Below are 72089 nucleotides of genomic sequence, written 5' to 3'. Positions count from 1 at the left end.
TATATAACATTCTTATTAAATTTTCTTTACTCCATGTGTTCTTTCTGAATGGTCAAATTAAAGTTCCATTTGATTTCATACATGTGTGCCACTTAGTAGTGGATTTATGGATGTCGAATGCATAGCTCCTTTATAGCAGAAATTTTATATGTATGGGTAAAATGTCAGTTTTACAAAATCTAGACCTTAAAATTTTATTCATATTATCCTTTAATTGCTCATCCATAATTATATGCTGTGATTTCTGATGATTATTATAGGAGAACTATTGTCTGGCATGGGGAACTGATTGCGTGATCAACACGATCTCCTTTTTGTATGCTTAGGAATTAAGGGTTAGTTTGTCCTTGTAATTGAGGCCATACACAAGGTCCTGCCCTGTTTCTCAATTACATGTACTGATACTGAAATGGACAAGGCGAGAATGGAGATGATCACTATGTGCAAACTGTGACACTTCCTTCTTTTTTATCTTATTTTTAATAGATGAATTTGTATGGTGTGGTGGTTATGTGAAATTTTAACAAGGAAAATTTAAATGCACTCCAACAAGTTGACTAGCTTTAAAGTTGCAATCCATCATGAAAGTGCCCAGGGAACATATGATGTCCACATAATTTGGTTATTTTGTATAGTGTTTATAATAACATATCTTATGTAAAAGGTATAGGAAATTGTAATTTGAGCTATTTATATAACTTCTTATGTTTTGAGGTTGTTGGTTTTTAATTATGTTTCTTTTAAATTTCAGTGGCCTGCGGAGTGGCTGTTTTGCAATTGCGAATATGATCTTGGTGAGTCTGTTGATCTTAGTTATTTCTCAAAGAATCCCCCCAAGTGATAGTTTTGACTTTATGGAGGCTATGAGACATATACCTTCCCTGTCGTTGCCATGCTAATTGACATAATGGTTTGTTTCATCTGTTACTTTCAGCAGGAAGTTTCAACTTTTTGATACAGAAATGAATTTTTCGGCTTAACATATTAACTGTGAAGTGACATTTTATACACATTACTAATTGTTAAGAAAGTGAGAACTAAATCCAAATGTGTATATGATTGATGTGATGTCATGACAACTAGTTCCAAAGCAGCTCCTTTAATTTGAAGTCAGAACTTTCAGTTCATTTAGACTGAACTACATTTTCTGATAGGCAACATGTTATGTCTCTAAACTTCATCGCCACCTTGTCCCAGCTGCCAAAGTTGCCTTATGAGTTATTACCTCCTTCCAGTGTAGTTTAATATGTAGTAGACTTTTTATCTGAGAGAACATCTGCCCAATTAACATTTTAAAAATCATTATATGAAATATGAGAAAGTTTAAGAGCATTACTCTTTGGTGGAAGTTCCACCTAGATATCTCACGATGTTATCAAGGGCAATTTGTAAACAGACTTGCATTTTTTACAACAAAAGTGTTATCTTGTGAGTTATTGTTGTCTGGTTGACCTATAAACAAGCTTGAGTTGGTCCCTTGAGGGGGAAAGTTGGGGAACATGTTTGAGACCAAACCAGTTTCATAGTGTTTTTTCCCCCAGTTACACAATTCTTTCCATTTACTTGCCTTTTCCTCCACTGTTTATTGTCAGTTTATCACTGCCTTTTGATGAGTGCTGTCTATTTCTGTTGTTGAAGTTTTTTTTTTTTTTTAATAAATTTTTGATAAGTAACATTTCTGTTGTAAAAGTTAGTGAGAGCAAACCTGTTTTTTGTCTGTGAGAGCAAACAATTTTGACTTTTACTTAATAAAAAATAAATAAATAAATACTGTGGTATATTGTCTTTGGCCCATGATCTTCTAAGGTCCATTTAGGCATTGTTCCTTTTGCTTTAGCCTTGATTGTTTTCTGTCTGTAACCACCGAATCATTTTTATGTGCTTGCAATTATTGATGTCTTCAAGAATGCTAACTAATATGGCTTCATTTTCTTTTTTTGGCATTTGATTTTGCAATTTAGAAATTCTTTTTTTTTTTTTTTTTTACCATTGTTGCTTAAATTCTACTTGTTTTTGGCAAAGTGCTTATTACATCATCTGGTCCTCCATATGTCATATTGCAGGTTATGCGTCTCAGGGAAACTCTATATTCATCTATTCTTTTTCAGGTTTGTGTTTTAGTTTGGAATTGTAATGTATATGAGGTGTCATGAGTATCTTTTTTCATTCAATAGAGTACTCTATTTTGGTGTATCTTCGATATAGGATATATCCTTTTTCGACAGAGAAGCAGTTGGTGATTTGACGAGCAGGCTTGGGGCAGATTGTCAAAAACTGTCTCATGTTATTGGGAACGATGTTCATCTTATATTACGCAATGCTCTTCAGGTTGCAGTTCTTAGCAAATACTTTATTCTTTCCCTTAACTGGCCTTCAGTGGTAGAGTCAATTTTATGGTTAAATTTCTGTGTTTAGGGGACAGGTGCATTGATCAACCTGATGACTTTATCTTGGCCTCTTTCATTATCAGCATTGGTGATATGCTTCATTCTATCTATGATTTTTCTGTTTTATGGCCAGTAAGCATCTGTACCTTCTCTAAACTTGATAGGCATATCACATTAGTCTTTTAAAAATTGAGTTTGTGTTTCCACAAACATCTGTATTATATAAAAAAACAAAGTGGTGTATTGATTATCTTTATGTGTATTCAAGTTGTCCTTATCCCAGAATAATTTATTGTTAACCATCAAGTTGCTCTCCCCTCTTATTATTTGCTACAAGATCTCTTTTTGATCTGTTCATATCCTCAACAATTTAGGTGAAGAGGAATAAATTATTGTGTAATGTGAAAAATTGCATCTAAATTCTTTTATACGTCTTCATCTTCTGTTATATAGAGGATCTTCTCTGAATCAACCGCTGTAGGGTTATTAATTCTAAATTTTGGCTTTGATTGGGACATTGTATATATGCATAAACTTCAATGTTTATTGCTTCCTCCTGCACTGAGAATTTTTGCCTTCAGCTTATTAGGGTGTCTTTTACTGGCCTCTTGATTGTTTAATGGCATTGTCAAACATGCTCTGGTGTGCTGGTTAACAGGTACCAAAAGAGAGCTGCAAAGTTAATCCAAGAGTACACTGCTGGTGCTAACGAAGTATAGGCAGAAAACTGATATTGCTTTTAAAAATTTGACACTTGAAGAATCTTTTTCTATGCTCATTTCTGTTTCCTTTTTGAATGTAGGTTGCACAAGAGACACTTTCTTTAATGAGAACTGTTCGGATTTATGGAACTGAAAGTAAAGAACTTGGAAGGCAACAATTCTTACCGTTAATTTCCTGTCAAATACTCAAGTGTCCATTTTTGTAATTGTCTCTTTGGTGGACTCACTGTGCAGCAAGTCACAGAGTCTGACACTCAAAGCACCCATATTTGTTTATGTGCATGATCATGATTCTGTTAAGTGATCCATCCTTACGGTGTTAGGTACAAGCAATGGCTGGACAAATTAGCTTTCGTAAACATTCGAGAAAGTGTGGCTTATGGATTGTGGAATATGAGTTTCAATACCCTATATCGTTCAACACAGGTTTGACATACTTTTAGTTTATAAAAACTGACAGTTTTAGGTTTAAAAAATGCTAGTTTTCTCTGAAGCTTTCTACAATGCTGGTTTCATTTGTATGTTTTTATTAGAGTATCAGTGGGGTGTTTAGCCCTGAAAAGGGTAACTTGTCTTTACTTACTCTAGCTCTTTTATTATGTCTAATGCCACAACACCAATTTTTTCTTCTTTCGACATGATACATCCTAAGCCTCATGCTGAGCCTTTTTTCTTTTGTTCGGGGGGTGGGGTACAAAGTTTTCCTCCAACTAATTACATGGTGACTTATAAAATTATCCACTTGTATTATTTAAACAAGTCACATGACTCATTAAATAGGTCCTATGACTAAAAGTACAAATGAGTGGGTTTATCAATTGCCACATAATGGTTGGTAACTTGGAGAAATTTTCTTGCAAAGCGGTTTAGAGGTAAACTTTTTTCTTTTTCTTTTTTTGATGGGATTGGGTGGGGGGAGGGGGAATAAATACTAATCAATTACCTGACAGATTAAATTGTTCACAAGTTACAAGCTAATTTTTGTATTTAATGCATGTCCCTGGTTGTTGGAACCCGTAATGCCAGGTCCTTTAGCATCTTATGTGCAAGGGGATGTCTTTAAAAGCATTTGATTGTGGATATACCGTTCTTAGACTCTATAATTTAAAGGTCTCATACTGCAAACACGACCACAAGTCTCATACATATTCCAAATGCTTACTTTACCACACGACACATTTGTAAGTCATATACTCCTAGAGCTTAACTAGATACTGATACATGTTAAATTTTTGTACATGATCTAGGGCATCATGATGGACAAATGCATATCTTTTGAGAGTGCTTTCATGAATTTGTTGTTGATACATTGCAAAAATATTTGAAGCTTATTTCTGTTTCAAATAATTTTGGATGAGTAATAACCTTTCAGTAATTGAAGAAAGAGAGTACTGCTCAAGTATGCACAAAAGGATCTTCAATAGTTACCATCTAAAATGAACACCACTAACTCAAACCAAATGGTCCTGGATGTATACTAGAAGTTGCCATTGAAATGAAGTTTTTGTAGCTTGACTTCCACAATGTTTTTCATACCACATTTTACAGGTTATTGCGCTTCTGTTAGGAGGAATGTCAATTTTGAGTGGTCATGTGTCGCCTGAACAACTTACTAAGTATGTATTATACTGTGAGTGGTTAATTTATGCAACTTGGAGGGTCACAGATAATTTATCATCATTACTACAGTCCGTTGGAGCAAGTGAAAAGGTCTTCCAGTTAATAGATCTCTTGCCTAGTGACCAATTCTTATCAAAAGGCGAGCACTCTGTCTACTGTAGAATTGTAATTTTTTTAAAATTAATGATCCTTAATCATGATATATGTTGTTTAGGTTCCTTGTTTGACATGCTGCAAAAACCAAGGTCTATAAACTTATTGTACATTAAATACTCTTATCACTATGGTGCAAATTAAGGAGACTTCTTGAAATTGCTTTGACAAGTATTGCATTTTCACATTAGTTTTTATAATTGAACCAGTCTTTGCTTTTAGGTAATGCTTGACTCTTATGAAGAAACATTGAACGGGATAGTGACTCCTGATTTACTTTAGTTTAGCATATGCCAAAATTTTGTGAATTTCAGTTTCAACATGTGAGGTCAAGGGTTCACAACCCACTGGATGCATGTGTAGCTTATAATATATATATATATATATATTTTTTTTTTTTTAATTCTAGTTCTACCATGATATTTTGCTTTTGGTACAATTTAGTATTTGTTTTCACCTATGATAACTCAACTAAGAAATCTGTATTTTTCTGTATTCCTACAATATGTTATTCCTTCTGTTAAAAGTTTTGTTTAAATATGCCAATGAGCTATTCAAATGACTCCTCCTCCTCCTCCCATAATCATGGGATCAAGAGTGAGGTCATGGGTTCAAGCATCATTTTTTTTTATAAGTAAAATAAGTCTATATTAAAAAAGAAAACTACTTTATGCAAAAAGAGTACAAAGAAGTCAAATATTACAAGCAAGAAAAAAGAAAAGACAGAAAATTAATTACAACAGGAAGCACCAATGGGTTCAAGCATCATAATGGGTGCAAGTGTAACTTGCCCATAAAAATAAATAGAATATATTTTGTTTAAATATACTAATTAGTAATGGGATGCCCCACTGTCTACAGGTGTGAAGTTGCAGAAGGTAATGGGACATATTCAGTTTGTGAATGTAACTTTTCACTATCCTTCAAGGTTAACGGTACGTCTTTTTAAGGTTGAACTGACTTTGATTTATCTTCCTTTTTGTGTCCCAGATGTTTTCTTATGTTACCTGTTTACATAAATTTGTATGGAGAAAAGTAAATGACCAATAGTCCTTTGTAGTCCGTAAAGTACTCACTGCTTAGTGACATTAAACAGGTGCCCATTCTAGAACATGTAAACTTTTCTGTGAAAGCAAATGAAGTGGTCGCAATTGTAAGAAATTTATCTCCTTATTTAATACTGTTCCTCATTATGATGCTGGTGCAAGGATTTAAGAAGTTTCTGTACATTTAAACTTTTCCAAGGTTGGTATAAGTGGCAGTGGAAAAAGCACATTAGTCAATCTTTTGCTTCGTCTCTATGAGCCAAGTGATGGTCAGGTAAGTTACAATTACCTTGCATCTCATGTTAGCATCTTGAAATAAATGTATTTTTTTTCAGTAGCATCTTCAAATAAAATCAATAATTATATTAAATGAACTTAAGGATTTTTGACTTATTACTAAATGATTCATTGTGTTTTCAAAAAAAAAATTTCTTGGGACAATAGAACATACTACACCCCGTAAACCCAACTTCTCTTTATCAATGATTGCTGCACGTAAATTAGGCCTGGACGTGTATATTTCTGGGTTTTGCATTTCTAAACCCCAATTAGCACATTGCAATATGCCAACCTTAAAAATAAAACCAGTATATTATGAACTCAGAATGTAGCAAATAATATAGTTCATTTTTGGACTACAAATATGACAGGACTTTTATCTCTTACTTTAAAGGCTACCCTTGAGGAATTGACTTGAAACAATGAGTCTGGTTTGATTCCGAATGACTGTTCATTTGTCACTTGAAAGCATATCAATCAAAATTTTGACAGAAACTCTTGATGTTTATAATTTTGAAAACCTTTTGGACCATCTGAAAATATGCCTGATTCTTGTTCTTCTTGATTGCCTTTTGGAATGGAAACAGGAATGCAGTATGATGGGGGTATTTGTATCTAGATGTAAGAACATGATGACGTTTCCTTAAAGTTAGAATCCTTTATGTATATGAAATTTGGAGATGAGCTTTGGACTGCCAAGTCTAGCTACAAATTTCTTTTAATGTTGGGGTATTGCTTTCCAGGAAGAAATTTTTTACAGGTATTAGTAATTTATTGTTGATGGATCTTGTGAAAAAGGTGCTCTTAATTGCAGATTTATATTGATGGTTTCCCACTGAGAGAGTTGGATATCAGGTGGCTGAGAGAAAAAGTTGGATTTGTTGGACAGGTTAGACCACATAAACTAAACCACGCACTGAAGAGTGAAGATGGCTTTTCAATTATAATCTAAATCTTCGTTTCAGACAGGAACCTCATCTCTTTCATATGGACATCAAGTCAAATATTAGATATGGTTGCTCTAGACACGTTGAACAGAAAGATATAGAATGGGCTGCAAAACAGGCCTATGTTCATGAGTTCATCTCATCTCTACCTGATGGTTATGAAACTGTTGTTGATGATAATTTACTTAGCAGGGGACAGAAGCAGCGAATCGCTATTGCTAGGGCCATTCTTAGAGACCCTGCTATTCTGATCCTCGACGAAGCCACCAGTGCTCTAGATTCTGAAAGTGAACATTATGTTAAGGCAAGTTCTTTCAAGTTTCAATATCCCTAATAAGTTCACAAAAAAACAAAAACAAAAACATCTGAGTTTAAATGTTAGCTCACTGTTTCTGATATTGGTATCTTTTAGGGGGTTATGCATGCAATGGGAAATGACATCAAAGCCAAAAGAACTGTAATTGTCATAGCACATAGGTGATTGTGTTTTTTCCTCTCGTTTTTGCATTTTGAAGTTTTAATTATGAGACAATTTGCATTACAGTGACCAACCTTTTACAGGCTCTCTACAATTAAAACTGCTGACAGAATCATAGTACTGGACAGTGGTCGAGTCGTTGAGGTTAGATCTACTTTCTCAGTATTCAAAATAAACAATGTAATTGTTCTTGTCTACTGAAGATCTTGTAGAATATAATGAATCGAGTGTCCATATATGAAATTTCAGAAGCTTTTCTGATCTGTTATAGATTGATTTGAGCTGACAGAAGTTTCCCTAAAATAGCCACTGCTTTCCTGAATTAAGGAATATGTGGATGCCTCATGCCTATGCTTTACCACTAGTACTAAATAGGACATGCTTAAATGAATTTGGGGCCACCATATGTGGATCTCATTAAGATGTTCACTATACAAAAGATTGGCATTACATGAGCAACCTTGCAAGGTAGTTTCCTGTAGAAGCATGGATGCATATTAATATTCTGATTGTGATGACTTATTTGTGTTTGTGCAGATGGGTGACAACACAGAGCTCCTTCTCAAGGATGGCTTGTATGCACATTTATTTAAAATTCAAACAGATGCTCTGGCTTGATTCAAGATTGGGTTTTGACTGTACACGTCTCACTTCCGATTGGTATCGCAGCTTTGGTGGCTTCATGTATTTGTCGTTTGTTCATCTATGCTGCAATTTTCAGAATGGCTAAACTTAGGTACCATTTCTTAGGCGTTGTTATATCTTAGGTTTCCCGATCAAATTCAAACACATCGCAATATTGATCAATGCAACATATAAAACGATTTCTTTTTCAAGGATAATCAGATTCAATGTAACCATGTGTTTGAATTTAATTGATTCCTCTAACGTTTTATTGCTTGAAGCTTCTTATGTGTCTTCTTTTTATTCAATCACTGTTAAAGTGCAATTACACCATAGCTTCTGTTTGTATTTTACAATTACAATCTTCCTTAAAACTTTTGTTATAGTAATTTTCATTTGAGTAAATAATACAAATTTATTTTACACGAAAGAATACATATAACACTCTGCGTGTGTTTGTGTAAATAATAATATATTTATTCATTTGCATGAAAGAATAGTTGTGCTTTTGTCATACATACACTACGTGTCACTTGGCTTTGTATGGTGGATCATTAGTCTCACCATGCCCCAAGCACGTGGCACCAACTAGTGTAAGAACTAAGAACACTACGTGTTGCACTCCTTGCATTACATTATTATATTTACACAGCACCCTTGGTGCACCAATTAAGCAAAGAACATTAATCAACATAGTGAAATAAAAAGCCATGGACACCAAGAACAAAAAAGCCAGGGATTCCCAAGAGAACAAGGTAGCCAAGGAAGTTAACGAGCCAACAGGTCTTGATCATGGGGGTAAAGGGCAAAATACAGACCAGAGAAATGACAAGAAGGTAGTGAAAGAAAGAAAAGAACCTAAAGGCCTTCCACACCAACAAGTTCCACAGCCTTTGGTTGATATCTCCAGCGAAGCCCTTGAGCAAATTTGATGTCTTCAATATCAAAAACCCATGATTACCTTTGTTCTTTTCCTTTTTCGTTTTTCTGTTTTGTGAGGGAACAATATGTAGAAATGTAATATTACTTTTTTCTGTTGATGAATCAGAACGAATATTTGTTTTGTCATATTGCTGAACCTATCATTCCTTGCGCTCAAAAGAATTTAAAATTCTGCAGAAGTGATTTCCAAATATGCATTTGTCGCAAACAATTAAAATGTATAACCAGTATATTTTGCTTTATCTATTGTTTATAGAGGATATATTCTCAATGATCAAAAGAGTAGATCCTGAAACATACTCAAGTTTTTTTTTTTTTTTTTTTTATCTTGTAGAATATAATGAATCGAGTGTCCATATATGAAATTTCAGAAGCTTTTCTGATCTGTTATAGATTGATTTGAGCTGACAGAAGTTTCCCTAAAATAGCCACTGCTTTCCTGAATTAAGGAATATGTGGATGCCTCATGCCTATGCTTTACCACTAGTACTAAATAGGACATGCTTAAATGAATTTGGGGCCACCATATGTGGATCTCATTAAGATGTTCACTATACAAAAGATTGGCATTACATGAGCAACCTTGCAAGGTAGTTTCCTGTAGAAGCATGGATGCATATTAATATTCTGTTTGTGATGACTTATTTGTGTTTGTGCAGATGGGTGACAACACAGAGCTCCTTCTCAAGGATGGCTTGTATGCACATTTATTTAAAATTCAAACAGATGCTCTGGCTTGATTCAAGATTGGGTTTTGACTGTACACGTCTCACTTCCGATTGGTATCGCAGCTTTGGTGGCTTCATGTATTTGTCGTTTGTTCATCTATGCTGCAATTTTCAGAATGGCTAAACTTAGGTACCATTTCTTAGGCGTTGTTATATCTTAGGTTTCCCGATCAAATTCAAACACATCGCAATATTGATCAATGCAACATATAAAACGATTTCTTTTTCAAGGATAATCAGATTCAATGTAACCATGTGTTTGAATTTAATTGATTCCTCTAACGTTTTATTGCTTGAAGCTTCTTATGTGTCTTCTTTTTATTCAATCACTGTTAAAGTGCAATTACATCATAGCTTCTGTTTGTATTTTACAATTACAATCTTCCTTAAAACTTTTGTTATAGTAATTTTCATTTGAGTAAATAATACAAATTTATTTTACACGAAAGAATACATATAACACTCTGCGTGTGTTTGTGTAAATAATAATATATTTATTCATTTGCATGAAAGAATAGTTGTGCTTTTGTCATACATACACTACGTGTCACTTGGCTTTGTATGGTGGATCATTAGTCTCACCATGCCCCAAGCACGTGGCACCAACTAGTGTAAGAACTAAGAACACTACGTGTTGCACTCCTTGCATTACATTATTATATTTACACAGCACCCTTGGTGCACCAATTAAGCAAAGAACATTAATCAACATGGTGAAATAAAAAGCCATGGACACCAAGAACAAAAAAGCCAGGGATTCCCAAGAGAACAAGGTAGCCAAGGAAGTTAACGAGCCACCAGGTCTTGATCATGGGGGTAAAGGGCAAAATACAGACCAGAGAAATGACAAGAAGGTAGTGAAAGAAAGAAAAGAACCTAAAGGCCTTCCACACCAACAAGTTCCACAGCCTTTGGTTGATATCTCCAGCGAAGCCCTTGAGCAAATTTGATGTCTTCAATATCAAAAACCCATGATTACCTTTGTTCTTTTCCTTTTTCGTTTTTCTGTTTTGTGAGGGAACAATATGTAGAAATGTAATATTACTTTTTTCTGTTGATGAATCAGAACAAATATTTGTTTTGTCATATTGCTTAGCCTATCATTCCTTGCGCTCAAAAGAATTTAAAATTCTGCAGAAGTGATTTCCAAATATGCATTTGTCGCAAACAATTAAAATGTATAACCAGTATATTTTGCTTTATCTATTGTTTATAAAGGATATATTCTCAATGATCAAAAGAGTAGATCCTGAAACATACTCAAGTTTTTTTTTTTCTCAAATCTTTCTTCTCATCTCTTATTCCAACTATCAATTTTCCTATTACAGATTTTTATTGATAACTTTGGTCTTAATGTCACATATGAGGACTTAGAAGTAAAATTTGATGCATTTTGATTTGCAGATTATAGAGGAGCGGAACGTTTGAAAAAAGCCACATGTTTAAATAAAAAAAACATAATAAATAAATTATTGAATTACATTATTGCTTCGTGTTTTGGATTTTTGACTCAATCACATCACATTTATATTGGGAAAAAAGAATTTGACATTGATGTGAGTTTTTTTTTTTTTTCCTGGTTTTTAATGGTAGTTTTCTTGAGTTTTATTAATTTCTAAGATACGTTTTTGGTGTTTTGGATTATGGGAGGAAAATAATTGGATTTGAGAAAGTTTGAATAAACTAAAAAAATAATTTTCAATTTCTAGCATACTTTTTATTGATGCACAAAATGTTATAAACTATTATTAAGGAATGATTTTTCTTTTTTTTTTTTCATTTTGGTGTGATGGATATTGTTTTATTTTATATGTATCATCTTTATATGAAACTTTCCTGCACAAAGCATAGGTTAGTGACTAATCTATACATAATATCTAATAGTCGAAGACGTTTGACTCTTTTTTGGACTCTTTCATATTATGCCACATAAGATTTGGTAGTCTCATAATTTTCAAATAATATTTATTTATTTGACACATAAATTTTATTTTTCAGTTCCTTATTTATTTGTCAAAAACTAATCAAATGTCAATTGTGGGGTACAAGAATTTAAAAAGGTATTTGCGTCACGTGTCATACCCATGGCCGAGGAGGCCGCCATCGCGTCGAGGAGGTCACACACTCAGATAATAAGGCCACATCAATGGCACGTTATCAGATGAGGTCATACTGTAGAGAAAGAGTTTCGGGAAGAAGGTTAGCCCTGACATGACTGAAGGGATGGTGGCTACCATCACATTTAATGCATCTCACCCAACCCCCTGGCTGCATTTATACGGAGAAGACCCCTAAAAAGTGTTGCATGGACTGTCCCAACTTACAAGGGGCTTGGGAAGGTGTCTGATGGGACAAATACTCAAGTAGTGGCTTAGACGATCAACAAATGGAGAGCCAAGATCATCTAAAGGGAGCTATATAATGTAAGAGACCCTCTAGGGAGAGGGGATCAGAAAAATCTGTAGAGAATACATTGTAGCAGCAAGAACTAAAATTGTATCCAAGTCCAAAAGAACTATATTCAAGGATATTCTCCTCGGACTTCGCCGAGGAAGGTTTTTTTTTTGCTTAGAACTTGCCTTTCTTTGCTTTCTTAGTATCATTAATCCACTGTATGCGTTGCTTGATCCATTGAAGCCTAGCTTTTAAACTTATTCCCTACAAATTCATTGTGTGGGGCTCTTTGGGCCTTAACTCATTTCTCTTTTGGGCTTAGGAGCCAAAAACTGCCCTTACATCAATCATTCCTTTTAATAACTAATACCCAATTTTAAAGTCTTCGACTTGCTTCCAAAGCATGTTTGTATACAATGCAAATTCATTCACAGTTACTCTCCCAAAAATCATATATGATTAATAGAACTAGGCTAATTAAGCTCGATCCATACATCTATATAAGATGCAAGAATCCTCATGAAAAAAAGTAACAATCTTGTTGGTGTAGTTTCAACTTTCAAGCCATAGGAAAACCGTTTTGAAGAAACACACCATGACCAAGTACAGGAAGATCATCCAATCTTCACATGTCAAATATGCATAGAGCCTATGCAATCAAACCATAAATTCAACTACAATAACAATTGTGTGCACCATTTTTTATAATGCCAAATACATCAAAACCCATTTCGACAACAAAGTGCTAAACATTGAATGTCCTATGTTTATTTATGATGCATGAGTTTCATGGTTAAATAAAAATTAATAAATAAAACTTAATATTATATATATATATATATTCTATATCTATATTTGTTACCTCAATTTGAAGGCTCCACAACATCATTATTTTATTTTAAAACTAAATTTTACCACTACAAACATGTTTCTCTTATTTATGTTGTCTACTTCGGTCCACTTTGGTTGTATTTGGTTTTATTCGGTTCAATTTGGTCTATTTTGTCCACTTAGGTTTTATTCGCTCCATTTTATAAATGTTGGTTCTATTTAGTTTACTTTGGTCCCATTCAGTACTTTAGTTATATTCGGTCCATTTTGGTCCTATTTGGTTCTATTTTGTTGACTTCAGTCACCTTTAGTCCTGTTCGGTTCACCTTGATCGTATTCTGTCCAATTGGGTCTTATTTTATCAACTTTGGTCTATTCAGTTCTTTTTACTTGTGGTTTTGATGCAGTTTTTTGCAATGAAAATTGGTTAAAGTTGTTGTGCCTAGAAAATGATTTTAAATACAATGCAATAAATAGGGTTATTTGTTATTGTATTATGCAATTACCCCTTAGGATAGTAAAAAGAAAAGTAAAAAAGTTTTTTTATATATTATAAAAAATACTTGTTTTTCTCATTTTTTTTTTTTTTTTTTAAACTATTACTATCTTAACTTTTACTTCTCAGAACTAGATGATAATTGCATTAGATCTAAATCCAAATCCATAATAATATTAAAATAAAAAGGGTATTTTTATTTTTATTTTTGAGGAATAAAAAGCATCTTAAAAGTTTATAAAAACAAAGCATCTTAAAAAAGACACTGTTCAGGAGCAACGTGTCCCCACTTTAATCCAGATTAATAAATATCAGGGACCCACCAACAATATAGAAGGGTTACAGAGATTTTATTAGAAAATAACTACAAAACCCAAACAATATTATTAGTTAGGCAACGTTTCAAACATATTGCATTTCTAACAATTCGACTTTAGAGGAGTCGATTTTACTATTCATATCGCCTATTTTTGCGCCACGTAGATAAAGAAATCGAGTCCTTTATACCCATTTTTTATACATAAAAATTGACTTCAGCGGAGTCGATTTCAATACAAAGAAAACGACTCCACTGGAGTCGTTTTCTTTGTATTGAAAACGACTCCGCTGAAGTCGATTTCCCCAAAAACCAACCAACACCACGAACTCCACACCATTCATTGTGTTGTCACAGACCCAGCAAACGAACCCAGGCGCGACCAGTAACACCGACGAGCAAGCAGGCGCTGACGAACCCAGGTGCGACCAGCAACACCGACGAGCACCGACGAGCAAGCAAGCGCCGATGAACCCAGGCGCCGACGAACCCAAACACCGACGAACCCAGGCCCCGATTTCACCATACTCCGACGAACCAGCAACACCAACGGCGAACATGCTCGTAACTCCGTTTTTGGATTTGAAGGTTGTGAGGTTTTTTTTTTTCAGGGAAGGCAATGACGTGATTTCTTTGAATTTTTACAAAGTGAAATCGACTTCAGTGGAGTCGTTTTCAATACAAAGAAAACGACTCCACTGTCATTTTCTTTGTATTGAAAACGACTCCACTGAAGTCGATTTCTATGTATAAAAAATGACTATAAAGGACTCGATTTCTTTATTTACGTGGTGCAAAAAATAGGCGATATGAACAGTAAAATCAACTTCTCTGAAGTCGAATTGTTAAAAATGTAATATGTTTGAAACGTTGCCTAACTAATAATATTGTTTGAGTTTTGTTGTTATTTTCTAAAAAATCCCGGGTTACAGAAATCCCAAATCCCTACCACTTTCCACGTCAGCATCAATCACACCTCGCCACGTCTCCCACCTGTCGTTCCCCCCAAAACCCCTGAATCTAAAACCCTCCCTGATTTCTAGGGTTTCCATTTTTTCTCTGATCAGCTCAAGCTCCTCTTATCCACAATGCTCACTCACTGCTCAGCTTCAAAATAATAAACAAGTCTCAAACTTCAGCTTTTTCCCACTACTGCTATGCCATGCTGTGGCGTAGACTCGATGCGCTCCAAGATGTTGTACCTCACAGTACTACTCACTCTTCTTCTAGTGTTGGACGCAACGACGTCGTACTCAGGCTCAGGCCCTCACATCGCCGATGTCAATTTACTCTTACCTCCCAAAATGACTCATCCTGTTGAGTACAGGCTTCAAGGAAGCGATGGCTGCTTCAAATGGTAAATTTCTGTGAAAATTTTTTGAATCCAAATTCATATGAAAAGTAAAAAAGTTTTTTTATATATATATTTTTTATGAAAAAAAAGAGTAAAAAAAAAAAAAACTATTACTATCTTAACTTTTACTTCTCAGAACTAGATGATAATTGCATTAGATCTAAATCCAAATCCATAATAATATTAAAATAAAAAGGGTATTTTTATTTTTATTTTTGAGGAATAAAAAGCATCTTAAAAGTTTATAAAAAAAAAGCATCTTAAAAAAGACACTGTTCAGGAGCAACGTGTCCCCACTTTAATCCAGATTAATAAATATCAGGGACCCACCAACAATATAGAAGGGTTACAGAAATCCCAAATCCCTACCACTTTCCACGTCAGCATCAATCACACCTCGCCACGTCTCCCACCTGTCGTTCCCCCCAAAACCCTTGAATCTAAAACCCTCCCTGATTTCTAGGGTTTCCATTTTTTCTCCGATCAGCTCAAGCTCCTCTTATCCACAATGCTCACTCACTGCTCAGCTTCAATATAATAAACAAGTCTCAAACTTCAGCTTTTTTCCCACCACTGCTATGCCATGCTGTGGCGTAGACTCGATGCGCTCCAAGATGTTGTACCTCACAGTACTACTCACTCTTCTTCTACTGTTGGACGCAACGACGTCGTACTCAGGCTCAGGCCCTCACATCGCCGATGTCAATTTACTCTTACCTCCCAAAATGACTCATCCTGTTGAGTACAGGCTTCAAGGAAGCGATGGCTGCTTCAAATGGTAAATTTCTGTGAAAATTTTTTGAATCCAAATTCATAAACCCTAAACCCCCCCCCCCTGTTTGGCTGCCGAGAAAATGTGTTTCGTAAACTCGCTTCTGTTGACGTAATCATAATGTTGAAGCATTTTTGGTTTGAAATATGTATGTATAGGTCGTGGGATCATCATGATGTTCTGTCAGTGTTACCTGAGTACAATTCGAGCAATCACTGCTCGACGAGTGCGAGGGTGAGGTCGATTGCTACTTATAGCGGTCGAAAGGAGACTGCTGTGTATGCTACTGATGTTCGCACTGGGGTCGTGATTCGTTGCAAAGTTTTTATTGACAATTTCTCCAGAATTCAGATATTTCATAATTCTATCAAGCTTGACTTAGATGGACTCGCTACTCTCCGTGTCCGCGCCTTTGATAGCGAAGGTGGTTTCAATTTCGAATTTTTTTTTTTTTTCCTTCAGGGTGAATGGATTTTTGTTTTCTGAATTTGGTTGTTTTGTACTTTAAATAATATAATTTGGTCTGGTTGGAATTTTAATTGCACTTTTGGCATCCTTCTGTTGCAGATAATGTGTTCTCGTCGCTAGTGGGCTTACAATTCATGTGGCATCAGATGCCCGAAACTGATGGATTGCCTCATCACCTTGTCCATGTTCCGTTGAAGGATTCTCCGCTAAGCGACTGTGGTGGATTGTGTGGGGACTTAGATTTCCAAATACAACTTGAAGATAGTGTATGAATGCTGCTACTGAATGTGAATGAGAATTGGCAGCGTGTTAACTAATTCTTCTATATGTATAAGTAATTATTTTCTTTGATATGTAATGCAGGGTGTATTTTCAGATTTATATGTTGTAAGAGGAGTTGAAATCGGCCAGGAGATTGTTTCTGTGCATTTGCTTGAGCCTGGATTAAAGCATATGGCTGATAGGATTGTTCTGACTGTAGCAGAAGCCATGTCACTTGAACCTCCTTCACCTGTTTTTGTCCTCATTGGTGCTGCTGTTCGTTATAGGCTTAAAGTTATACGTGAAAATATTCCTCAAGGTTTCTCTATTTGAACCCATTTAATAATACTCCAAAGTAGTTCTACATTTTTTTTGTCTATTTTAGTATGCCTTCAATTTGGATGATTCTGCGTACCTGAATTACAGGCCATATATGACATAATTTTTTGGTTTTTTGGTGGTAATATTATCTTTTGATGCTATTGATTTAAACAGAAATATAGATGTGCATTGGAGATATGGACTAGTTGATGTTTTTATTTTTTATTTTTTTTTAATAGATAATGAAAAATTTTAATAAGAAAAAAAAAGCCAACCCGAGAACATTGGAGATGTACTGCGGAAGCAAAAATCAAGAACCAAAATTACAATGATCAAGTAAAAGAGGAAGAGAAAAACAAGAAAAAAGCGACAGGGCCACACTTCAAACAAGGAGAGTGTGTAAGAAAAATGACTTAGTCTTGTTGGTTAAAGTTCTCTGCTGGGATCTGTATGTTATTTGAAATCTTTTTGATAAATAAAAAAATTGCAAATAACATATGTTAATTGAAATCTGAAGTTCTGCTTTTTGGTTCTCAAAGAAAAAATTATTTATTTATAGAAATTTAAAGTTATTTCTAGCAACTTTCTAGTCCAGTAGTAGGGAAACCTTAAGTTTCTTCTGACCTCAGGGTCAAGCATTTGTTTTGTTTGATGTCCAAGGTGAGTTTTTAGCCAAAATAGCACTGCCTTATTGCCCTGGAGTTATGGGATTTTGCACTTTTGGGGTTTAGTGGGTGATGCCTGGGAGGATTGTTGATCTACTAGTGAGTTTGCAATGCCATTTTGGGTGGCATTGAAATAGGGGGATTTGGGAGGCCATTCCTCATTGTTTGATGTGGTATTTATGGAGGTGGCGAAATGCAAGACATTTTGATGGGTGTGAGATGTCAATTTTAGATCTGAAGTCGCAGTTTCTGAGGACTTTGTTCCAGTGGTTATCAGCCTCAGGGATGTTTTCTTTCTCAAACTTGATGGAACTTAATTGATTTTTTTTCTTTTAAATCGTAGTTATATGAACATCTAGTACACTGCCTGTGTACTTGATATTTCTTTCTTTCTAATAAAATTACTACTTATTATATATATATATGTGTGTGTGTGTGTGTGCGCGCGTGCGCGCGTGTAACCAAAGTAGCTACTCATTATGCTGTAAAGGCCTGAATCAAAAAAAAATTACGCACTTTTTTTGTTTTTTGTTTTTGTTTTCTCTATCTAGATATGGATGACTCCTATTGTGCTTTGATGCTGAGAATCTAACTAAGAAAAGACAAAGCTTTTCAGGGAATGGTCGCATTTGGATTGCACTGTAGCCTTGCATCTTTTTACCTTGGCTTTGCTGAAAGTTGGAAATCCCCTTGATTGAAGATCTGGTTTCAAATTAGTTTTCTTCGTCTTAGGTTTCTTTAGGTCAGACTATGAACAATAGTGTTGGCATGATGGATGTGAAGAGGTTTTAAAGGATTGACATTGGATGTGGGTTTAGTTAAGGTCTAGTTTCAACTATGCATTACTCTCTCTCTTTATTTTTTTTTCTGTGTTGGCTAAAAATACTGTGCAATTGTAATTAAGTTGGCCATTATGCTACCTGGCTTTATGTTTTTAGCTGTGATGCATTCAATTCTTTAAGGTTCTGCTGGTGTTTACCTCTTTTATAGAATTACATGGACTGACTACATGCTTCTTCATTATGAGCCTATTGTCAATGGCCTTACCGCCACTTTCCTGGAATTTTCAGCGGTCATTTTACCATCACCACATCATCGATGGTCTGTTTCAAACTCTTCAGTTGCTCAAGTGGACTCTATGATGGGATTAACAAAAGCACTAGACTTAGGGGTAGCAACTGTTGTGGTTGAAGATACAAGGGTTGTTGGCCATGTGCAAGTTTCATCCCTTAATGTTGTTGTACCAGATTCTTTATCGTTATATATAGCATCATTTTCTACTTCTGGTGATCCTTTAGAAGGAGTGAAAACCATTCCGTCTGTGGCACGTTGGTATGTTGTTTCTGGCCGTCAATATCTCATACAAATGAAGGTCTTCTCACGAGGACCTGATGCACAAGAAATTTACATTACAGAGGTAACTTATTCATATTTTGGTTTCAATTTTTTAATGTTACTAGAAGTTCTAGAACGATGCCTGTGTGATGCACCTATCAATCAAAAATCATATGTAAACTCAAAGAAATTTTTTATAATGTAATTGAAATTGAATAATAAAATAGATAATAGAAATATAGGAGCTAAAATAATTTAAGTTACGTGGCAAAAACACATCATGTAAAACTGAGTTTTTATCAAAACTAATAGATTATTAAAATATTTTAACATATATTAAGAAAACGTTTTTTTACATTTTTTTTATAAGTAATAAGTATATTGATATAAAAAAGGAACATCCTAGTACACAGGGAGTGAACAAGGGAAAGGAAATCAAATACAAAAATTGCAAGAGTCTAGGAAATCAATAAAATGATTACAAGAAAATGTTTTTTTACATGATGGTCTTATATGTTAAATGTCTTACATGATGGTCTTATAATATGATTACAAGAATGCCCTTATGCTAATGGAAACTAACATACTAATATAAATTAAAAACAAAAACAAGAAGTTACAACAATTATGGAGTACAATCAGCTTATCAAAACTAATGTATTTTTTTGGGGGCCTCTAGAAACAAAAGAGCTATACATACTTCAAATGTTTTCAATCTCAATTTCAAACTATTCTGGTGTATGGCAAAAGGTTAAGCAATCCTCTCTTTGTAATTTAGAGGAACTACAGAGATATCTATAAAGAAGCATACATTTGTAGTAGTAGTCCAAGATGAAAAAAAAAAAAAAAAAAAAAAGGTTGTAAAAATTTATGAATGAAACTCAAAGAGGTAACCATGTACACTGGACATGGAAACTCCATCTCTCATTCCAAGATGGGATTTTATTTGGTGGGTATTTTATCCCTTTATATCATTTCATTTTGATAGCTGCATCTGATAGGTGGTCTCATCTGTCAAAATAATGGCTTATCTTATGATAGGGAAACACCTCCAATTATATGTTCTTTCACATAAAGACTGAATTAACTTCTTCAGGAAGTGCTATTGTTGTCAATTCTGGCACTCTTTATGTTTTGTTTACCATGTTTTCTTTATATTCACGATCTTTGTTCATTCTAAAATTTCTTTTATATCTTTGCATTTACACATTATCTATAGTTTTCTTTAGATTTATTTTTGGATGACCTGGAACCTCACCAAGGCAGGGCCCTTTAGACCCATCCTTGGGGAATAAACCATAGATACACGACCCCACCTGCTAGAACTGTGTATTAGGTAATCCATGAGAACTCCTAGTGCAGATTGAACCATGATATCTGGGTCTATAGCTTGTTCCGAGCAGTTTTGTTAGATTTATAAGTTTATGTGTCGAAATGTTGGAATGGCATTTTCTGCTCTCTTGTTCTTGATAATTTAGTTTATTATTTGTTTTGCAAATTTCTTGCTCCTATGCATTGACAATATGCCAGTTATCTGTTGGCATTTTGCTCTTATTATTCACTTTACTCTGTTATACCAGCTAGTTTATCATGATTTTCTTGGCTGTCTTCTCAGAAATTCCTTCCTTGAATTGCAGAGTGATGATGTTAAGTTGTACGATAACCAGTCAGAGTACTGGAGAACTTTTTTGGTGCCTGATGATATTGCAGTAAAACATAGTTGGCAGACTAGAATCCTGAAAGCAACTTCACAGGGACTGGATAAGTTGATGGCTTCTTTGACATATTTTACCGGGCATCAAGAAACAAAGGAGGTGCTGCCTTGTATTAGTTTGGAATTTTGTGCTTGTATTATGAACTTCTTTCTTATTCTGTCTCCCCCTTCACTCCCCCCACCCCTAAATTATCTTGCCTCTATTGTCTTTGGAATATATAGTTCCTTTCTTTTATGTGCCTTTGTTGGTTATATTCCCTTTTAGGTTCTCAAAGTTGTGCAAGAAGTCAAGGTTTGCAATCAAGTGAAATTTATTTTAGACAAAAGAAGCGGTATCACACAAAGCATTCTCCTTCCCTGGGCCCCAACTATTTATCAGGAGGTGGAGCTAAAGGCCACAGGAGGTTGATACCCTGCTGAGTTTTGTATGTAGTGTTTAACTTGCTGCTAATGTTGTTGATGTGCTTCTGATTGCTATTAAATTTTTGTAGGCTGTGCAAAGGCTTCTAGTGACTACAAATGGTTTTCTTCAGACACAGCTACTGTATCGGTATCTGCTTTAGGGATTGTCCAGGCCAAGAAGCCTGGTAAAGCTACTGTTAAAGTGATATCTGTTTTTGATGCATTGAATTATGATGAGGTAATGTGTTTGCAGTGTTACAGTGTTATACCTTGTTTTTGATGATTTATAAGTATACAAATTTTGCTTTTAGAATTCAGAGATCCTTTAACATCCATATACATCCAAGAAATACTTCACCACGGAGTTTATAACAGAAGTTGAATATTAGAATGTTGAATACATAATGAATATTGATTGTATACTTATTGCACACACACACACACACACACACATATAGACAAACACACACACACACACACACACACACACTTATCACATATGTTTAATAATAAATCTTCTATCTGAAGTGATCCAATTTGAAGGAAATTTCTAAAAATTGAAACATGAAATGATTTAATTAATTGTTGTTTACTTTTATCTTTCGGAAAATTTGAGATTGCACTATGTTACTAAGATCTGTTCTGCTTTTTTATTGATGTATTTAATTTTTGGGATGAGTAAAGGGACAAACTTTAATCACTGGTGTTCCTTTAGATTTATTTTTTGGTTTTTCTAGATGTTTGCAATGATGCAATCTCTGCATCACTTATCTCTTTGATTCCCTTTACCCTTTTGTTAACACTTGTATTTATAATGTTAAATAATTACTAATAGGTGGCGATTGAAGTTTCCATCCCCTCATCTATGGCTATGCTTCATAGCTTCCCCGTAGAGACTGTTGTGGGATCACATCTTCAAGCTGCTGTAACAATGAAAGCATCAAATGGTGATGCCATATCCTCAAACCATATGAACTTGCCTTTTGTTGTTGCTGGTTAAGTCTTTGTTAAAGGTGATTTGTCAACTGCAGGTGCCTATTTTTATAGGTGTGATGCTTTTTGCTCCTTCATTAAGTGGAAAGCTGGAAGCAAGTCTTTCAATATTGTCAATGCAACAGGGGAGAAGCCTGTCTTGGACATGGTAGAAAAATTTGAGCTCCATGCATCATTAAATGGTCCTCCATGCTCTTGGGCCCGTATATATGCTTCTGGTCCTGGTCGAGCTATGTTGCATGCCACTCTATCAAAAGATTATCACCATGTTGATAACTCATTACAAGGACCTATTGTCTTAAAAGCATCTACACGTATTGCAGCATACCCACCACTTATCATTTGTCAGTTAGGGGATGGGAGCCAGTTTGGTGGTTATTGGTTTGATTTAGCTCAAGATGAAGCTCAAAATCTATTGGAAAATTTGGATAAATTTTATCTTGTTCCTGGAACACATTTAGATATCATGCTTCTTGGTGGACCTGAAAAGTGGGATAAAGGTGTTGACTTCATTGAAACTGTGGAAACTTTGGATGAAGGGCATAGTCCTGTTCAGAATGGAGTTCTTGTGAATCAGCTATCTGGCAACAATAGGAGTGTGTACAGAGTTTTATGTCAAAAGCTAGGAAACTTTGTAAGTTTCTGCATTCTTTCTTGCTTTATATTGAATGCGGTTCTTTTTTTCTTTGAAATCTTGAAGTCATGATATATTTTTTTTTCCGATGGTTTAAAATGATTCAGAAACTTGTTTTCAAACGTGGTAATTTGGTTGGGGATGACCATCCTCTGCCTGCAATAGTAGAAATTTTGTCATCACTTTCATGTGGCTATCCTTCCTCAATTGCACTAATAGCTGATGAACCTGGTACGCATTATTTCCTTATATCAAAGTTGCATTCAGTCACAATTTACTAGTTTTTATAAATTTAACTTTTCATGCTTTTGAGCAATTTATGCTGCTGTTCAGTCAATGAGCGCAATGTTATACAAACTGCAATTCAAGCTGACCGCAGCTCAGGACGAATTCGAGTCACCCCTGTGACTGTGGCAAATGGACACACTGTTCGAATAGCTGCAGTTGGCATAAGTAACACTGGAGAACCTTTTGCAAATTCATCTTCTCTTTGTTTGAGGTGGGAACTAAGCAGTTGTGATGGGCTAGCCTACTGGGATGATGCTTTTGATTCAGTTAGGTCGAAATGCAGTTGGGAGAGGTTTTTGGTCTTGCAAAATGAATCAGGACTGGTACTGGAAAACTTTGATACCTTCATCTGTCATATTGTTTTGTCATCTACTTATGCCCCTTAGTTGTTTGTAAAGAATTTAGGTTTGAGATTGAACTCTAGTGGATAATTAGGAAAAGGTTGCAGCCATATATCTGGTTTTTTAGGTTCTAAGGATAAAGCACTTGCTTTATTTTTATTTTTTCAGTTGACCTTGTCACTAGCACACAATCCTCCATATTTTCTACTGATCTTAAAATTATGACACGTTGTCATATTCTATGCTCTAAAAATTATAGCCTCATAATGTACCTCTTTTCCTTGTCATGATGTGAGTAAATTGTAATAATTCTGTTCTGAGATGTTAAGTACCCTGCTTTTCAGTGCATTGTTCGTGCTAGTGTCATTGGTTTCAGCGATACCGTCATTGATCATCATTCTGCTCAACTGCTAGAAAGTTCAGAGACTGTTCTTACAGATGCAATAAAATTACAGGTCTAAGTTTGTAATTTTTTCCCTGAAGAGATGCTTATGTAATTTTTTCTTGTTCTTCCTCCCCCATTAATTTCATAAGATTTGTGATGAAGTTTGTTGTGCCTGGTTTATATAAACCTATAAACCATTTAGGTTTATATTGCTAATGTATCTTCCAAAGTTTGATTCTTACCTTCAGATTTGTTCAAATATGCAGCTTGTTTCTACTATTAGTGTTTACCCAGAGTTCAACTTGCTATTTTTCAATCCTGATGCCAAGGTAGACTCTAATCCCAGTACTTAATGACTTTTTCGGTTTGATTTCAAATAAAAAATGCATTGTCAGCTGCCTGTTTGAATTTGGTCCAGGTTCAAGGCCTAACAAATTTTTTTTTTTTAACCAAGCAAATTTTTATGTTGAACTTACCAAAAGTGGTGGTTACATATTATTGGTCTTCATTTCATTGGTGTCCTTTTACTAAAAAGAGCACCTTCACACCCATTAACTGCCACAATATTTGGTAAATTAGGGTTTGGTGGCATTACCAAAATGTAGGTTTCATAGATTAAGTAAATGGAGTTAGTAATGCTATTTCAATTGATGTAAATCAGTATTATCAAGAGGCTTCTGATTTTTCAAAGAGAGATTAAAGTAAATATCCATTTGAGGAATAGAAAATGCTTTGATGAGTACTACCCTCTCAGGAAAATGTTTTGTGGTCTAATCATTTTTGTTATGGTACTTATTAAATAAAAAAGGGTGATATTTAGCTTTCTGAGGTAGAAGAAGGCATTGGGCCAATTAATCACCATGGATGTGTGAGATGAAAGATGGAAGGCTTCAGGCCAGTATAACTCTGATGTGAAACTGTTTTTACTTATCCATTGAAGATGATGGTCATTGTACAGTGCCATTGTTATAGATCTTCATTTAACTTAAGCATCCTGTTTGTTTATAGTTTAAAAATATATTATTTTCAGAATTCTTGAGATGCTTTGAGCTGGATGCCAATTACTTGGTCAGGTGTTTATGAATGTTTATCTGGTATATTTATCAAATGGCACATACCAAAATTGCTGATATGTTTCACAATACTTGTGGATGCTCATGTGTAGGACAACTCATTTGACACTTGGTTTTCAACCTAAATTGCCCATCAGATTTACCTCTCTAGTGCTGCTATGTATTTGATGATACATGTTGGTGTCAGAAAATATAATCCTTATACTGCTTTAACTTTTATACAATGCAATGATTTCCTTATTTTAGGTAAATCTGTCAATTATTGGTGGAAGCTGTTTCTTGGAAGCAGTTGTGAATGATTCTCGAGTGGTAGAAGTTGTTCCAACCCCACAGGGTTTACAATGCTCACAATTGATGTTGTCTCCTAAAGGGTTGGGTACTGCATTTGTGACAGTTCATGATATTGGACTTGCTCCTCCAATTACAGCTTCTGCTGTGGTATTTTTCTTCCCATCTGTTCTTTCTGCGTAATTTGTTTGATTGTGTCTTTCACCTTTACCAACTTCAATCCTGTTTCTAGTGTTGATGAAAGATTTTCTTATTGTAACAAGTTTGCAAAATTTTATACCCACTCCTTTTCCCTTTGAAACCGTTTGTTTTATGAAGAAATCTTTTTGGAGAGTGTTCGACAATAGATTCTGGTGGAAATATATATTTCCCCAAGCTAATTTAAAGAGGCATGAATAAATCCTCAAGGTCCATATAAATTTATCAATTAAGAGAAATTAGCCTCAAATGGAAATATTTTTGTTGAAAACAATTTTGGATCTTATTCTTGCTGAACAAGCAATCCTAGTAATCCATCTGTCTATGTGAAACTCTTATACAATCATATTTTTATTTAAGCTGTTTGGGCGATCAGTCATCATGCAATTGTTAGGCCTGATGTAATGTTTTTCTTCTACTTTTTTGTGGTTTTTCATTCAAGTTTGGGTGTAAATGACAATATTCTGGATGTTGTGTACTTCCTCTATGCTTGGGCAGCGCCCTCTCTTAATGATGCTTATTAGTTACAAAGTTAATCTGATAATGCATGGCCTTGCCACCTAATGGTGTACTCTTCTTTGAAGTAGATGTAATGAGTGTCCCACATAAATGTAAATTCAGATGTTTATTATCAGATCCAAATGAATCCCTTGTCAGTTTCATATAAAAGTTATCTTTTTCTTCTTAAATATGAAAAATTACGTTTTGATGTGATGCATAATGGATTATAACTTGTAAAGTTAAATAGAAATTATGCATTGCTATGGAAAGTGGGAATTTAGTTTGCAATGTCTCTCACTTTTGGGTACAAATATAATCTAGACCTTGGGTTGTTTCTGTGACAATATAATCTTGAGCAAATAATCAAAATATTTAGTGTTGTCTAATTCATAAAGCTGTGGGCTGCTTTCTTTTCTTCATTCTTATACTTGTTGTGATGCCTTTATCTTCAGATCCACCTGTGTGAAGTTTCTCATAGATTATAATATTTTACAGGTCCAAGTTGCAGATATAGACTGGATTAGGATTACATCACAAGAGGAGCTATGCCTTATGGTTTGTATTCCCTTGGTGATATATATTTTTTTATAAGCTGGCCTTTATTCTAATATTTCTTGCTATTTTTAGGAAGGAAGCTCACAAACTATTAACCTAATGGCTGGGATTAATGATGGAAGTACTTTTGACTCTTCTCAGGTTTGAATTGATGTCATTTTTATCTCTCTCTGGGAAGACATGCATTCCAATTTATTTTGTACTCAGCATGATTTAAACTGATTTTACTGTGACACATCTACTAGGAAGTTGCAGTAGTTTGCATGTGGAAAATAGAGCCTGTTGTTTAAATAGATATTCTTGACCACTATTCTTTTCATGCTTTAAAAAGGTTTTGTTTGTTTTTAAATAATTACTTCAGTGACTGGGAACTTGTGATGCAGTATGCTTACATGAATATTCATGTCCATATTGAGGATCACATAGTTGAACTCGTAGGCATTGATGATACCTCGAGTCCTCATGGTGGACACATGAAAGGGCCGAACTTTAAAATTATGGGGACACGTCTGGGAATCACAACTCTTTATGTAAGTTCACTGTTGATTAACACAAATATTTTATGTCTCCAATTAGCATCCATTGTTAGATTCTCTGTTGGGAATTTGGGGTGACGCAAGTTTAAAGATAAAACTTGATATCAGGTCAGTGCTTCACAGCAATCTGGACATGAAATTTTGAGTCAGCCAATAAAGGTCGAAGTTTATGCACCACCAAGAATTCACCCTCCTAATATTTTCCTGGCACCAGGTGCATCATATGTGGTATGTTCTGCATATAAATATTTGCTTGTCTATTCCTTGTTCTCATCATAAACATTAGCTTTAGTTGATAGTGCTAAGATAAAGAGAAATTCATTTTGTTGCTACTATGGATGTTATATTTCATTCTGCCTTATTCAATGACTCTGGAAGTCCACCCCCCCCCCCCCCTCCCCCAAAAGACACAAAATGTGCCTTGTGGTTTTGTATGCTTAGCTTACTGTTGAAGGAGGCCCAACTATCGGAGTGTATGTTGAGTATGCTAGTATGGATGAGGGGATTGCAACAATTCAGAAATCTTCAGGAAGATTGTCTGCAAATTCACCTGGCAATACTGTAAGATATGATAACTGGCTAATGCTGCTTTGCTGTTAACTATTATCTATAGCTTTTTTATGCATTGATTATGTATTACTAGTTTTTGTTGTTCTTTTCTTTTATGAGGTATGGGACATGATATTTGATGTTGGATATAATAGATCCTATAACTTGCAGTCAGCTGCCTAGTCAGAGTGTGCATCTGGCTTCTTGTTAATGGTTACCTGTTTTTGGTTATTCTGTGGCAAGAACACTTCTCTAAAAGGGGAAAATGCAAAAATATCCCTTGAACTTTGGGTAAAATCAAATTTGACCCCCACTATTTCTAATTTGAAATTATGATACCTTGAACCCTTGGTAAATGCTAAAATCACTCCTTTTGGTACCCTTTTTTTAATCTAATTGACAAAAAATATTTCATGCATTTCGCATGATAGCATTTTAATTAAAAAAAAAAAAATTTGTAATTAAGATTTAATAAAATTCTCCAAATCATCTCTATTAGACCTTGCAAAAGTGGGAGTTTTGTGTAGTGGGTATGACCTTTAATCAAAGGTAAAGGTAAAGGTTAAGAAGTAGAGGCCTTACATTAGGTGTTGTGGTACATGGAGAGCTTGAGGAAGTGGGGGTGGTGCTGTTTGGGTCTAGCATTATGAGTAGGCTATTCTGGTTGGGGATTGTGATGAAAACCATGTTATTATGTGACTGTTTGAGAATTGAGTGTATGTTTCCTAGTCATTTTTATTTTCAATGAACATTATTACTTATATAAAAAAAAAAGAGTGTTTTATTTGGGGGAGTGGCTGAAAATTTTGTTGGGGTTGTGTGGTTGGTGGTGGTTGGGTGTTTGTGGTTTGGTGGTGATTGTGACAGTCCATGGTGTGATTGGTGAAGGAAGAGAAAAAAAAAAAAAGAATGTTTTAAAGGGAAATTTTTTATTAAATTCTAATTTAAAAATAGTTTTTATTGAAATGCGTGTAGCATTGTCCATCCATTCAATAAATAGAATGGCAACAGTAAGAATGGTTTGGGCATTTATCATAGTTCAGGAGTTAAAATTTCAAATTAGGAGTATAGGAGACCAGTTTGTTTTTGACCAAGAGTTCAGGGGGTATTTTTGCATTTTCTCACTATAAAATTATATTAGAAGTAAATAGGCTTGCCATTACAAATGATGATTTCAGGCAGGGCAATTCTGTCCTCTTGAACCATTGGATTTACCTAATCAAGACCAGTAGACGTTGCCCCTACAACTTTTTTTCCTTTTTTCTTTTTTTCTTTTTCGTTGAGTATGTCTTATTTACATTTCTACTAGGAATATACTGACATTTTTTATTATGATCAGACTGTTCTTGCCTCGGTTTTTGGCAAAGGAGATACTGTAATTTGTCAAGCATATGGCAGTGTCAAAATAGGAGTTCCATCTGTGATGACTTTGAATGTACAAAGTGATCAACTTGGCATTGGGCATGAGATGCCAATATATCCTGTGTTTCCTGAGGTAGGAATTGAAAGCCAACAATTATTACCTTTCTCTTATTAAAGTACTGATTGACTTCTTTGTAATATCAGGGACATTTGTTTTCTTTTTATGAGCTCTGCAAAAATTATCAGTGGACTGTAGAAGATGAAAAGGTTGGATAAGTTTGGTGTCGAACTACTTGGGATTTCTGCTCATCACATGTTTTTACCAGGGATATTATGTGCTTGACCTTTTCTTTTTCCCCTTGTTTAGGTGTTGGGTTTCCTTGTGTCAGAGCGTTCACATGGGGAAATGTATAAATCCCTGGTGGCTACTTCAAAAGAAGTTCAATTCACTAGTTATTTGGAAGAGAAAGAACTTGGTTTTATCAAGGTTTTGTATGGAAGGTACGCTAAAGTTACTGCTACATTGGTTTTGTGTTCTCTCAATGGGATGCATCGGGTTTAATACTGAAATTAATTGCATTGAGCAGTCAAACATTTCATCCTATGATTGATTGCTTCTGCGTAGATTCTAGTGCAGTCTTCTTCTTTTGGATTAAGTATTTCTCATACAATTGTGACTATTTGAAATCAGATGAAGATTGTTGAGGATATTGTAGGGCTAACCCTAGCTCTTATATATACACTGCTAGGGTTCATTGTAATCAACAGCTAAGAATACAATAAAGATGTAGCCACTAGGGCTTTATCTCATGGATGTACGATGTTGGCTGAAGCTGAACCACGTTACTTGTATTCTTCTCTCTTTTCTGCTTCAGCTTCTCTTATCAAAGCCATCTTTATCTCGTTGTTACTATTGTTCTCGGTTGTTGGTGGTTGGTTGCTTGTGCAACCTTCAGATCAAAGTTTGTGTTGTTGGTGGTTGCTGTTGATAGTTGTTGGTGGTTGTTGGTTGTTCTTGGTGGTTGGCATCTGTTTTTGTTATTATCAACGGAAGATGAATGGTGGTTTCTGACCATCCTCCACTGATCTTGGTTGTTGTTCTTGGTGTTTCTCAGTGGCTTTTTGTTGTTGGGTTGTTGTTTTCATCGTATTCTGGTGAGTCTCAGCAGATCTGGTACTCCTCAGTAAGTTTCAGCCTGCCATGTTGGTCTTTTGGTCATGGAGGTTGCTTGCTAGAGCTCGTGGTGGCTTTTCCTTGATCTCTCGGGAGTTTTCAGTGGTTCCAAGGTGTGCTTTTCTTGGTAGTTTCTTGCTCGTTGCTGCCGGAGTTGTTGGTTGCCAGTGCTGTTGTAATCATTGAGTTCTGAAGCCATTGGTGTTGGTTGTTGGTCGGAGTTGACAGGGAATACCCCTGTTTGGTTCATGATGTGGGCTATTCGCTATCCAGGATAAAGATAACTTAATCCTAAATATGATAAAAAGTTATTTTTGGTAGATGTTTGATTGTTTGGGTATAGGTATTTATTTGTCCCTTATCCAGGATAAGGATAACCTAAGCCGAGTAAAGTTTCTGTTTGGTTTCAAATCATTTAGGTTGGTTCAACTTCTATTTCAGCCTGCCCAGGTGAATTTGCACCCTCTCTTGTTCATCATTTACCAAGGCACTATGTAGGAGTTGTTTAGGGTGTAAATGTTAATGTTCCAAGCTGGACCTATATGCTATATGCTCTAGCTTGAGGGGGAGTGTTGAAGATATTAGATTTATGTTAATGTAATGATCCAAGATGCCATGACATCTCCTGAACTTTGGTGTAGTGGCCATTACACCCCCTAACCTTCTATTTTTGTCAATTTACTCCCTTAACTCCACACGTGTCAAATTGATACTTTTTTTAGTTTGCCGTTAAAATTGACTAATAATGGTTGGCCTGGCTCAACATCCACATACAAACATAGAAAAAAAAAAAAAAAAAAAAAAAATTATACACTGCTAGGGTTCATTGTAATCAACAGCTAAGAATACAATAAAGATGTAGCCACTAGGGCTTTATCTCATGGATGTACGATGTTGGCTGAAGCTGAACCACGTTACTTGTATTCTTCTCTCTTTTCTGCTTCAGCTTCTCTTATCAAAGCCATCTTTATCTCGTTGTTACTATTGTTCTCGGTTGTTGGTGGTTGGTTGCTTGTGCAACCTTCAGATCAAAGTTTGTGTTGTTGGTGGTTGCTGTTGATAGTTGTTGGTGGTTGTTGGTTGTTCTTGGTGGTTGGCATCTGTTTTTGTTGTTATCAACGGAAGATGAATGGTGGTTTCTGACCATCCTCCACTGATCTTGGTTGTTGTTCTTGGTGTTTCTCAGTGGCTTTTTGTTGTTGGGTTGTTGTTTTCATCGTATTCTGGTGAGTCTCAGCAGATCTGGTACTCCTCAGTAAGTTTCAGCCTGCCATGTTGGTCTTTTGGTCATGGAGGTTGCTTGCTAGAGCTCATGGTGGCTTTTCCTTGATCTCTCGGGAGTTTTCAGTGGTTCCAAGGTGTGCTTTTCTTGGTAGTTTCTTGCTCGTTGCTGCCGGAGTTGTTGGTTGCCAGTGCTGTTGTAATCATTGAGTTCTGAAGCCATTGGTGTTGGTTGTTGGTCGGAGTTGACAGGGAATACCCCTGTTTGGTTCATGATGTGGGCTATTCCCTATCCAGGATAAAGATAACTTAATCCTAAATATGATAAAAAGTTATTTTTGGTAGATGTTTGATTGTTTGGGTATAGGTATTTATTTGTCCCTTATCCAGGATAAGGATAACCTAAGCCGAGTAAAGTTTCTGTTTGGTTTCAAATCATTTAGGTTGGTTCAACTTCTATTTCAGCCTGCCCAGGTGAATTTGCACCCTCTCTTGTTCATCATTTACCAAGGCACTATGTAGGAGTTGTTTAGGGTGTAAATTTTAATGTTCCAAGCTGGACCTATATGCTGTATGCTCTAGCTTGAGGGGGAGTGTTGAAGATATTAGATTTATGTTAATGTAATGATCCAAGATGCCATGACATCTCCTGAACTTTGGTGTAGTGGCCATTACACCCCCTAACCTTCTATTTTTGTCAATTTACTCCCTTAACTCCACACGTGTCAAATTGATACTTTTTTTAGTTTGCCGTTAAAATTGACTAATAGTGGTTGGCCTGGCTCAACATCCACATACAAACATAGAAAAAAAGAAAAGAAAAAAAAAAAAAAAAAGCCCAAAACTCACTGCAATGTCTATATCGGCGGTAAGAATCATGGCTGTCAAATCTGGGATCATGCTCGAAGTCTGCCATTGAGCCCTTGGACCTGCTTGTTGCCACAACTAGGCAGTTATTGGCAGCAAATGCACGGGCCAACGTGTGGCAAATGCCTCTGACCTCACACCCTTTGATTAGTACCTCTTCTTTGCTGTACGGTTCCATTTCATAGTTGAAAGAATCAGATTAGATTTATAATATTAGTATTACTAGTTACTACCACAGGTTCCATTTCACAGTGAAAGAATCAGATTAGATTTATAGTATTAGTATTACCATTTACCACCACAGTTCTTCGTTGCTGATCTCTCTCTCTCTCTCCATCAATCGGTGACTCTGGCACTTATTCGCAACTCCACAGACCCTTATCGGCATGCTCTCTCTGCAAGCTACAATGGGGCCTTATGTTGCTGAGCTCTTATTTTTCTCTTTTCATATATATATTTTTTCTTTTTCTTGCTTCTGCTCAGTGGTTCTTGAAAATTCTTTGAGCATTTTACTTCTTTTTTTCCCCATTTTGCTAAGTTGGTGTCGAAGCCTATGTTTTAAGGCCTATGTTTTAATTGTTATTGGGGAAAATACATAAAGGCCTACAATTTATATAATATTTCAAGCCTACAATTTATAAAATATTTCAAATTAAGTCCCAGTTTTCTAATTTTGTTAATTAAAGTCCCAAATTTATGTAATTGTTTTAATTTGCAGCCTCTGTTTACCTCCGTTATTCATTTCATTATTATAGGCAGTAACAGAGCAGATAAAGTTGGGAAATTATTAATTAAACTCTTTATTTCTCCTAGAGCTTGTTCATAAATCAAGTTGGCAGCTATGGACAGAAAGGTAGAGAGAGAAAGCTTTGTGTAGAGTGAGAAACTGATTGCCAGAAAAGTGAAACTAGTTAGTAGTTAGCTAGGTGAAATACAAAGTTTAATAATGGTTTCCCCATTTATTCTGCTCCATTAATGCCTAGAATAAAATAAAAATTAATAATGAGTTGGACAGGTGATCCCGGTTGAAATTGTTTCATTAGTTTGGGACTTTAATTGACAAAATTAAAAACCTGGGACCTGATTGAATAGGTTTTAAACTGTGTACCATTTTATGTAATTTCCCCTTTTTATTTATTTATTTTTCTTTGATATGTTATTGTGCTTATGGTTTTATTTACTGAATATGTCAATATTAGCGTTGAATGGTCAAATTTTTTTTTTCTTTTTATTTCCTTATGTTTTTCTATTTATATCAAATTGTGAATAATATTGGTATTGGAATTTTTATGTTTAAGTTTTGATGTTTATTTGTAGTTTGTTTTTGCCCTTGGTTTGTACTCTAAACATCACTTTATAATTATCAGTTTACATCTTTGCTATCTTTTTTTAAATTTATTTATAAGTAATGTAAATTTTATTCAAATCATAAAAAGGAGTCACCCATGTATACAGAAGTATACAAGTGGGGACCAAAACAATCAAAAACACAAATTACAAGCATCCATTAGATCATAAACTGAAGAAATAGAAGGACTTCCTATCTATTATTGTTTTAAAATTAATTTAGATATGTTTTACTTATCAAAAAAATTAATTTAGTTATGTTTGTAAACTTATTGATGGCTATTACTTAATTTTAAAATCTAAGATAATTACATAAAATATGCCTAAAAATATTTATATTAATTAATTAATTTTCATGTCCTTGATGTGTCATGACCTAGATTTTCAAGAATTGATATTTCACCGTGTTTCACGTAGTGTCGAACTGTGTCCATGTCTGTGCTTCTTAGGCTGGGACTTCATGAAAAGAATTGCAAGATCTAGGAAATTTTGGGGCCTTAATGTGCTTGAGCAAAAAATGGAGGGCTGATAGATTATGGATATATTGTGCTTGAGGAAAAAACAGAGGGCTGATAGATTATGGATATATGCTGTTTCATCAGAAGCTTTGAAAGTTCCTCGGCCTATTTTGTTTATGACTAAATTTAGGTACTAGCATGTAATTCTTATTTTTCAGTCAGCACTTAACCTGTAAACATTTCTTATGAATCATGGTTTTGAGGTATTTAAAAATAAAATGTGCTGATGAATTGTTTGTACTTTTTACCTGTATATTATCAAAAGAAAAAACCTTTGTCTTATCCTTTTGTGGTATGAGCTACATCTGCTTTCTATCTATTCTAATTGACAAATCTTTGTTGGCTTATTTTTCTTATATGCCATTGTCACTCCATTCCAGATCTGCAGGCAGGGCAAATGTCAACGTCACATTCTCATGTGATTTTATAACTCCTGGTTCTAACTCAGGGTCAAGGTTTTACAGTGCATCAGTATCATTATTGGTGGTGGCAGATCTCCCTCTTGCTCTTGGAGTTCCCATAACCTGGGTTCTTCCTCCCCATTATACTACAACAAGTCTATTGCCTTCATCTTCAGAATCATATGGCCAGTGGGATGGTCAAAGTCGGAAAGGAACTATTGTATATTCATTATTAAGATGTTGTGGTGAGAAGAATGAAGCTGTGCAGAAAGATTCTATTTCCATTCACAGGGATAGGATAAAGACAACAGACAGCAACAATCTTGCATGCATTCAAGCAAAAGATCGTACAACAGGAAGAATTGAGATTGCCTCTTGTGTCCGGGTCGCTGAGGTATGGATATTTGATCTTACGTAGGGCTGATAATTGGTGTAGATGTAGGCAAGCTTTATTATTTCTATTTTAATTCTTTAAATATATTGTTGATGCCTTGCAGAGTGATGTAGGTAAGCTTTATTAGAGCATTCACATCAACTTATGCAAAAATTACTATCTATTTTAGAATAAGAACCTACTTTTTCTATTTTAACTAGCCATTCTTCAAAACATGCTCATCTGTTTATCTATTTTATACTTTACTTCTTTAAAATAACAAATTTTCTTGATTTTTTTAATTGTTTCTCTCTCTTCACATGCAACAATCACCATCCACTCTCTTCCTTTTCCCTCGGGAAATGCAAAGAAATAATAAAAAATTGTTTTGCATAAGCTACAGTAACTTGTATATTTGCACAAGCTCTGTAGCAAAATCCTATTTTGCATAACTGGTTCATAATCTGATGTTGGTGATTTTTGGGCTTTATGCTATTTTACATAAGCTGTTGTGAATGCTCTTATTTCTAATATGGTTCTCTAGATATATTGTTGTCTTTTGGGTGCCCTCGCCCTGCAAAAAAGGGAAAAATAAAAGGTTCTGTAATTCTATGAGCGTGGGTTGCATGTTCATAGCTTAGCATTTGATTTGTCTAACCTCATGAGAACGAGACATTGTTAGTGTCTCAAATTCCTCGATAGTTTGGTGCAAATTGAAATGTGTATGATTCAATATGTCAAAGATGGGAATTCCAATTAATTTCACACAAGCAGATGCCCCCTGCCCAGTTTCATACATTTGCATTAATAAATCACTTCTTTTTCTTATGACTCAATAAGAAAAGCAATTGATATGAGTTAGCAAATTATAATGGGTTACATGCAGGTATAGTTCATAATATTTGTCAAAATGTAGTTACTGCATAGCATTTGGAAAATATGTACAATGTCTTGGGTTCCTTCTTGTGCCTTTGCCTCATCTTAGTCTATTGACATTTGTCTACATTCTTTAACACTTTGTGTACAAGTTTTAGAATTCACTATGCTGATGTCTGTGCATTTTGACCAGGTGGCTCAAATAAGGATAACAAATAAGGAGTTCCCTTTTCATGTAATCAATCTTGCTGTTGGTGCTGATCTAAAACTGCCAATAAGCTATTCTGATACTCTAGGTAGTAAAGTTTCTGCTTTTTTTAATGTTTATGGGGAATCATAGCTTCTGGATTTAAGTCCTCATCAGTCTACCTGTTATTTTGCTATTGACCAGGAAATCCTTTTTATGAAGCACGCAATGCAGTTCTCTTCCATGCTGAAACTAACTATCCTGATATTGTCCTCATAAACAACACACATGATGACGATGGAAATATTCATCTCAAGGTTTGTTGTTTACATAAACTTTTGAGTTTCAATTGTCCCAGCTTCAAAGAGCAAACTACTGAAGAGGAATCATGACTTGGCCCTTTTTCCGTTTGTTCTGCTTTACATTGCATTTGATCATGCATTTTATCTCATCTGGATAAACAAATGAAGAACACTTATTTCAGTATTCATTCTATTTATTCCTGGCCATATCATCTAACTGTAACTTGTGAAGTTGCTAATTTTTGTTGAAGGCATTACGACATGGAAGAGCTCTCATACGAGTATCAATGACTAGTTCACCATTGAAGTCAGACTATATTCTGGTACAAACTAATCCCTTTTTTCACAACCCTTAAGAATGCTTGAAAGCATGGTAAAGAAGTGATGCTATCTTCCAGCCATAAATTATGCATTTCTTCTCTTGCACATAGCTTGAAAGCTAAGTTCCATAGAAATGCTGCAGAAAGGCTCTGATTTTGTCATGCCAATACACTCAAGGCATGCTTTCCTTTATTATTCTAATTCGTTTTACATCTTAAATGGAAATAACTGACTCTACAGTTTCAAAATTTCTCTTGCTACTTATTTTTGCCATTTTCACCATAAACCTCAGTTTTTTATTTATTCATTGCTGGATGCATGAACCCATGCATAGTGATTTGAGACTACCAGTAGATGGGCCACACCTAGGGTGGTAAATGAACTCAGTTGTTCATGTACTGCTAGGACTTGGCTTGTTTTCACAAACCCATTTACGGTGGTTTTGATGTGTGCTTGTTAAAGAACTAGAGCCTAAGGGCTCTGTGTACTTCAGCTCAGCTTAATTGGCTCAAATATGCTGGAGTGAGGAAATTCAATGTAATTCCAAATTACATGCTATTGGTTTATGTTTTTATTCATAATCCTCTACGTCTATACTTGACCTCTATAAGCCCGGTCTTGAGAAAACCTAAAAATCATATTTTTGGTCCTTGCCCTCCACTCAATCATATATCTAATTTAATACTGTTAAATGAACCAAGCATAACTTGAGCTGGAATCAGGCATTAATTGATATTGTTGAGCTCATTTACCAAAAGACGGAGCAGAGCCAAATCTGTGCTTTGCCTATCACTCATGAGTATTGAAATGAGCTCAACATGAGTTTTTGTGGGAACTTGAAAGCTATTTTTATACTTTTATTGATAGGTTATACACATACCCAGTGGGTCTTGAACTTAAGAGCTCCGCTTTAATCCTATTCTTAAAGGGGAGAAGTGTCACTTGAGTTAAAGCTCAATGAACAGCATGGGGCTGGATTGTTTGCAGCCCTAGCCACGCAGCCCACACCTGCTACATTGTTTTGTTCAATCATCATAAGATATGTCATGGAAATTCCCTAATTAGCCCCATAGGAGACTTCCTGAGACTTATGTCTGAAATAAGCCTTATTTGTTAACCAAATGCTATTGGTTCTGATCATAATATGAAAAAGTAATCTCTATATGCGTTTTACTTTCATATTTTCCTTCTGAGTTTCATGTTTATGTTTTTAATTAGTACTACAGTTTAAGACAAGTTAATTCCTTAATTTTCTTTAGATTTCAGTTGGTGCTCATGTACACCCTCAAAATCCAGTCTTACACAAAGGAAGTTATCTGAACTTCAGCATAGAAGGTGGGTCTACAGTGAACATACTACCAATACATTTTCTTTACAGTTATTTATAGTTATGTGTTTTCTTTCAAATCTGTCTCAAATTACTAATTAAATGCAATTTCAGTTTGTGCAGTACTGTCTCCATCTTGTTGCTATTTATAACTATTTGCTCCATGTCATAACGTGAAATCTGCGATAGCATTCATCTTCTAGCACTTCATAATTGTATCTGATAATATTTGAACTACTCTAAGCTTCATTTGTTAATAGTCAAGTGACTCAAGTTTATTTAAAAGTGTTTAAGAAGCCTAATTCCTATATAGAATGTTGGACTTGATAGGATTCTAATTTTAACACTGTTCAGTCTACTCGGAAGATGAGAGTTTCAGGCGCCTATGGAAACTTTCATAAACCTTGTGTACCACATACACACACATGCACACACAGAGGAAATTCTTTCATTTCCCATAAAGAAATTCATAAAATAAATAGTTCTCAACTGTGAAAATTCCTTTGACATCTCCCTTTTCTCTACTTCCTTTCTTCAACTATTGTTATCTGAAGCAGATGTATCTCCTGTTTTCTTTGATGGATGTATTTTGCTTATATAGAAATAGGTTCCCTGCATAAAAATATTTATCTGCCAAATGCATTGCATCACAACATGTGGACTGCCTACTTGTGTCCTAGGGTGGCAGATAATGGATGTTCTAACTTCTTCTTGTACCATCCTGTTTCTCATATATTAATCATAGTATTCTTTTCTTTTCTACCAATATGCTCTAGCTCAATTGGCACCTCCTCCCCTCAAAAGTTCTAGGTAGAGTGTGAGGTCATTGCTTCAAGACCCATTGGTTGTGTACCTGACCACTAAAAAAATATTCTTCTCTTCCAGAATCAATATTCAAATATCCATGGATTTATCATTCCTTTCGTACCTTTTTTTGGGATTTTACATTGTTCAATTTATTTATTATGGTAGGTTTAAATGATCAAGTTTCTGGCAAGTGGTTTACTGCCAACGAAAGTGTTGTATCTGTGGACATGCCGTCTGGAATAGCTGAAGCAGTTGGGGAAGGTTCAACCCAAGGTATTGGAATAAAACCTTTTGCTTTGTTGAAGCTGCTGGCACAAATTTAATGTTAGATATCTTCCTTATGTGCTTCTATGATTTCCTCTGAATATGATGGTAGCCCTTTTCAATGTGGAACTTGTTACCTGTGAACAGTTATTTTCGAGGGTTCTGGTCTGAAACTGCAAACACTGGTTACGGTACTCACGGGGGATATTGTTTCTGTGGATGCTCCAAAAGAGACGCTGACAAATGTTCCTTTTCCCACAAAAGGATATAATTTCTTGGTGAAGTTCAGGTTTGTTAACTATGAATTGCAGACAAAACCCTTGTAATTTGTTGTGAATAGGTGTTGGATTCAGCAAGTCCAAAACTTGAGACACAGAGTCATGGCTATATGTGTGTTTTAGTAAATTAACAATATTGAAACATACATTTTTGTGTATGCTGGCAGAAAAAGTTATACATAATAAAAATCATCAGGATGATAAGAATTTCATAGGTTTTTAATGCTTGATAGTAACATGTTTAATAATTCTCCTCATTTAAAAACAAAATTAAATGAAGGTTATTTTACAAATCTTAGAATGCATGTGGGATAATGGTGTGCTCAATTGTCATGTCCACAAGTATCTGACATGCCAGAGAAAGTGTCACACAAGTCATGGTTCATAAATAAGTCAGTCCTGTGCCGACAGAGACAAGATATAAGCACCCTTTAGTGACTTGTGAAGTACTTGAAGACAGATTATTTAATTTATAGGTTTCAATCATGTGGAGAAAAATAATTCTTCCATTTATAAGAGTTCAGGCATGCCATTAGAACACATGGCGACTGTTTTCCTTTCTTTCTTTTTTCATTTTTCTCACCTCTATAAACCCTTTGTGACTTCTGAACATTTGCAAAGCAAATTATGATGCCTTGACAACTCATGCAAGTAAGTTAAATAAAATTTAGAGTCTGAATTTAATCTAACACGCTTACCTGTAATGGCTAGAATTACACCCCCCCCCCCCCCCCAAGAAAAAAAAAAAAAAGAAATTTATTGTGTACCTATTTAAATGACTTAATATATCATGCGATTAAAAAATACATGTGGATGGTCATCTTTTTGGAGAAGACTCCTTTAAATTGGTTTGGATGAAAATTTTGTTCTATCTTGAAGGTTGGCTCCATCACCCTTAATCTTTGTCGTCGATATGTTGTATACTTTATATATGTTGTGAAGACTTGGTATTCTGTTTACGCACACTTTTGTAGATAGATTCATATAAGTGATGACATTCGGTTAATCCCTTTCTTTTTTCTCTTTATTATGAAAGTAATGCTTACGGCAACAACTTTGGACCTCTTGGAGACAGTGAGGAAGTCCCATATGACTGTATTGTGGACCCTCCTTTTGTTGGGTATGTTTCTTAAAATTTTGTATGTTTTGTATGCTAATTTACCAGAAAGTTTTCTCATCTGCTTATATTCTTTTCTGTCTGTGGGCTTGAAGGTATGCAAAGCCATGGGTGGATCTTAACACTGGCAGCTCATATTGCCTCTTTTTCCCTTACTCACCAGAGCACTTGGTACGCTCTATAATCACGTCAAAGGACATGAAACCAGATATGTCTGTTTCCATGAGTGCATCAATGAGAGGAGCTAAATATGCCTCGGGATCTGCATCTGGTCTTTTATTGGAGGGTTTTCGGTATTAGAAATGGGCAAGGTAAACATTTATTCATACAGCTTGCCTTTCTTTTTGGTTGGGGCAGGAAGGGAAGCATAAAACTTGAGCAAGGCACCTTGATCACCACCCATCAGTTCAGATGACCGTTGGTCCTGTCCTCAATAAGTTCATGAACATGTGACTTCAGTATAGGATTGGCTAGGAGGCTTAAGATTTATTCTGTAGATAGTTCATTGAATTGTTTTTGGATTAAATTTGAGGTGCTCTGTTTAATGCCTGTGATCCGATGAACTGATCTGATTATATGATATTGCAAATAATTTGTTTCAATTTTAATATTAAACCAACTCAATTTTAGAAGTGTATGATGATGCAAATTTTTTAATGTTTCAGAATTTAAAGCAGTTGAATCTGACACCAGACTCTAACAAGACAATCATAACCATCTTGGGGAATACAGGTACAGTGCCAGACATTTTTCCCTGTGTAAGTGTGCGTGTGTAGGCATGAGCCTTTTCTCTACCCATTGCCCTATACACCCTGATGGAGATGGGGGTTCTCTCTTTCTCTCTCCTTCAGTGGTAAGGTTTGAACCTTAAGACCTGCAACAGACTTTCACTACCTAAGCCAAGGCCTATGAGCCATGAAGTGCAAGTTCACCCCATTTCTCTACCACCCCCCATGAAGATTTTACCACAAAGCTAGCTGGCTCCTTCATTATCATTGGAAGGGGATGCTTATTTTAGAAATACTACTGCATGAACCAGAATTTATGTTTATGATAAGTTTCCAGAAGAAGTGCATGCATGGTGTTTTTTAAATTTACGACTTTCAGATTGTCAGCAGAACTTTCAACATTTAAACTCATCACAAACAGATGAGCTGGGATTTTGAATATGCCCTTTTTGCATCATCCATAATGTTTGTTCAAAAATATAATGTACTTGTCTACTTAGGTTTTGGGGGAGTTCCCTTGGTAGCCATCTTCAGTTGTTGAGACCTATTCTTGTCATTATAAGTATCATGGATTCCTAATGGCATGTTTGGAGCATACATATCTACTTGCACCATTCATATTATTTGTTCAAGGAGCCTATAAATGGATGAAATAAGATGTCTCTATTTTTCAGTGACCCTGTATACAGACATAATAAATTTATATTTACATTAATTTTGCTAAGCTTTGGTAGAGTGTCAATGGGTTTGGGTTCTTGTAGAATATGATCCCCACAACCCCAACCCAAAAAAAAAAAAAAAAAAAAAAAAAAAAACCAAAAGAGAGGGAGAGAATTGGTAACTGGATATAAGTACTGCAATGACTTATTTGGTTGTCTCATTTTAGATGTCGAAATCCATTGGCACAATCAGGATCAGATCATGATCAACCCCATCTATAGAGAAGAATCTGGAATTGGTGGGCGGGCACAGTATGAGGTGAGCATTATGCTTCATTTAATGCATTTGCTTATAATGAAAGTGTTGTTGATGAGTAATTATTACTAGTCAAGTTACACTGTCACACTTTTCAGAAATTGTTTAAATGTCTTGTAGAAATAAAAAGGTTTCATGGCTTCTGTTATGAAGTTCTTTCAGAGAATGAAATTTAATTAGGAGAGTATAAAAAGGATCAAGTTAAATTTAAAATCAATGCAAATATTTGTAATCATCAATCTTAAAAGCTTGAATCTGTTAGGAAATAGGCCAACGTGTATATCAAGCTCAAGAACACTTTTAAGTTTTAACTCTTTAGGCCCCCTTCACGGGCTCGCCTACCCAACAACATTGAACAAAAAAAAATGCAGGCCTTGGACATTTAGAACTGAAGCAACAATGTAACTGAAACTGAAATGGGGTTTCGTATCGAACACAAGATTCATGAATCATACCGGGCTTTAATACAATGTTAGTTATTTCATCTCAAAAGCTGAAGTTATTAGGAAATAGGCTAACAATGTGTACATCAACCTGACAACCACAAACTCTAATATTAGGAAGCACATTGTCCAGAGTCCTAATGTTCCTCCTCTATGTTTGCAGGACTACAGGATAATAATTAGTGTACTGGTGTCATATCTAAATCTGTATAAAATACAACAAATCATTTCATTTTTAGACTGATCATCTCTATTCTCCCTGTCTCCAGATCAAAGTGCTAGGAACAAAAAGTTTCAAAGACAGAATCATCATCACGCTCCCAGCTAATGGTGAGTCTACCTCGTTCTGAATCATGATACGTCTTTGCTTTTTTTAGCGATCAAGAAAGTTTGTCTCTGAGGGAGACAGTGGATTTCTTAAATATGGACCAAATTGACATCTTTATTGCCTGTTTTACAGGTCAGAGAGTGGAAATAGATGTTGCCTACCAACCTGTAGAAAGAGCAGCGGCATCAGGAACTATCATAAATAAAACCCTTTGGGCAAGTGTGGTTGGGTGCTTTGTGCTATTGGTATTGACAGCGGCCATCTTCATCTGTTACTTGGACAGGCCTGGCAGATCTCAGACATCCACTGCTCCTGCTCCTGCTCCTGCTACTCCCACTGTCCCAGCACCCATGACTCCTGATCGTGGCAGCCCTGCTGTTTTGAATGAACAGTCTCCTCGAACACCTCAGCCTTTTGTTGACTATGTAAGAAGAACAATAGATGAAACTCCATACTACAGGCAAGAGGGAAGGAGGAGGTTTAATCTACAGAATACAATGTAGATGTATGGTTTGTCAGGGTCTAGATTAGAATGGTCTCTCTCTCACTCTCTCTCACATGTAAATTCATGTACAACGCGGCAAAGTGCCCATCAAAATTTTGTTGTATTATTACAAATGGTTAGGAAATCAAGTATGAAAAAGAAAAGCAACAAACGTTGATTCTTCGATCATGTGCAAAGCTGATCTACTTTTCAAACTTAATAGTTGGTGATAATTTTTTCAATGAAGTGGATTTTGCTTGTTGCCCTTTCCCTACCATTTTTTGAACTTTGAACTCCACAATAAAGAACCATTTGTGGACTACATGTCAACTCGAAAATTCGAAATCAACTGCACCGTTATTTTGAGTGACTGGTCGATCGTAGTCAAGAGTATCGAGTTAACTATACCCTTTCTTCCAAACGTGTCGATAATTCAAGTAACTAAAACTAAATCCATTCAACAAGTAACTCAAACTAAATCTATAAACCAGATCCACCCACAGATGGAAAATTAAAAAAAAAAAAAAAATCCAATAAATTTCTATACGTTAGATCTGAAAATTAAAAAAAATAACAAAAAAAAAAAAAAAAAAAAAAAATTCCATAAGAGAGAGTTACAAATTCTCAATTGGACCTAACCTCAACTCTGTGCTCATAGTGACAGTCAATGAGGATATCAATGGCACGGAAATTCTAAAATTTTCGCTTAGGATCTGCTTGGATACCGCTTATTGCTAAAAACACTGTAGTAAAATAAAAATATGTGAATAGTGCCGTGGGACTTAGTTTTAATTTAACATTTTCATTTTTTCGTACTTGCGAGTCTCATAAACAGTGCGCGAGACCCATAGAAAAAACACCAAACTCAAATTTTTTCATTTTCAATGTAATCCAAACTCAAACTCAATCAATTAAAACTAAGGCTAGCGGAAGCGGTGAGATTCAATGTTTTCCCACAAGATTTGACAACAATGTGATGCTTTCTAAAATGATAGAGATTTAACTTATTAGGAGAGAAATTTTTAGTGATTTCTTTTCCTTAAAAAAAAAATAATAAAAAGAGAGATAAGATAACATTATATTTATCTAAACAAATCCTCCATGTGTGAGGGGTGAGAATACATACATCCAACAAAATTAAGACATGCATATATTAAATTAGGTTAAGTTAGGATTACTCAACTGGATTTTAGTAAACCCAACATCTTATCAAATACTCATTTGTGTTTTTTTTTTTTTTTCCCAATCGTGACTCATTGATAATTGAACAAATGAAAGAACTTGCTCTTGTAGACTCGAATTAGATTGGGTATGGTTAGTAGGGTGAGATACCTATTTTGTCCAAAGTATGATTGAGCATTCATAATTTTTTTAGTAAATCACATAAATTTGATAACTTCAAGGCAAAATAGGGATTTCATCTATAAGCTTGCATCAAATTAGAAATGTTAATGCTTAACTAAGAACATGTTAATCCACAAAAATAGACTAATAGGCAAAAATAACCATTAGAGTTTCATTATACCAGTTGTGTTTTTCACAAAATTTAAGATAATTATCATTTTTTACTTCTAGGAAACTTAAAAGATTAATGTTGCATATATTCATTACACAAAGAAGATTGATGTAATTTGTCTAAAAAAATACTAAAAATATATGTTTGTTTCCTAAATTTTGGGTAAGATTATATTTTAGTCTTTGAAATTTGAAAACTTCATTTTTGGTGCTAAAAATGAAATATAAATGCATCAAGTAAGCTATTTTGTAATTTTGTCATTATTCATTATAATTATTGCTTACACGACAAGATCTAATAAAACCACAAAACGCTCCATTTTAGCATAAGTTATACAATAACTAATTTGATATATCTATAATTTTTTATATTTCAATAGTTAAGGATAAAAGATTTAAATTCGAGATGTCACTAAAATATAACTAATAAATTAATATGTGCTTTAAAAAATAAAAAGAAAGAAAAATTATAGGATGGGTTTAAAAGGTAGGAAGAAGTAGAACACTTGCACGATAGCCGTTTGTGTCCAGCCAATGAGAGGGCAGAAATAGCTCAAAAAGGGTTTTAGTTTTAGGGCTTTCTTTTATTCATTGTACTCTCTCTATCTTTGACTCGTCTAAAAGCTAAAAGCTATTAAGCTAGGGCACTCTTAAATCCAAATCCCAAATCCAATTTTTCTTTTTCTTCTTCTTCTTCGAATTCGTGAAATCATCGTTAGCTAGCTTCCGAATGGACTCTCAAGCCAACGAAGCTATCCTCGACGGAGAACCTAACGACGTTAAGTCTTCTGACCTCAGAGAAGACGACGACATCATCAACGACAAGTCTCACTCTCACTCTTCCGACGGAGCTAGCGCCGGGTTTCTCTCTCTCTCTCTTAAACTTTTCAATTTTTAAGCTCTGTTTGGTTCCTAAGAAAATCTATCAACAACAATAAAAATCACCCAAATCTTGGGAAAAAAAAAAAGAAAAAGAAACTTAGTGAGTAACCGTTTCAGTTACTCGTTGTTTCTCTAATACTTTGTTGATTATAGGGAAAAAAAATTTAGGGGAAAAAAATGGAAGGTAAAAGAAAGAAAAAATTTCGGAACTGAAGGAAATTTGTGGTTGATTTTAATTGTTTGTTTAATGCTCTCGCTAATCAAGTACTTGTTAGGAATAATTAAGATCAGAGTAAAAGAAAATGAAAAATTTTCAAGAACTTAACTTGTGTGGATAATAATTTGTGTGTGTATGTGTGTTTTTGATCTGTTCGTGATTTTTGTCCTGTTTGTAATTTGTTGCAGAAAAATCTTTATAGGGGGCTTAGCGCGAGAGACAACCGATGGTTAGTACTTATTTTTGTAGTTGATGATGCTTTTTTGTAATGTTTCAAATGCAGTTACACTTTACACCACTTTTATGTTTGGGTTCACGTCTAAATTGGTCGTCTTGGCTTTCAAAACTCGCAATTTACGCCTTGTTGATGTGCCCCTTTTGTTATGTTACATCACATTTTCACCAATAGTCATGCCGGTCCCTTTTGGGTTCGTTAAAAGAAAAGTTTTAACGGATGTTGGCAACTAGCTCTAGCTCAACCGGCACCTCCTCCCCTTATAAATTTAAGGTGGGGTAACCTACCAAAGCAAAAGGTTTAGCAGATGTTGACGGAAGGGGGACATTGACATTGTTGTAATACTGATTTAGAAGCGATCCTAAACTTAAAAGGTGTAAATAGTGTTTTTATTTTTTATTTTTTTTTTATGTTAGTGTTGTTGATTTTTAGTGGGACATTTATGAGTTTTTGTTTGGTTCTTCTTTTGATTGTAATTGTATTATGCAGCACAATTTGTCAAGCACTTCGGTAAATATGGTGATATTATTGATTCTGTGATAATGAAGGACCGGAAGACTGGGCAGCCCCGAGGATTTGGGTTTGTGACTTATGCAGAACCCTCTGTGGTTGATAAAGTCATTGAGGATACCCATATTATTAATGGGAAACAAGTAGGGTTTTTGTTTAATCGTGTCAATATTGGGTTAGAATTTAGTTTTTTTTGCTTTAGTTGTTGATTTGGTTTTAGTGGTGTTTTGATGTGATGTTGGGGGGCATGTAGGTGGAAATTAAGCGGACCATCCCGAAGGGAGCTATTGGGTCTAAGGATATCAGGACTAAGAAGATTTTTGTGGGTGGGATTCCTGCAACTGTGAATGAAGGTTGTTTCTTCTATAGTTTTGTGGTAATTGTCTTTTTGTGAATATAAAGGTTGTTTGCATATTAATTCTGAAAGGGGAGCTATTTGTTTGTTTCAAATGAGCAGATGAGTTCAGGGACTTCTTTGCGCAATTTGGAGAGGTCAAGGAACACCAGATCATGCGGGACCATTCCACCAGTCGTTCTCGTGGGTTTGGGTTTATTTCCTTTGACACAGAGCAAGCAGTTGATGATCTCTTGTCCAGGGGTAACAGACTGGAGCTGGCAGGAGCTCAGGTGAGCAGAGTGCTAACTAAAATGAACATTTATTTTTCCTTTTTGTATGTTCTTAAAGATAATGTCCCTATTTCTATAACCAGCCTTTGTATGATGTAATTACTAGCTAGGGGATCCATAACATGTTAGTTACTAGATTATTTATATATATAAAAAAAAAAGCATATTAGTTACTAGATTAAAAACGAAGACTATTATTATTCAAATGCAAGTTTTTGCCCAAAGGGCCTCATACAGAGCTTGCAAAGGACTTCTAATTTTTTTTTGAAAAAGTGAAAAAATGCATCTATTTTTACTTGAATGATTACATAAATTTTTGGTGGGTGGGGTTGTGTATTCGTGGTTTACTTCCCAGGGATTGGCCCAAAGTGTCCTCCCTCCCTTGGCGAGGTTCCGTGTTATAAAAAATAAATTTAAAAAAAAAAAAAAAACATAAACTAACATCTAAGTGGGGGTGTTTTAATTATTAGTTATGTGCCAAACCGAGTGGGTTTCTTAAGAAGTACTTTGGTGTATTAATCATTCATTATTGGTTAACTTTATGCTACATCTTGTTTAGAATTTTTTTTTATCGATATCGGCTGTCACTGTATTCTTTGGCATCCATCAAGCGTGGTGCTTGGTGTAGAGTTCATAATTTAAAATTTTTATATAGTTTATATGCCAACAATGTTGTTGTTTTTGTAGTCCTTAAAAAAATATTCAGTAGGTGGATGATGTTAATGAAAGTATTTCCAAAAATTTTTTGCACTATTTGGTGGCTTACTTTAGAGCCTACTTTCAGATTTAGAAATATTCTAATAAATTCTACTGCTCCAAATGTGTTGTTATCACTGTTGAAGTGATGCATAATGTGGACTTTATACAGAAAGTTAGTTCTAAGATGAAAGGATAGGAAAAAAGGAATTTAGAATTTAGGGGAAAAGAAAAAAGAGAAAAAAAAGAGGGTGGGGGGGGGTGAGGGTTGGGGTAAGTGAAACTAAGGATATCGTTTTCTTCTGTGAGTAAACTAATTAATATTATGTCTTCTAAGCATACGAAAGATAAGAAGATTCTTGAATTATTTAACACATACGCTGTTGTTCATACTGAATACAACCCTTTTTCAATTATGAAGCATTGTAATTTAGGTTCACGTTTCTTTCTTGTAGGTGGAAATAAAAAAGGCCGAGCCAAAGAAGCCAAACCCACCACCTGCCCCATCCAGGCGTTATAATGATTCTAGGCCTGCATTTAGTGGTGGGTTCAGAGATAGTGGTTATGGTGGATTCGGAGGCAGTAGCTTTGGAGGTGGCAGTGGTGGTGGATATAGGTCAGGTGGACCCTATGGTGGTGGCAGGAGCAGCGCTTATGGTGGTTATGGTGGAAGTGAATTTGGTGGTTATGGAGGATATGGTGTTGGTGGTGGTATGGCAACTTACAGGGAAGAGCCCTATCTAGGATACTCGAGTCGTTATGGAGGAGGAGGCTTTAGCAGAGGTTATGATCTAGGAGGCAGTTATGGTGGACCTAGTGAGAGTTATGGGGGATATGCTAGTGGTGGTAGTGGTGCTGCTGGTGGTGGCTATGGGAGTAGTTATGATGCCAGTCTTGGTGGTGCCTATGGAGGGGGTAGTGCCTCCTTCTATGGGAGTAGAGGGGGGTATGGTGGTGGTGCAGGGAGTGGTAGTCGATACCATCCTTATTCAAGGTAGAAGTCATTGGAGGAGGAATATTAGGATTATAATTTATAAGTGTACGGAAAAATGCGAACCTGTCTCAGTTTGTAGCATTGAGTTTCAAGTTTGTTAGTTTATGTTTTCGGATTCTTTTATTTTGTTGAGGAGGTGGTTTTGAATGTTTTTACCCTTCTGTACTAGTAGTGCAAGATAAAAGATCTGATTTTAACTTTTCATTCGGTCGACATTAATGAGCTGCAAATTGTGCAGATGATTGTATTATCTCTGGTTCTTGAAAGGTTACCTGCAGACATAAGTGGCAATTAATCTTCTTAACATTGTGTTTACTCATTTTCATTAGCAGACCATTCTTGTCAGTTAAGGAAGCACTCAATTTATTTCTTATGTTTAGCGAATCATTTTATTTCCAACAATGCCATAGACAACAAATTCAGAACTTTTTTCACAACATTTGAGGTAGCAGGTTATTGTCTCCGTTGTATACCAATCACAACTTGTCACCTCAGCATTCATGAAAAAAGTTGTGAAATTGGTTGTGTATCTAGACTTATTGTTTCAGTTTTGCATGGACACAAGTGGCTAGACCTTGCCATTCATGGTGATAATTCCTCCGGATGTCAACTCTTTAACGTATATGTTACATGGATAGCTGCCTTGTTTCATAAAATGCAATGTTCTGATATGTTAGCTGCTTTCTATGACTTAGAACTATTCTTTTCTACATGATTGTTACATTGCAACCTTGACTACATGAGCTCCTATGATGGAATTGGAACAAGTCTCAACCATTGTTAGTTTAACCTTTACTATGTTCCTGCTGAATCTTTCTTCTGGGTGAATTGGATCTTGGCGAGAGTTGGATGTAGTGTGAATTTGGAACTGATCTGGGTGTGAATGCATCTTAATCCTGCAAGATTGTGACTTCTTAGTAAAGGCATGCCATGTTTGTAGCCTTTGTATTGATTTGATAAATTTATGCTATCAACAAAGTATAAGAAATGACATTTAGCTACTCGGCTAGGTTGGATGTTTAAAACTGTAGTATATTATACAAGGGTGAAGTGAAAGGACATATGTCATAGCTGCACATGAAGCGGTGTCTTTGGCTTTAAGAAGTTTCCACATCCAAAAGCATTTGCAACTTGTTGAGTGTAAGGCTAGGGATGTGATGTGATACTCGAGAACTACAGCAACAAAGACGGCAGGTGATGGTTAAAACTATAGCTTTGCTCTCATATTTGCTATTTGTTGCGAATGTATATTGTCTGAGTATTTGCAAATTCTATATTTTTACCACAATTATGTTACCAACTAATGTGCTTGTTTGTTTTTTTCATTGTAAAACCTATTATGAAATGTGGAATTCAATATCCTTCATTCCGTATTCACAATCTACAAAAGATCATTATCATCAATTTGTAATGAAAATTTAATAAATGTTTTATATAATATTTCCTACATATTAATTTATTCTCTCTCTCTCTCTCTCTCTCTCCAATATATAACTAAATTATTTTAAGCAATTCCTCAAATACACCATTAGGCCTGAGCCAAGTTGGTCTAGGGCTCAAGCCAAAACTTTGACTCAATCACTTTTGGTGGTTAATAGCAAAACCGCCATCAATGGCGAAGAACCACAATCTTGATTATTTGATCTCCCATGGACAATGAAGGGTGATGGGGGTAAGAATCTCTATATCTTCACTTGATCTAGAAACCCTTTTAGATCTTTATCGATAATTTTTGTTGTATAAAATTCCAATATGGGAAAATCAACACTCAAATTGAAATGATCAATTTTTGGGAGACTTTAAGTGTGCATTTGGGTAGCGTTTTGTGTTTGTGTTTGTGTTTGTACTTTTTCATGAAAAAATGTGGGTTCAACAGCACTGTTCACGGATTCACAAAAGTCATTTAAACACAGATTTTAATATAAATTTGGATCCTACAGCACTGTTCACATATTTAAAAATATTTTGCTATAATGTTTTCAGAAATAAATTTTTAGTTTTCAGCAAATAAACGGTATCTAACACTTCCTAAGTCATCGCCAACCACCTCCGGCCATCAAAACCACTTAAATCCTGATGGATCGGTTTGGATTGGGCGGGTGGGTCAATTTGAACTAATATTTTGGACAATTCTAAATACCACACTATACAATGTGGAAAAGAATTTATTTTCAAAATAATAATCCTCCACAAACCAAGCCCGAAATGGCAATTCATTTTAGTTTAGAGACTGAACTTGGGCTGCAAAGTCAGTAGCCCATGGGCCACCCCTGATACGAAAAAAAATTCCAAATAAACTTCCTCGAACTCAGTCAACGTTGTCGTGTAATCACAAAAGAAAAATCTTCTATTTTTTCTGGCTTTCATGCTCAGAGTCAGAGAGGGAGGGAGAGAGAGAGAGAATGGCAATGGTGTCGTGGAACTTGGGCCTAGGTGCATCTCAAAAGGTACGTAGATTCATTCCGCAACTCAATTCTTCGGTTTTTTTTTTTTTTTTCCTTAATATTTTATTGTTACATTCCGCTTCTCAATTTTCCCTTCTTTTTTATTTATTTATTTATTTTATTTTATAAATTTTAAAAAGCAGAGAGAGGTACCCCAACTCCAAGTATTTTGCAGAAAGAAAGAGAGAAACAGAGATAACAACCACCCTTATAAAGTCATCGAAATTACGCCTCCGCCCAAGAACCTTGGCATTCGTTGCTTCCCCTCTGTAATTACCCACTATTCTTATCTTAGATTCTATTCTACTCCTTTTTATTTTATTTTATTTTTAATTTATAATTATTTTTTATTAGTTTTTTTTTTTTTAATCTCCATAATCAAAGTCTCATTCATTTTTATAATTCTTGGCTATTAATTTAGACTAACAGCTTGGAAATGATTTTTATTTATGATTATTTTATTTGGGACATACAATCCAAAATGAAAGAATTACAATGGTAAAGTAGATATAATGATATATAGCTAGGGCCAATTTTTTTCACAACGGCTGACATGGCCAATTGTGATTGGAGCAACATGATTTTTATCTATGCCCACCACTTATACGACTTTTGATAGGCATCAATTACGATATGTCATGATAACAGTTGCGAAAAATGTTGTATTCTTATACATATTGTCTTGAATATAGCTAAATTACCTAGTACTGCCCAAAACCATATATCCTATATGGGATTGAGTTCAGTCTGTAGCTCTACTCTAGCTATAGCCCCATTAGGCATTGGTTCCTTAGCGGGTGGAGAGCTATCATGGTCGCCAATGTCAGCTGTCGCATCTTACCCTATTTAATTTAGCCACAAAGAAAAAGGATTGCGTTTGCTGTTGGCGTCTTGGATGTCGATAAGTACCTGTATATGATGCGTAAGGCCTAATGGATGTCTTTGAAATGTTTATTAATTTTCTACATCAGTTTGCGTGCTAATTTAAGTTCTTTAAATTCAACGAGATCATGAATGATCTTTCACAAAAGAAGGATGCGTACATCAATTAACTTTAGAGGCAAGACATTACCGTTCTCTAATAAATTTTTTTATGTGTTATTTAGGAGATAAATGCAAGTAACTTGTAAAATACACTATAGATTAATAGATGGGCATCTCTAATAGGCTTTTTAGGAGCATACTAGCTAGGTTATACAAAAATCAACAATCACATGTGCACGCAGTATGAATTATGAAACTTGGTCAACTATCACATGCCAAATGTCAAAATAGGCCAAGCATTATTGGAATCAGATTAAATTACAATGACACAAACAAAGAAATGTGATTTGGAACTATTACAAGAAACTTGGTTAAAGAATTGTTATTGCATGCAGCTAAGTGTATAGAAGTGTCGTTGGTCAAATTTGCAAAATAAATAGAGGCACATAGAGAGTACTTGATTTTCATCCACAATTCCATTGATGCAACACACTTCTGATTGACTGATAGCAAGAAGAACAATCAAAACTTAGTCCCAAAATGTTGGAATTGCCTATGAATCTGCAAAAAACTAGTCAAGGTTGGCCACATGTATTTTTGATTGACTGATGCTTAAAAAAATGATTTTAAATTTGCATGATTGCAGGTTTACACTGGTAGTGAAAGGCAATGAAAGGTGTCCAAATAAGTGTAGACTATAGAGTACTTTTAATGTGGTTTGAAGGATGTACTCCACGTAGCAAAATGGTCCCAATAAAAGATGCTGCTAGATTAGCTATTTAAATAACTTAAATTTTGTTTTTTAATGGATGATAAGGAAATCTATTGAAGATTGTATTATAGATAACGATGCTAGTCTATAACACACCTTGTCCTTGCTTGCTCTATAATAGATCTCCAAAGGTAAAGAGAAAGATGAGGGAGAAAGATCATGCAAATATTCTTTTTGTGCCATGTGAGCTTCATGGCTGGGACTGGGGTCATCCCAGAGAGACAGAGATAGTGAAAGAACTGAAGACAGCATAACATGTTGGATGAGAAAATTCTAGCACATACATTATTGTCTGCATATTTTGTAATAGTTTGAAAGATATGAGGAATGCATTTACTAATAGATGTTGGTTCCTTCTTTCGACGCTAATGCTTCAATGCCAGAACATGTTACAGGAAAGACATATGGTCCCATGTGGCATCGAATTTGCTTAATCAACTGTAAATTTCAAGTGCCATTCTATGTGAATTGGAAATGTAGATAACTAGCAAAAGACGTTCCCCTTAAATTTTCTGCACACTTAACAAATTTTTTGCTGTTCTGTCATGTTGTCAATGTTGCTGTTATTGATGTATTCATGGATCTGTAGGCCCAGCATAGCTTGTGAATGAATAAACAGCTGAACAAAATGTTTCAATCAGGGTATCCATGTTTAGCTGTATATCTCAATTGCACCTTGTTTGTTGCAGAACTTGCAATGTGGAGAGAGTGTAACAATTGAAGGCCAAGCCTATACTATTTCAGCTGTAACTCATCGATACCAGCTTCGAAAGGGCAAGTATGAACCAAGTGAGAAGAGGCTTGATGTTTTGTCAACAGGGAGATACATCCTGAATTTGTATTTAGAAAGTTTACTAGAACAATCTTGATGTCTATTTTATGAATAACTTCCATTATATATAAAAATTAGGCTTTGTATAACTAGATTGTACAGGACCACTCTTTTAAATTGCATCTTAATGCTTTAGTTTTAACAGCTAAAAAACTGTGCAATGAAGCTTTAAGTTAATGACTTAATGCAACACTTTTACTTGTAAATCATAAAGGTATTACCTATATTCATTTAGTATGTTCAGTTTATTAGATCACCCACCAACCAGCCCAACCAACCCTGTTTCTAAACTAACCTTTGGACCAAAGTGACACCACTTATCTGTCTTTCTGGGATTCAAACAGCAGGACCCCAACCCCTTTATGGACTTGAATGCAATATGCTATTGTTCCTGTAACTGTAAAAGGATGTACAAACCATGCCCACTAACACTGTTTTGTAACTATCAACAGGATTTGTTTGCCAATAATTAGTACATAGGGCCACATTCCATTCTTGAATTGTGAATTACTAAGGATCTTTTGTATGCTGAGCCTGAGCTACACTACAACCCATCACAATTGCCCCATCTGTTCCGTATGTAATGCTATTTTCACAAACATTCCATTTTACAAATCAAGTATGCTCTTAATGCTAAAGTGACCAAGAATAATACAATTTCTCATTTCTTTTTATTTCAAATAAGAGAATTCGATATATGTTTAAGATTTATTTCTTTGATCTAACAGTGTTCAAGATGTCATATTATTCAAAATTTTAAATAACGCTGTAATAAATACAAATATAAATGTAGATTTATAATATTTAATTAGATTGAAAGAAAGTTTTTTTGTTAGCAAAAACTTGGAAATTTGTACTCAATTGCGTCACTTGATCCTAGAGGAAAGGACTCATGAAGTGAGAGCCTAGCTAGTGAGATTACTATTACTCATTGACAATTAAACTCTTCAGGGTGAAGTGACCAAGGGGACTTTGGTTGTAGTTGCTGCACATGATCCTAGAGGACAGGAAGGAAGCATGAAAGTAAGTGCCTAGCTTTGTGAGAATTTTCGTTAGCCATGGATTTGCTGGAGAAAATGATAGCGTACATTGCACACTGAAAATGATTGTTGAAACATGTTTAGTTGATTGGTGACACTAGTCACCACAAGCCTGGACATCTTTGTCTCAGAACCACTTAATCATAATCTAAAAAACGTGTCAAGTTGTAAGCCTGCAAAGGACTGGTTGGGAAAGTCCCCCTCCTTTATCATGGCCCCACTTATATGCAAAAATTTAAGAAGTCAGATAAAATGGTCTTCCTAACAAATAAAACGCCATTATCTAGGCAAATGTATTATTATTTAATAATATTTTATGAAAAATACTAGCGGATGCTCTTAAGATAATAATTAACAATTTATTTAAATAAATTTTTTATGGGAGCAAAAAAAAGTAATTAATGTTTTAACAGTTTTTTTCATTTTTTATAAAAGTAATATCAAAATTTTCTTAAAATTGATTATTAACTATTACCTTAAGGCACCCGTTAGCATGACCCATATTTTATATTTTATTTCTTATACTGATTAGTAAGCTAACTCACACATTTATATAGGTGGTATGTTTCGTTAGTAGAAAAGACTATTTCAACAATTCATTCGAATGATTTTTTTATGAAACATGATGTTCTTTCTTTTACATTAAAAATAGAACTGTGAAATCATTTATGAATGTGAGAGTAACGAGCACCAAGTTAATTTCTCAGTTATATGTCTCAAACCGTTAAATGCACTATTGTCAAAATTAGAGGTCAAAGTAAGGTTATAGTTAATGGAATGGAACCCACACAACTAAACATATGGGGAGGGGGGATTTGTTATGGTCATCATCACGAGGGAGGGACTACTCAACTACCGTATTCCCTCCGTCCCTACCGTCTACACTACATACAATAGTCCCTACGTGGGTCCCAATTAAAGCCCCACGACTAGATTAGAACAAGTGGTGGGTCCCACTAGCGTGGCACTCCGGCCCCTCATGTCTCTAGAGATGCCATTGCCGGCATTGTAAAAAAATTGTAAAGTGAACATTGATATGGGCACCACCCCCTCTAACCAAAAAAAAAAAAAAAAGATGATTGTGGCCTGCATTATGATCCATAGTTTTTTTTTTTTTTTTTTTAGCCTTTTTTAGATAACTTTTGAGTTGATTTCTTTTTATACAATGTTGTCCAACCATTTTTTACAACCCTTATCATCAATAATTATATAGATATATTAAATTAATAATAGTTAAATTTTATTTCAATATTAGGTTATAATCCGTAATGCCGTACTCATGTATAAAAACATTTAATAATAATAATAATTAAGTGGTTTTTATTTATCTAAAGATAAGTGAGGTAGTCTTTTAGATTTTGACATTATTTATATTAAAACTGCTTTTTGGTAGTATTATAATGGTTGATATATAATAGTGTTAGTGATAGATGAATATGAAATTATAGTATAACTTAACATTTTAACGTGAATAAATTTATTTCCTTAAGAATTACTAAAAAGTAAGCTGCCATTTGTCATAAAGTAATTAATTTTATGACCACAATTTTTACCACATAATTTTCTCACAATTATTATGTGAAAAATTGTAATTGTATGTCTGTCACTTTCACATAAATTCTCCATTCTCCATTCTTTTCTACTGTTCACATTCAATTACATAAAATAATTGTGGGTTTCAGTTAGTTTAACTAGTAAAATAAGAGATTTGTAATGCAACCAAAAACTAACTAATGTCTTAGTTTAATAATAAAAGAACAATCATTCGAAACGGACGCAACATGTTAACAATATATCTAAAAAAACTACATAAAACAATTGTCAAAAGAGAAGAGTGTGGTAAAGGTTTAGTGATATAATTATTGTTTATCATCATATGGGTTCCCTCAATAATTACTTATTACTTTTATTGATGGGGTTTAAAACTCACCGTAGGGGCAAGATAATGTTATGCGCCGAACAAAGCAATGACAGCCGTCCACGTGCTTCTGGTCCTGTTCACGTGCGCACATGTGACACCTTCTTGTTCCCGCCAATCAAAAAGTTAATGGTGTTGGTGCGGTGACTTAAATACTCAAATCTAAATTGGTCTCTGTGAATTTGATTCCTAAACTTAATGAAAAAAATGTGGATAAGAGAGAGAGATTCGAAGCATCCACATGCAAGTTAATGGTGTTGTCCAATTAAATTTGGGGTATTACAAAACTGGTTGAGATTTGAGAAAGAAATGAATCTTTATCTACTCTCTGTCCAAACATTGAATTTGATTGCTGTAAAACCCAATAAAAAAATAGTATTAGTTGACACCCCAATTCTTGTAATTTACTCTCTTAACAAGTATTACTGTATTAGGAGAAAGCAAAGCGTTGAAGAAGACAAAAATAAAATATATCACTCTTTTTAACTGTCCCTTTTTTAAATTATTAGGCTTTTTTCTATCATGCTTAAACACTTTTTTTTTTTTTTTTTTTTTTCTGTCAACACTTGTATCCACTAGGAGAAGGATGTGTCTAAGAAAAACTAAAATTTTTTTTTTTTTTTTTTTTTTCTGTCAACACTTGTATCCACTAGGAGAAGGATGTGTCTAAGAAAAACTAAAAAAAGAGAGTTTTTTTTTTTTTTAATGATTTGATAGTTCGGTAAGATGTGGTTCTTCTAATAAAAGATAACAGACTATATTATTAAGTTAAAAAAAAACTCTTAAAAATATTAAGGATACAATGTTATCATAATTAGTAAAAATAATAGGATTTGATTGGTGTATCATTCTTACATAAATCTTTATTATATATCAATCACAATTTATATCATATTAAAAAGCATGAAAAGATTTGTGCTACTATTCTTCATATTAGCCAAAAAGAGAATTACCTTTGTTGGGAAAATAACTTTGTTTGGCTCATTAAACTCTCATGATGACATAAAAGAACTCATGTTTATTGGCATTATTGTAATATAGTTTATCCTAAGTAATTTTTTTTTTTTTTTACATCCTTTGAGTATCATGCGATTGTCATTTTAGTCCCTTGACTACCAAAACTTATAGTTAACACCATAAAATTTTAAATTATTATCAATTCATTCCTTCTATCAACTCTATTTGCTAGCATTTATAAATAATCCAAACCTACATCATTTTGGGCCAAAAAAAAAAACAAATATAAAAAAATTTTAAATAAGGACATTAAAAAAAAAAAAAGTAAAGTTATAAACACAATAATATTCAGAACATTTTTTTGTTCATAGCAATTGAGTTGGTTTGCATCTATTTGGTTTTCATGTTGACACACTACTAACTTAATTTTTTTTTACCTGCAATAACAACTTGTTAACTTGTCAGTTATGAAAATTCTCTCTCTCACTCTCTCACACAAACATAATTGTGTAACTAATTGAATTTCGATGTTGGTTAAAGGGCAATAACACTCTTCTCCAACTAGAAAAATAAAAGAAATGATATATACATAATATTTTTACAACAAATTCTAGTGACAGGTTATTATTGGTTGTTATTGGTGAGAAAAAAATAATTTTAGCAATGAATTTAAATTAAAATTAATAACAACTTATCACTTATGACGAAAATATTGTAAAAATGTTATGGACATAGCACTTTTCAAAAAATAATAGAGATTTTTTTCTTTATATTGATAAAATAAGAGGACCTTTACCATCTTTAATTATAAGCAAAGAGGCCTTGGGGTGTACAGTGGGGGTGCGAGCAATTCGTTGGGGATGAGGGAGTAATTTTGGGTGTGTGTATTTAAAAAAAAAAATATATATATATATATATATAATATATTTTACAGTGGGGGTGCGAGCAATTCGTTGGGGATGAGGGAGTGATTTTGGGTGTGTGTATTTAAAAAATATATATATATATATATATTAAATTTTATAAGATTTTCTAATTCTTTAGTTATATTGTAAGCAATTTTTGATATAAATGTATCTAAAAGATATTGTTATGATTAACAGAGACAACAGAATGATCATTTTGATTGCAAACCAATAATAGTTAAAGGTTTAAAATGAAAGTTTTGATAGTCAAGGGACTAAAATGAGATCAACCCACTAATCAAAGGATGTAATGTATTTTTGCCTTAATCTAAAACATTAAGTGAATTCGGTGGATGGTGAAAGTGATGGGTGAAATGACTTTAGAAATCATTTACTTCTCTAATTTACCGTTTACCAATGATGAGTGACATTTTTACAGTTGATCTTTCAGTTGATAATATAGCTCCCTACAAAGATCCATAAAGCCCACCTATTTCATTTACTTTAATGAAATCACAAAAGAAAATTTAATTATTTTTAAAAAATAATATTCCATAGAGGTGTGGATATATTCCAAAAATTTACTTGAAGTATTGAAACATAAATGTGTGGTTTAAATCTTTGTAGTTTAAAGTTCAAACTACATATAATATTTAATCTAAAATAAAATAAAATAATAAAGTAAGCATAGTTTTTTACTTTTCACTTTATTATTTAATGAATTATGTTTGTAGTCTATTGAATTTTGTAGATTGTTACAAATAATCAATGTTGCTCACAACATGGGAGAAATCTTTTTACCATTTGGGATAATTACACTTTACCTATTTGTGGTTTGCCTTTAATTTGATATGCCTACTCATGGTTTAAATTTTGACACTTTACCTACCTGTGATTCCCATCGTCACTGTGCCATAACCCACCCCTTCCTCAGCCGTTACTCTAACACTGAATATGTAAAAAACAAAACCCCAAACAGATCAAAACACTCTCACTCAAATCTTGAACATGAAGAACATACCCAAAAATCTGAAAAATTATAGGAAGTTGAACCCAAAAACAATATCCAACACAGTCCTAAACCCTAAGCTAACTGACTAGCCCAAAGCTTTTCCAAGAGCAAAATTCCTCTGCAAATGTAAAAGTGGTTTTGGAAAGTAAAAATAGTTGAAACCCCAAACACATTTCCAGCAAAACCCAGAGCACAGAAAACAAAATCTCAATTCAATGGCGAATTCATTGATTATCAAAACCTTAAACTCCATCAAAAGAAACCCAAATTTTTTAACAACATTCCCATCCCAATCCCAAATCCAAACTCGTCTCTTCACTTCCATTGCCAATGCCTAAGAGCCCCAATTCGAGGACCCATCTTCCTTGACCTTCACATTCTCATCCGATGGTAAAACCACAAAAACGACAACAGCAGCATTTACGTTAAGGTGCCGAGCTCCAATTCCTAGACGACGTCGTCCGTGACGATGCCAATGTTGTTTGACTGGTTCGATAGTGGGGATCATAAGAACATTCTCAAATCTCAAGCCTATGAATCCAAACAAAACTATCAAGAGGATAAAAAATATTGAAAAAGAAATTTGTGGTGTGTTTGATTTGGTTTTAATCTTTGTTTGCAATGGTTGTGGGTTATGTTCAAAATTTATGGGTTTAATTTTTGGTTAATCTTCAAGATTTATGGGTTTAGTTTTTGGTTTGGGTTTATGTTCAAAAATTTTGGGTTCACTTTTTTTTTTTTTTTTTTTTAGACAGAACTATATTAATGTAAAAAAGTAACCATATACAAATATAAAGAAAAGAACAAACGCCTGGGCTTGCTCTAGTGAGCCAACTCAAGAGACAAATAGGAAAAGATAAAGCGCAAGTCATATTATGTTCTTCAGATTTTTGGATATGTTCTTCATGTTCAAGATTTAAGTGAGGAGTGTTTTGATCTGTTTGAGCTTTTATTTTTGACATATTCTGTGTTAGAGTAATGGCTGAGAGAGAGGTGGGTTATGGCACAGTAACGGTGTGAATCACAGGTGGGTAAAGTGTCAAAATTTAAACCACAAGTAGGCATATCAAATTAGAGGCAAACCACATGTGAGTAAAATGTAATTATCCCTAACCCTTTTTAGGTTTCTCATAATGCTTCTCTAATTAATAACCTTATAGTGGCTTTTCTTTACTCTTATTTTTTGAGGAAATAGTCAAATAACCTTTTTTCAAGAAGAAAATAGTCAAATAACCTAATTGTGTCTAACTACATACTGAAAGAGTTCTTCTCAAAAAAAGAAAAAAAAAAAGAAAAAAAAAGAAAGATCTTCTCTATAGTCAGCATTTTTTTTTTTTTTTTAATGAGATAGAGAAAAAGTTGATTTTATTTGTTAAGGGGATAAAAATAGTTAGATTAGAATAATATTATAGATTTTTTTTTAGTAAGATTTAATTTACAACTAGAGTAGAAACTTCCTCTCAAAAATACTAGAGTAGAAAGTTTTGATTTAGAATAAGATTTTTTTTTCTTTCAATTTACTAGTATTTAACTATTTATTGATGGGCTCGGTTAACAAATACTCTAAAAGCATTTGTTAATGAATTATTTTAGAAAAATTTTGATACAAATTTTATGAGAAAATAAAAATAAAAAAAAGCAAAATTTTTTTTTTTTTTTTTAATGAGATAGAGAAAAAGTTGATTTTATTTGTTAAGGGGATAAAAATAGTTAGATTAGAATAATATTATAGATTTTTTTTTAGTAAGATTTAATTTACAACTAGAGTAGAAACTTCCTCTCAAAAATACTAGAGTAGAAAGTTTTGATTTAGAATAAGATTTTTTTTTCTTTCAATTTACTAGTATTTAACTATTTATTGATGGGCTCGGTTAACAAATACTCTAAAAGCATTTGTTAATGAATTATTTTAGAAAAATTTTGATACAAATTTTATGAGAAAATAAAAATAAAAAAAAGCAAAAATTTTTCTTCAATTTACTAGTATTTAACTATTTATTTATGGGTCCGATTAACGGGTGCTTTAAAGACATTTGTTAATACTATTTTAGAAAAAATTTAATATAGTTTTTACTGAAAAATATAAAAAACTATAAAAAGAATGATTTTTTTTTTCCTTTTTTAATAAAAAATTGTTAAAAATATTTTTGGTTAATTTTTTTTTCCTTTATTTGCATGATGAAGAAGTTGCCTTTTTAGAAAGGGGTTCATTATAAAACAGAGAGTGAAGTGAAAGGGGGTGCCCCATGAATCAAAAGTGACTTTGTTTGTTTGAGTAACTATTTTACCTTGGCTATGCTTTGCTTGTGCGGTTGGGTTTGTTTTTAGTTTTTACTCTCTGAACAAAAATCCCATTCCTATGCAAAAGCACCATTAGCTACACGACGAAAAATAACAGAAAAAACCTTTTCAATAATTAAAAAAAAAAAAAAAATTGTTGCTGCTGTAATTATTATTGTTCCATTTCTCTCTCTGTCTTTGTGCGTCTCTTTCTTTCTTTGTTTCGATCAGATCTGAAGCTCTTCTTCAGAGAAACACAAAGACAACCCAAAGTTGTTTCACTTTCTCCGTGAGTTTTTTTGGTTCTCTCTCTGTGTTCCAACTGTCATGAAGGATTGCTTGCTCTGCATTGTACTCTTTCTTCTCTGATAAAAAGGTATGCTGTACTAAAACTAAAACTATACTGTACCCTTTATTTCTTTCATTCTTTATACTCTTTGGTTCTTTGCTTTTTTGGAGTTTCTTGCCTTGTTTTTCGTTTGGTTATTGAGAAATTGCGGGAAAAGAAAAGAAGGGGAAGGTCAAGTTTGTTGCTTTTTTGGCTCCAATGAATGGAGGTGTTGGGTTTCTTGGGTCACAAACAATGAAAGCTTCGAGCTTGATTGTTTTTTCAAATTCTAGTTCCTTCCTTTTCTTTACTACATTTTTGCTTGGCAAGCAAAAATGCCATCTGGGTCATTGAGAAACTTCTTTATGGCGGTGTTTGAATGTCAAAGCAATGCATTTTTATTTAGTTGATGGTTGACTTTGTTTGTTATTTGACCCTTTTTTTGTGTGTGTATTAATTAAGTTCACTATCTTGATTCTGGGGTTAGCTATGGTTGTCTTGGTATCTCGGGTCGGCTATAGGTTTCTTGTTCTATCCGTAATCTTTGGGATTTTCTTTAATTGAACGAAATATTTGTGTGATGGAACTCTGCAAATTCTGTTAATTATGATTTTTATTTGAAATTGCATACATGGTCATTAAAATTCACGTCTAGGTTTCAACCACATAGTTATTGTCACAGATTTTCTTCTTTTGAAAAATAGATAGCCGTTTAAGTCTAAGATTTTGTTATTAATGGCTTGATGGTGAGGGGGATTATATTGCTTATCGTTTTGTCAGTTTTGTCTCACAAATTCACTGTGCTTAGTTTAGATTTTGGTGTGGCAGTGCCTGGTTGAAATTGCTGAATGGAGTCACTTATTGATGGAGTTTCGAAGACTCAGAATATGGCAATAGGCAACAACCCTCCTTCAAGATCTAAGACTCCTCACTCTCTTTTTTTGTGTGTGTATTAATTAAGTTCACTATCTTGATTCTGGGGTTAGCTATGGTTGTCTTGGTATCTCGGGTCGGCTATAGGTTTCTTGTTCTATCCGTAATCTTTGGGATTTTCTTTAATTGAACGAAATATTTGTGTGATGGAACTCTGCAAATTCTGTTAATTATGATTTTTATTTGAAATTGCATACATGGTCATTAAAATTCACGTCTAGGTTTCAACCACATAGTTATTGTCACAGATTTTCTTCTTTTGAAAAATAGATAGCCGTTTAAGTCTAAGATTTTGTTATTAATGGCTTGATGGTGAGGGGGATTATATTGCTTATCGTTTTGTCAGTTTTGTCTCACAAATTCACTGTGCTTAGTTTAGATTTTGGTGTGGCAGTGCCTGGTTGAAATTGCTGAATGGAGTCACTTATTGATGGAGTTTCGAAGACTCAGAATATGGCAATAGGCAACAACCCTCCTTCAAGATCTAAGACTCCTCACTCCTCTAGGCCTCCATCTTCGAAACAAACTAGACATGAAGTGGTATCTTCCACTTCCTATGCAACTGTTCATAATCATGCCATGAAAACAGCCAGCTATCCAAATGGTTATGTGATTAATCAAAAGCCATCCTACAAGGTGGCCCATGATGATGTGCAGCATGCAGAATCACTGAAGACAGCAAAACACTGTTACAATTCACATAAAGGAAAATCTGAATATGGGCCCCCCAATTATGTTGATAGTAAAGTGGGTGGAACCTCTTATGAGGAGAAGGTTTCTGCAGTGGCAATGAAATCTTACATCAATAATCCCATTTTTGATTCAAAGAATTGTAATTCAAGTGGCTTGTCGGAATCTGAAAATTTGGTTTTATTTCCAAGTAAAGGAGGTGCTGAACAAATGAATGGCCACTGTACTTCTCAATCAGCGGTAACCTGTTGTCCAAGTCCTCCAAATAGCCTCTATGCTGCCACCCTGTATTCAGAAGCCAAACAAAGTTTCACAAACACGGAAGTTAGCGAATGCACAAGCAGCATTGAGAAGTCTATTGAAAGTGGTGAAGTTACTAATTCTTGTGATCTTGTCGAGAGCAGGAAGACCAGCATCTATAGAGGCAGCACTGGCAGTGATCTTAGTGATGAGAGCAGCTCAAGTAGTTTAAGCAGTGCCATGTACAAGCCTCACAAGGCAAATGATATAAGATGGGAAGCAATTCAAGCTGTTCGATCTCGTAATGGGATGTTGGAAATGAAACATTTTAGATTGTTAAGGAGACTGGGATGTGGAGATATAGGCAACGTTTATCTATCAGAGTTGACTGGCACTAAAACTTATTTTGCCATGAAGGTAATGGATAAATCAGCTCTTGCAGCTCGCAAGAAGCTATTGAGGGCTCAGACAGAAAGAGAGATACTGCAATCTCTGGATCATCCATTCCTACCCACATTGTATTCATATTTTGAAACAGAGAAGTTCTCTTGCTTGGTAATGGAGTTTTGCCCCGGTGGAGACCTGCATGCACTCAGGCAAAAACAACCGGGAAAGTATTTTCCAGAGCATGCTGCCAGGTTAGGAATTGTTTTCTCCTCCTGTTCCTTTTCTTGTTGCTTTAAGCATTTGAATTTGTACAAATGCATGCACTCAGGCAAATATTTTATGTTGCTGCTATTGGTAAAGATTTTGGTTCTTGTAATATAGTCGAGAATAACTTGTGAGTCCAATTCCAGTTAACCCTGTCTCTCTAGATTTGATTCATTTGATGGTCTCACTACGCTCTTATTTTATTTTTATTTTAAACAATACAGAAATTTCTCAGTAGACTTTGCACCAGACTTCAGTGGTTTGTACAGACTCTCTCTTTCTAATAGTTTGGCTGGTATGAAAGAGGAGTCATCTTTGCCTTTAGAAACCTTGGGGAAAGCTAAAGAACTGCAAAATTTATGCTAGATCATTTTGTCTAGTGGATCAAGTGAATCTTTAGATCTTGCCACTTTTATGAATGCATTGGTGTTGATAGCAGCTGCTTATGCAATTTTTATTTATTTATTTATTTTTTTCTTTCTAGGAGGTTTCTAAAACAACAAGCATGAATTTCCTTTGCCATAAACATTCCTTTTGAACTAATCCTGCTTACAACTCAATTTTTTAAGAATACCAACCTAGTGGAATCACGCTACAAACAGTTGTTACCTGCATGAACTTGATGTTATGCCTTATATTTTGCTACTACTTCAACCTTATTTATGATCTCTATCTAATTTCCCTTTGCTGTCCCTTCATCATGATGATTTGGGCAGTCATAACAAGTGCTTATTTTCTTGTTTTTCTCTAAGTTCTTTAATTCTTGTGTGGAAGTCTCTTCCATTAACTTAACTCCTGATTATTCCCTTTCCCTATGGCATCATACTAAGTTTGGCTTGTCTATACACATGTAAGTCGCTTCTATTGTTGCTGTTATCATTATTTAACTTATAGAATAGGTTTCATGAATGTAAGATATATTTAAGTTCTGAAATATTAGGCCAAGCTAGCAAATAGAAGGTAAGTTTGTGCATTATCAGTTGTCATTAAAACAATGAACTCAATTAATAGCCAAAGGAGTGTGGGGGTGGGGAAGAGCCAAAAAGGATATTTGGTAGGACTTTCTTCTCCTAGGGATGTAGCCCTTGGGGAACTATTTAAAATTGAAAAACAATTGGAATAATTAAAAAAAAAATAAGGATTCCATCATATTAAGTGATACTCCTGGTTCTCACAAAAGCTAATATTTTTTCTTTTTCCTTGTTTTTGTTGATATAATTCTAGTGAATGCACAATGTGCTATAGAAATTAGAAAACATGATATTTGAACCAAGATTTCTGGCACATTTGTTCTTACTGATCTATCTTGGTAACTGTTCGTTTTGCTGATGATGGTGATAAAGGTTTAATTTTATCTGAACTTAATTTTAAAGAAAAAATGAGAATGTATTCTTGATTGTATTTTCAGCCCATTGATATACACTGTCACTGCAGGTTTTATGTGGCTGAAGTTCTTCTTGCTCTGGAGTATTTGCACATGCTTGGCATCATTTACAGAGACCTAAAACCAGAAAATGTGTTGGTGAGAGAAGATGGGCACATAATGCTTTCAGATTTTGACCTCTCTCTAAGATGTGCTGTCTGCCCAACTCTGGTGAGATCCTCTAACATAAGCTTGGAGACAAAGAACTCATCATACTGTGTTCAACCCACCTGCATAGAGCCAACTTGTGTAATCCAGCCAGATTGCATCCAACCTGCCTGTTTTGCACCACGTTTCTTATCAGGCAAGCCCAAGAAAGAAAAAAAGAACAAGTCAAGGAATGAAACATGTCATCAAGTGACTCCTCTCCCTGAACTCATCGCTGAACCCACCAGTGCTCGGTCAATGTCTTTTGTTGGTACACATGAGTACTTGGCACCTGAAATCATTAAAGGTGAAGGCCATGGTAGTGCTGTAGATTGGTGGACATTTGGGATATTTCTTTATGAGCTTTTGTTTGGTAAAACTCCATTCAAGGGAGCTGGGAACCGGGCTACTCTATTTAATGTGGTTGGCCAGCCCTTGAGATTTCCAGAGTCACCTTCTGTGAGCTTTGCTGCCAGAGACTTGATTAGGGGTCTACTTGTAAAAGAGCCACAGCATCGTCTTGCTTATAGGCGTGGTGCTACAGAAGTTAAACAACATCCTTTCTTTCAAAGTGTGAATTGGGCACTCATCCGTTGTACAAATCCCCCAGACGTGCCAAAACCAGTTGTGATGGACTTCCCCGCTATCATTGATCCGCCAAAAGCACCCACAACTGAGGTGCCTGGTGTTGATGTGAAGCCTTCAGGTAATTATTTAGAGATTGATTTCTTTTAATTCTTGTATCCATTTTCCTTCTTTGTACCAGTTTCCATCTCCTCGATTGTATTGTGCCTCAATGGTTTCCTTCCATTGCCAAAAAGCTAAAAAGTGGTTGTTCCTTTCGATTGGCACTTGTAACTGTTCTGCAGTTGTAGGCACAAGATAAACACAATGAGGAAAAGCAAATCAGGAATGAAGTTGCTGATCTTTCTTTCCTACTCCTGTTGCTTCTGTTAAATTAAATTTATCCTGGTGGAAATATAGTATTTAAGATTGAAAATGCCTACTTTTTGCAAGATTCTTCCCATTTTTCCCACTTGCATTCTTGTGGGCGCGTTCCTGTTTAGGTTGGCCTGGTCTAATCAAAATCTAAGTCTTATCAAAATCTGTCTGACTCACATGAAGAAACACAGTGAGTTTCCACCAAAGCTCATTGTTTGAGTCTATATGCTACCTTTCTTATCCACTTATCTACAAGGTCTACTTTATTCTTCCTTTAAACCAGAATAACAGACTTTCATTAAACTGATTAAGAGGCTACATCAGATGCTATTTGAGTTTGGAGGAAAGCCGGAGTTTCTTTCATTCAGATTACAATGAATATAGCTAACCTTTTATTTTCTTATAACAATTATATACTTCAAAAAATAATTTTATGCGCGCGCGCGCGCGCACACACACACATATATATATATATTAATTGAAATCAGGGTGTTATAAACTTAACTACTTTGTCTTTATCATTTCAAATATATATAATTTTCTAAAACTTCGTACATATTTAAGATTTTCAAAAAGAAACCTTATAGTTTTAATTTATAGTAACTATTTTTTAAAAAGAATTTTGGAAGGCCATTGGCCTAACATGGATCCATCAATGTTTGGATCTTCTCCTCCTCCTCCATTGTTGTATTTATTGAATTATTAAAAAATATATATCAATGACAAAATTTTAAAAATGTAATGTAAACGTTACAAATGGCTCAGTTATTTAAGATAAATAACTGCAGGTACCTATTAAAGGGTGAAGCTTGTGTCCAATGCATTTTTACACTGGACACGATACAATTCGGACACGTGTTTGCATTGTACTCTACTTAGTGCAAAAATGCATTGAACACAAGTCGTATCTCCCATTAAGAGCATCTCCAGCAGATTCATCAAATTTTTGTACTATTTGGAGAATAAATAGTGATTTTTACCTTTATTTACCCATTTTTTTAAATACACATTCCAACAGATTCTCTATCTCATTCTCTATTTCATTTAAATATTATTTTTTCTTTCATTATTTATTCTTTTTTTAACAACTACACATCTTCCAACATTTTTTTACTCAACACCTAATTATTATAATACAAAATAAGAATTTGAAGAATGAACAGTAGCCCATCAGACTTGATGGGCTACTGTTCATGAGCCAAAAAAAAAAAACTGACTTTGCCTAAGCTGCTGGAGCACTAACACAGCCCATATTCTCCAAATTTTAGCTAATATATGTGGATGCCAATGCTCTTGGAGATGCTCTTATAATACTACTCTTTAACTCAAAAAAAAAAAGTACAATAGTATATATATATATATACTGATTATCAAAAATATATATACTATAATAAACTATATATTCTGTACATTAGTTAAATAGTATCAGATATTTGTCAACAATGATCGTTATTGGCTCATTGCTACTAAGAGATTTTGGGAAAAAAACTTTACCATTGTTGGTAGAAGTATAGATTCTTTGATGAGGTTGATAAAAAAAATGACAACCTTGAATACTCACTTTTTTAAAACTATATGGATGACTTAATAACAACCCGAAGGGAGCACCATAATTAGTTAGGGCCCTTTGCCTTTCAATGGTTTCCTTCCATTGCCAAAAAGCTAAAAAGTGGTTGTTCCTTTCGATTGGCACTTGTAACTGTTCTGCAGTTGTAGGCACAAGATAAACACAATGAGGAAAAGCAAATCAGGAATGAAGTTGCTGATCTTTCTTTCCTACTCCTGTTGCTTCTGTTAAATTAAATTTATCCTGGTGGAAATATAGTATTTAAGATTGAAAATGCCTACTTTTTGCAAGATTCTTCCCATTTTTCCCACTTGCATTCTTGTGGGCGCGTTCCTGTTTAGGTTGGCCTGGTCTAATCAAAATCTAAGTCTTATCAAAGTCTGTCTGACTCACATGAAGAAACACAGTGAGTTTCCACCAAAGCTCATTGTTTGAGTCTATATGCTACCTCTCTTATCCACTTATCTACAAGGTCTACTTTATTCTTCCTTTAAACCAGAATAACAGACTTTCATTAAACTGATTAAGAGGCTACATCAGATGTTATTTGAGTTTGGAGGAAAGCCGGAGTTTCTTTCATTCAGATTACAATGAATATAGCTAACCTTTTATTTTCTTATAACAATTATATACTTCAAAAAATAATTTTATGCGCGCGCGCGCGCGCACACACACACATATATATATATATTAATTGAAATCAGGGTGTTATAAACTTAACTACTTTGTCTTTATCATTTCAAATATATATAATTTTCTAAAACTTCGTACATATTTAAGATTTTCAAAAAGAAACCTTATAGTTTTAATTTATAGTAACTATTTTTTTAAAAGAATTTTGGAAGGCCATTGGCCTAACATGGATCCATCAATGTTTGGATCTTCTCCTCCTCCTCCATTGTTGTATTTATTGAATTATTAAAAAATATATATCAATGACAAAATTTTAAAAATGTAATGTAAACGTTACAAATGGCTCAGTTATTTAAGATAAATAACTGCAGGTACCTATTAAAGGGTGAAGCTTGTGTCCAATGCATTTTTACACTGGACACGATACAATTCGGACACGTGTTTGCATTGTACTCTACTTAGTGCAAAAATGCATTGAACACAAGTCGTATCTCCCATTAAGAGCATCTCCAGCAGATTCATCAAATTTTTGTACTATTTGGAGAATAAATAGTGATTTTTACCTTTATTTACCCATTTTTTTAAATACACATTCCAACAGATTCTCTATCTCATTCTCTATTTCATTTAAATATTATTTTTTCTTTCATTATTTATTCTTTTTTTAACAACTACACATCTTCCAACATTTTTTTACTCAACACCTAATTATTATAATACAAAATAAGAATTTAAAGAATGAATAGTAGCTCATCAGACTTGATGGGCTACTGTTCATAAGCCAAAAAAAAAAACTGACTTTGCCTAAGCTGCTGGAGCACTAACACAGCCCATATTCTCCAAATTTTAGCTAATATATGTGGATGCCAATGCTCTTGGAGATGCTCTAAAAAGTAAAAATTTAGTCCAAAAAATCAAGAGATCTCACAGTGAGCAAATTGAACGGATCGACATTAATCAACCTCTAGTTTATTGCTACTAATAGATGCAACAGTTTTGAATGATTCATGAACATTTTTGTATACATTGTCAAAAAAGTAAAAATTGGGTTTGGATGGCTAAAATAAAATGCACAATAGAAGCTTGGTTGGTGGTGATTGACTTATGAGGTCCACTTTGAGTGAATGGCATGGTTGATGTCTCTGACGCAAAGAGATTTTTGTCTTGGACCGGCATTAACTGAAAGTCCACCCACGGGCCACGGCCCACCTGAAATTCTCAAATTCGTAAGAGCATGCGTCAGCAATTGGGCATCCCCAAAAACATCACACATACTAACAATGGATGGAACAAGTAGGCATACTTATTAGGCTTGTTTATCTAACATCCACAAAAATATGACACATACAAAGTGCCCTTGGAAAGAGCAAAGTAGGCATAAATGGCTTTGTTTATCTAACATACAAAAATGCCCTTCTATTTTCTCCCAAAAAAAAAAAATTGTGCCCTTATAGATGGATGATAGTTTTGGTTATAAATTAACCCCCCCCCCCCTCCCCCCCAAAAAAATAGTTTAAAATGAAATTTTTTTTTTCCCTTAATGTTTGGTCTATGAGTCTATCTACACTTATGTTAACTAAATTTGGTGAAACATATGTACGTAAAAATTAATAATTTAACTGACTCTATTTGTTTTTTAAGTCAGATACATTCAAGTTCATGAGTCTGAATTTATCAAGTGTAGTTATTGAGTCAAGATGGATAATTTAGTTTGTTTGGAGTCTTGATTTATGTGTTATGCTAATTATGCATTTTCTAAGTGATAGAAACTGTACAATAAGAAAAAAAATGTTAAGGTATTTGACACCTAACATTCTATTAAGTATACCTTAATTGATAATCATGTTTCTTCATAACTTATTCACTTGCCTAATCTTACTTTGTAGGCTAAGAAAGTGCCTAATGGGTTATCTTGGGACTAAAGTATTCACATATAATCGTTTGAAGATTAGCTAAATTTTGAAGAAAACATTTTCTTTTTCTATTTTAAGTTTTTAACTACTTAATTGTAAAATACACAACATTTTTCTTTCTATTGTTTCACCTCTCCATTAAAATATTCATTCTATTTTTTATTATTCTTTTTTCTCCGCCCAAAACACCACACCTATCATCCAAAACACTCACACCCACAATCCAAGTGACCCATACCCACAACACCACCCTCTCAATCTCTCATTTTGATCTGTTTATGTCCCTTCATCCTATGTCCAACAACCCCCCTTTGCTAGCCCACGCTTCAAACATTGCCCCAACACCCCTCTCTATAAACATGAAAGCTACAATGACTGTTTGTAAATACGAGTGTTGTAACAATTTTTATTTGGTTTCATCACATTTAGGATCTTCTCCCATTTAAATATTTTATAAATCTCTTATATTTTCAACTAAATACAAGACATATGGCATTAAATTAATC

General features: G+C 34.5%; 4 protein-coding genes across 5 annotated transcripts in view; all 4 read left to right on the top strand.

Annotated features, from left to right (window-relative positions):
- LOC112020952 (ABC transporter B family member 26, chloroplastic) overlaps positions 1-8536 on the top strand; it is an 11087-nt gene extending 2551 nt beyond the window's left edge. The window contains exons 3-18 of one of the 2 annotated variants that reach the window (XM_065764686.1): positions 752-794; positions 2064-2108; positions 2206-2328; positions 2416-2519; positions 3046-3100; positions 3190-3260; positions 3433-3535; positions 4658-4868; positions 5744-5817; positions 5979-6035; positions 6128-6202; positions 7022-7096; positions 7177-7458; positions 7567-7631; positions 7716-7776; positions 8170-8536. In XM_065764686.1, coding sequence (XP_065620758.1) covers positions 752-794; positions 2064-2108; positions 2206-2328; positions 2416-2519; positions 3046-3100; positions 3190-3260; positions 3433-3535; positions 4658-4868; positions 5744-5817; positions 5979-6035; positions 6128-6202; positions 7022-7096; positions 7177-7458; positions 7567-7631; positions 7716-7776; positions 8170-8250 — 1525 coding nt within the window. In that variant the 3' untranslated portion in view covers positions 8251-8536. Of the gene's footprint in view, positions 1-751; positions 795-2063; positions 2109-2205; positions 2329-2415; positions 2520-3045; positions 3101-3189; positions 3276-3432; positions 3536-4657; positions 4869-5743; positions 5818-5978; positions 6036-6127; positions 6203-7021; positions 7097-7176; positions 7459-7566; positions 7632-7715; positions 7777-8169 lie in introns of both variants that reach the window. The other variant, XM_065764683.1, reaches the window with a different exon arrangement.
- A 6470-nt stretch (positions 8537-15006) lies between these two features.
- LOC112020945 (nuclear pore complex protein GP210) lies at positions 15007-49291 on the top strand. The gene is given in 42 exon segments (XM_065764679.1): positions 15007-15320; positions 16248-16513; positions 16657-16823; positions 16921-17137; positions 18875-19221; positions 20777-20953; positions 21119-21257; positions 21345-21493; positions 22091-22202; positions 22287-22882; positions 22990-23113; positions 23216-23493; positions 23856-23966; positions 24163-24225; positions 25216-25407; positions 26452-26511; positions 26584-26652; positions 26895-27041; positions 27156-27275; positions 27489-27608; positions 28936-29091; positions 29163-29225; positions 29326-29459; positions 34466-34880; positions 35929-36031; positions 36127-36239; positions 36476-36547; positions 37805-37880; positions 38845-38952; positions 39091-39232; positions 40258-40341; positions 40434-40609; positions 40612-40649; positions 41004-41070; positions 41953-42044; positions 42754-42814; positions 42945-43290; positions 46099-46139; positions 46635-46798; positions 46909-47008; positions 47113-47282; positions 48434-49291. Coding segments are annotated over 42 exon segments (6918 nt in total). The 5' UTR covers positions 15007-15120; the 3' UTR covers positions 48977-49291.
- A 2019-nt stretch (positions 49292-51310) lies between these two features.
- LOC112020932 (uncharacterized) lies at positions 51311-54093 on the top strand. The gene is made up of 3 exons (XM_024053501.2): positions 51311-51419; positions 51560-51685; positions 53862-54093. Exons 1-3 carry the CDS (start codon positions 51375-51377, stop codon positions 54039-54041), a joined length of 351 nt encoding a protein of 116 aa, XP_023909269.1. The 5' UTR covers positions 51311-51374; the 3' UTR covers positions 54042-54093.
- A 9339-nt stretch (positions 54094-63432) lies between these two features.
- Positions 63433-67466, top strand: LOC112020944 (protein kinase PVPK-1). The gene is made up of 2 exons (XM_024053515.2): positions 63433-64945; positions 66393-67466. Exons 1-2 carry the CDS (start codon positions 63792-63794, stop codon positions 67261-67263), a joined length of 2025 nt encoding a protein of 674 aa, XP_023909283.1. The 5' UTR covers positions 63433-63791; the 3' UTR covers positions 67264-67466.
- Positions 67467-72089: the final 4623 nt, after the last annotated feature.

The sequence above is a fragment of the Quercus suber genome, unplaced genomic scaffold, assembly GCF_002906115.3.
Source record: "Quercus suber isolate HL8 unplaced genomic scaffold, Cork oak 2.0 scaffold_22, whole genome shotgun sequence".
Taxonomy (NCBI): Eukaryota; Viridiplantae; Streptophyta; class Magnoliopsida; order Fagales; family Fagaceae; genus Quercus; species Quercus suber.
The sequence above is the reverse complement of the archived record's forward strand: the minus strand, read 5'-3'. Positions and strand labels throughout refer to the sequence as shown.

Bases quoted from the DNA above. Each gene is read 5' to 3' on its own strand.
- LOC112020932 (XM_024053501.2), top strand. From the start codon at position 51,375: ATGGCAATGGTGTCGTGGAACTTGGGCCTAGGTGCATCTCAAAAG. The intron at 51,420-51,559 runs GTACGTAGATTC...TTTAAAAAGCAG, and splicing joins GCCTAGGTGCATCTCAAAAG to AGAGAGGTACCCCAACTCCA. The intron at 51,686-53,861 runs GTAATTACCCAC...TGTTTGTTGCAG, and splicing joins GCATTCGTTGCTTCCCCTCT to AACTTGCAATGTGGAGAGAG.
- LOC112020944 (XM_024053515.2), top strand. From the start codon at position 63,792: ATGGAGTCACTTATTGATGGAGTTTCGAAGACTCAGAATATGGCAATA. The intron at 64,946-66,392 runs GTTAGGAATTGT...CTGTCACTGCAG, and splicing joins TTTCCAGAGCATGCTGCCAG to GTTTTATGTGGCTGAAGTTC.